This window comes from Mus caroli, unplaced genomic scaffold (genome assembly GCF_978045245.1).
Source record: "Mus caroli unplaced genomic scaffold, Mus_caroli_1 scaffold_31, whole genome shotgun sequence".
NCBI classification, from domain to species: domain Eukaryota; kingdom Metazoa; phylum Chordata; class Mammalia; order Rodentia; family Muridae; genus Mus; species Mus caroli.
In genome coordinates this window covers 1,660,914-1,733,002 of record NW_028227286.1, presented here as the reverse complement: position 1 = coordinate 1,733,002, position 72,089 = coordinate 1,660,914, and positions in this window count along the sequence as shown.

Genomic DNA, 72,089 nt, shown 5'->3' with positions numbered 1-72,089 from the left:
AATGGTCCATCCTTTTGTCTCAGCTCCATACTTTGTCTCTGTAACTCCTTCCATGGATGTTTTGTTCCCAATTCTAAGAAGGGCCAAAGTATCCACAATTTGGTCTTCGTTCTTCTTGAGTTTCATGTGTTCTGCAAATTGTATCTTATATCTATGGTATTCTAAGTTTCTGGGCTAATATCCACTTATCAGTGAGAAAATATCATTTGAGTTCTTTTGTGATTGGGTTACCTCACTCAGGATAATTTCCTCCAGGTCCAACCTTTTGTCTAGGAATTTCATAAATTCATTCATTTTAATAGCTGTGTAGTACTCCATTGTGTAAATGTATCACATTTTTGGTATCCATTCCTCTATTGAGCAGCATCTGGGTTCGTTCCAGGTTCTGGCTATTATAAATAAGGCTGCTATAAACATAGTGGAGCATATTTCTTTCTTACTAGTTGGAACACCTTCTGGATATATGCCCAGGAGAGGTATTGCAGTATCCTCTGGTAGTACCATGTCCAATTTTCTAAAAATCGCCAGACTGATTTCCAGAGTGATTATACAAGCTTGCAATTCCAAAACAATGGAGGAGTGTTCCTCTTTCTCTACATCCTTGCCAGCATCTGCTGTCACCTGAATTTTTGATCTCAGCCATTTTGACTGGTGTGAGATGGACTGTCGGGGTTGTTTGGATTTGCTTTTCCCTGATCATTAAGGATGCTGAACATTTTTTCAGGTGCTTCTCAGCCATTCGGTATTTCTCAGGTGAGAATTTTTGTTTAGCTCTGATCCCCATTTTTTAATGAGCTTATTTGACTTTAGTGTTGTGAAAAAATGGCCCAACTGCAGTTTCCTGCCAGGAATCAACTATTCACAAACTGATTGTATGCGGGTCTAATCTATGCATAAAGACAAACATAGCTAGATAACTCTGTCTAAGTTTTGTATGAAGTATTAGCACAATTATAGGATGATTACTCTTGTAATAATCTTAATTAACAATATATGGGTGAGTAGAAAATCTTAAATTTGCAATCAAACTGCAAGCTGCAGTCAATGGAACACTGGCAGTTTTAACATAATTTTCAAGTCTCTTTTGCAACGTTAGGATAATATCTACAAACTTGGGAAAACAAAACCCACATTTAAAACAATTTATCATCTTTAAAATCAATAATATTAGAAGCATTACTATCATATTACTAAGTTTGGCTGCCAATTAATACCTATGAATATATGTAAGCTTTACTGCTTTAATAAAGAGCCATTGCTTTAAACCTTATCTTAAATTTTAGTTTTTAGAATAGAAACCACATTCATTAATATTTAAACTAGAAATATCTTTAGAGACCCTGTCTCTTGGCCTTCCTTATGTCACATGTTAGAAGAACTCTGAAGTTGAGTTATGAAATTTAAGACTATCTTTAGCAATGTAACAATTATTAATCTTAACCAACAACTTTTGAGCTGATTGTGAAAACACACAGAACACATTTCCAATAAAAAAGCACCAAATGAAGCAGTTATATTTAGACCAATCAGAGAATATTGATTTTTGTAGCTACAATCATAGAATAAAGAGCACTTTATAATTTGTCAAATTCATTAATCACGAACCATTTATCAGCTTTTTTACCCTGAAACTAAGAGATTGTAGACTCGCCCTTTTTTCCTAAAACGAACAGTTTTCCAGCAGGGACCCTCCTGCCATATGACTAATTCCTGGTTGAGGCACGTGGCAGCTCTTGGCTTTGCAGATAAAATTTTTTATACCATTATTATTATCCAACATAAAATATAGAACATTCATTCATACAGACTGGACACAAACATACATGAATTGAACCTGAGAACAGATTGGTGCACCAGACATTAGACAACACACAAAAGGGGCCAGAGTACTTTTGTTATAAGGCCCAGAGAGAACAAATCATGGCACTCCTGAAATTAACTGTGCTTTTTAGGACATTTTCCTCCCTCCTCATGATGCAGTTTTTTTATTTTTTATTTATTTATTTATTTTTTTGACTGTGGCTTATTCACCTGAACATTAATTCCCTTTTTAATAAATCCTTTCTTTTCTAATGCCTAAAAATTTAGCTTCTGGGAGCTATGTCTAATTGCCTAACAGTTCCTAGTCCCTGATAAACTTCACTGCTGAAACTAAGTAAATTAGCATTTGGGTTAATGCTGTTTCAACTTAGCCCATACCGACCTTCTCCGGTATAAATTTCCTTTAATTATTTTCTTCTTTTATGGATATCCAAACCAGCAGTGCTTCTTCCAAATGTCCTCTGCCGTTTCTCAGTCCTGTGTTGGTTTGCCAAATGTTGTCTCCACCCACATGACCATATGTGTGGGTTCTAGGCTGGAAATGCACCTTAAAAACCTGGAAGAGAAGAAGGGCTAGAGAGTATGAGATAAAAATGGACCTAAGACAGTCATCCTGATGAAAGCTCAATTTTACTATTCTGCACGCAGTTATGGAGCAGGGGAAGTGGGCCCAATTCCTGCCAAATAATAATCTTGGGGTCCAGTAGCAGGGTGACCACGTGACGGCTTTGGAAGAGCAAATCAGCAAAGCTCCAGCAGTGGGCTAGGCAGAACAATTGAGCAGCACACTCCACCACTGAGCATGCAGGTTTCAGGCTTGGGGACGGGAGACTACAGTTGTTGTTTTGTACTTGATTTTTTTCTAAAAAAACATTAAAGGTTTTATATTTGTGATTTGATCATTTGGGTTTGCCAGGCAAAGTTGGTCCATGACTTTAATCCCAGCAATTCGGAGACAAAGGTAGGTGCTTTTTTTTTTTTTTTTTTTTTTTTTTTTTTTTTTTTTTAAAGTAGAATTCAGGAAGGTCTCCACAGGGAGGTAGAAGACAGCCATTGATACACAGAGAAACGCAGTCTCCAAAACTCAAAGACAGAGAGACAGAGAGAGACAGAGAGAGACAGAGAGAGATAGAGAGAGAGAGGTGAGAGAGAGGAAAGGAGGGAGGGAGGGACAAAGAGAGTGAGAGAGAGAGAGAGAGAGAGAGAGAGAGAGAGAGAGAGAGAGAGAGAGAGAGAAATAAACAAAAAACCAAAAAAAGAAAGAAGAAAGAAAGTAAGGAGGGAGGAAGGGAGGGAGGAAATGAGGTAGGGATGTAGGGAGGGAGAGAGGGAAGGAAGAAAGAAAGAAAGAAAGAAAGAAAGAAAGAAAGAAAGAAAGAAAGAAAGAAAGAAAAGAAAAGAAAAAAAGGAAGGAAGGGAAAAAGAGAGTCAGATAAAAACATAGTTAAAAAGACACAATTCATAAAATATACAAAATTAATTAAAAATTAATGAACAAACAAACAAACAAATGTTTTAGGGATTTTTTGTCTTCATGTGTATTCTTTTTAGATTTCTATGTTATTTTTAAAAAAATTGTTGGGTTCTTAGAAAAGCGATTTAGAGTTTCTTTTTTTTCAGGCTTCTATTGTATTTTTAATTTTTTTTTCTTTTTATTGAGTTTAGTGTATATAAATGTTTGAGTTTTAATTTAAGCTTTAATTGACTTCAGCCTTTTCCAGGGTGATCAGATGAAATGCATGGGATTATTTCAAAATATTTATATCTGTTGAGAAATTGAGAGAAAGTAATAAAAAAGGAACAAATAAACAAAAAAAAGAAAAAAAAAGACAGAGAGAGTGAGAGAGTGTGATAGGAAGGAAGGAAGGAAGGAAAAAATGAAGTGAGGAAGGAAGGGAGAGTGAGGAAAAGATAGAAAAATAGGAAAAAACAAATAAAGACAAGAAATAAAGAAAGAGGGAGACAGAGAGATAAAGTAAGGAAGGAAGAAGTAAAGGGAAACAAAGATAGAAAGAAAGAAAGAAAGAAAGAAAGAAAGAAAGAAAGAAAGAAAGAAAGAACAAAGAAAGGAAGGAAGATAGAAAAAAAAAAGAAAGATAGAAAGACAGAATGTATAAAATAAATAATTATAAATAAATAAATAAATGAATGAATAAATAAATAAATAAATAAATAAATAAATAAATATTTCGGGTTCTTGTGTTTTTTTTCTGATTTCTAGGGTATTTCAAAGTTTTGTAGAGTCTTTAGTGTTTTAGAGTTTCTTGGATTTCAAGCTTGTAGTGTACTTGTATTGTTTTTTATTATTATTTTTTAATGTTGTTAGTGCATTTTAGTGTTTCAGTTTAAATGAATACTTTAATTAACTTTTTTACCATTTTAGTATATTTATTATGGTTTTGTTGTTGTTCTAATTCTTGTTGTAATTATTGTTGTTTCTTTTTTTCCAAAAATATTAGGGTTTTATAATTGTGTTTTCATTGTTTTGGTTTTGCCAGTCAGTGTTGAACATGCCTTTAATTCCAGCTCTTGAGAGGCAGATGTAAGTGATTTTTTTTTTTTTTATTTAGAGTTCAGCATGATATCTACAGGAATCTGGAGGACAGTAAGAGATACACAGAAAATCCCAATCTAAAAAACTAAAAAATAAATAAATAAATAAATAATTAAACAGAGGAAGGGAGAGAAAGGAGAGAGACAGAGAGAGAGAGAGAGAAAGTAATACACACACACACACACACAGACACAGAGAAACAAAAAAACAAAACAAAACAAGGAATGAAAAAGAAAAAGGAAAGAGAGGGAGAGAGAAAGGAAGGCAGGATGGTAGGAAGGAAGCAAGGAAAGAATGAAAGAACGTAGGAAGGAACAAAGGAAGGAAGGATGGATGAGAGAGAGAAAGAAAGAAAGAAAGAAAAAAGAAAGAGAGAAAGAGAGAGAGAGAGGAAGGGATAAAGATAGTAAGATTCAGAAATAGAAACTTAGGGAGAAAGAGATAATTTAAAAAATATACAAAATTTATTTAAAATAAATAAATGAATGAATAAATAAACAAACAAACAAACAAATAAATAAACAAATAAATAAGTAAATAAATAAGCAAGCAATCATTTTAGGGATATTTCGGCTTCATGTGTATTCATTTTAGATTCTTATGGTATTTTTAAAGAATTTGTAGAATTTTTAGAAAAGTGATTTAGAGTTTCTTCATTTTCAAGCTTCTATTGCATTTTTAGTGTTTTCTATATTTTTTTAAAAAATGATTTTATTGTATTTAAGTGTTTGATGTTTAATTTAAGCTTTAATTGACTTCAGCCTTGTCCTGGTGATCAGATAGGATGCATGCGATCATTTAGTTATATTTATATCTGTTGAGAGATTTAGAGAAAGTAATACAGAAAGAAACAAAGAAATAAAGAAATGAATGAAAGAGGAAGAGAGTGAGAGGGAGTGAGAGGAAGGAAGGAAAGAAGGAAGGAAGGAAGGATTGGAGCAATGATGAAGGAAGAAAGAAAGAAGGAAGGAATGAGAGGAGAGTGAGAAAATGATAGAAAGAAAGAAAAAACAAAGACAAAATATAAAGAGAGACAGAGAGATAAATTTAGGATGGAAGGAGGAAAGGGAAACAAAGAAATAAAGAAAGAAAGATAGAGAGAAAAAGAAAGAAAGAAAGAAAGAAAGAAAGAAAGAAAGAAAGAAAGATAGAAAGAAAGAAAGAGGAAAGAAAGAACGGAAGAAAGATAGAAAGAAAAGAAGAAAGATAGAAAGACAGAATGTATAAAATAAATAAGCAATTATAAATAAATAAATAATTAAATAGATAAATAAATATATAAATAAATGAATAAATAAATAAATAAATATTTTAGGCATATTTCGGATTCTTGTGTACTCTTTTCTGATTTCTAGGGTATTTCAAAATCTTGTAGAGTCTTTAGTGATTTAGAGTTTCTTGGATTTCAAGCTTGCAGTGTACTTTTATTGTTTTTCATTATTATTTTTTAATTATGTTAGTGTATTTTAGTGTTTCAGTTTTAATGCATACTTTAATTAACTTTTTTTTTACCATTTTAGTATATTTATTATAGTTTTGTTGTTATAATTCTTGTTTTAATTTTTTTTGTTTCTTTTTTTCCAAAAATATTAGGGTTTTATATTTGCGTTTTTAATGTTTTGGTTTTGCCAGTCAGTGTTGACCATGCCTTTAATTCCAGCTATTGAGAGGCAGATGTAAGTGATTTTTTTTTTTTTTTATTTAGAGTTCAGCATGATCTCTACAGGAATCTGGAGGACACTAAGAGATACATAGAAAATCCCAATCTAAAAACTCAAAAAAAAAAAAAATAAATAAACAGAGGAAGTGAGAGAGAGGAGAGATTTTTTGAGTTGGCAGCTAGCTTGGTCTTCAGAATAAATTCCAGAACAGTGAGGGATACACAGAGAAACCCACTCTCCAAGAAATTACAAATAGATCAATGAAAGAAACAGAGGAAGAGAGAGAGAGAGAGAGAGAGAAAGAGAGAGACAGAGACAGACAGAGAGAGAGAGAGACAGACAGACAGAGAGACAGACAGAAAGACAGACAAACTTACAGACAGACAGATAGATACAGAGACAGACAGAGAGAGAGAGAGAGAGAGAGAGAGAGAGAGAGACAGAGAAAAATAAAGGGGGAGAGGAAGGAAGAATGAAAAAGAGAGAGCGAGAGTGAGGAAGAGAGAGAAGGAGGGATGAAGGGGTGAGGGATGAAGGAAGGATCAAAGGAAATAAGGAATGAAGGAAAGAATAAAGAAAAAAAGGAAGAAAAAAAGAATTGTGATACAGGGTCATTTTTGGTCTCATGTGCACTTTTTTTTTTATTTTTAGATGTTTTATTTAAGATTTTGAAGTGTTTTTAAAGGATGTTTCAGAGAGTTTTTTTGTTTTCAGAATTTTAGTGTATTTTTCATATATTTTTTTTAATTTTTAGTGTTTTGTAATTTTCAGGTTTCATTTAGACTTCAAGGATTTATTCATTTTAATATTTCATTGTTTTCTTTATGTTCTTTTTTGTGGGTGTATTCTTGAATATTTATTTAAAAATTGAGGGTTTTTATTTTAGTGGTGCATAATTTTAGAGTTGGCAGGCAATGGCTGCCCCTTTCATAAAAATGCTAGCCCTAAGGTGAACTGGTAGTGGATGTTTTATTTGGAGGCTATCCTGATCTTGAGATTGATCTCCCAGAGAGCCAGGGATAAACAGAGAAACACAGTTTATAAAAATTAAAAAAATATAGAAAATAAAAGGGAGAGAGAGAGACAGAGAGACAGAGAGACAAGAGAGAAATAGAGACAGAGATACAGAGACAGAGACAGAGACAGAGACAGAGACAGAGACAGAGTGAAAAGATAAATAGATAGATACATAGAGTGAGAAAGAGAGAGAGAAGGAAAAGGAAAAAAAAGGGAAGGACGGAAGGAAGGAAGGAAGGAAAAAAGGAAGGAAGGAAGGAAGAAAAAGAAAGAAAGAAAGAAAGAAAGAAAAAAGAAAGAAAGAAAGAAAGAAAGAAAGAAAGAAAGAAAGAAAGAAAGATAAAGAAAGGATAGTTCTTTAAGTTCTTTAACTTCATTTGATTTCCCGGATTTTTAGAAGAGTGCTTTTGAGGGTTTTTTGTTTTCAGATGTCCAGTGTCTTTTTTTGTTGTTGTTTTTTTTTTTTTTTTTTTTTTTTTAGTTTTTTAAACAATTTTACTGTGTTTTAAGATTTGGGGGTATTATTTTCCCTTCAGCAATTTATTTTTTATTTATTATTTTTTTTATTTTAATTCACATTGGGATTGTGTGTGTGTATGTGTGTTATTGAATATTTATTTAAAATTTGTGGGATTTAACTTTGGTTTTTCATGGTTTTAACGTTGCCAGGCAATGAGGGTCATTGTCTATAAAACCTAGCCCTAGGGATGAACAACTAAGGAATTTTTAAGATGGAGGCTAGTTTATTGCATGGAGTGACACCCAGGATGGCAAGGAAAGACAGAGAAAGTCATTTTCCAAAATTCAAAAAGAAAGAAAAAGAGAAAGAGGGGGGGGGCGGAAGGAAGGAAGGAAGGAAGAAGAAGGAAAGAAAGAAGGTAGGAAGAAAGGAAGAAATTAAGAAAGGAAGATAGCAAGAAAGCAAGAAAGGAAGAAAGGAAGAAAAGAAGAAAGAAAGAGAGAGATAGAAAGAAAGAAAAAACGAATAAATAAATAAATAAATACATAAATACATAAATAAACAAATAAACAAATAACTTTTTGGACATTTTGGACATTTTTGTCTAAGTGTGTTTTTTTGGTTTTGTTTAAAACCAAATTTCTATATGTTTGCTGAACATCGAAATAGAAGACATCCTTGATCATTTATGTTTGAAGACCCATGTGAAGTATCCTTAATGATTAGGTAAGTTTAGGTGTAATTTATCTGAAGGCCAAACCAAATGAAATGATGTTTTGATGCTTTTATGAGAATACAAAAATCCATGTCTCAAACAAAAATTTATAGATTTTGTCAGTTGCATTTAATGTGTTAATGTTATGAACTATAACATGGCAAAGGAATACCTTTGGTGGGCTTATGCAAGTGTTGCCCTTGAGAAATTACACCATGCAACAGACCTACTATGAAGGGATTTATTGGGAGACGGTAGAGGAGTGAGGAACTGGGAGAGATACAAAGGCATAAAGACAAAAGCAAAATCATTAGGTCAGAAAAAAGTGGAGCAGAGAATAGATAGATGGGAAGCTGGGAACAAAGAGAGAGCCAGAGAGCTACAGAAACAAGAAAAATGGGCATAGAGAGGCTGGGCCTGGAACAGAGAGAGGGGGCTAATCAGTTCTTTTATTCTGTCCCACAGTTAGTAGTTTAGTTTGTTTCAAGAAAGAAATATAATTTCTTTCAATGAATTTTGTAAGTAATCAGAAAATATTTTCATCTCTCAGAGCTGGTGGTGTTAATTTTATAGTTTTTATAAGTTTTTTTTGTTGTTGTTTTTGTTGTTGTTTTGTTTTGATTTTTTGTTGTGTTTTTTTTTTTGGTGGGACTAATTTCTTAAGAACAATATAAGCCAGGTATGTTGTCACATACCTGTAATAACACCTACATGCAATGGTGAGATCACCTTGGCCCTAAATATTCTAGACCTCCCTGGACAATACACAACATACCAAGTGCCTATCTCAAAAATGAAATAAATCAATCCAATTTATCTTCTATATTTGTATCTTGTACCTTTGGAAACTAATAAGATAATGAATCAAAAACAAATTTCAATTATCTGTATGATTAAAAACAATAAGAAATGTTAAGAAGTTTAAAAAAAAACACGGCAGTGATGGGGAGGGAGGAGCCTGGGTGGGAAAGTGGACAAGAAGGTGAAGAAAGGAACATGATCAGGTATTGGGGTGTTGAACAGGACTGAAGCACTGAGGACAAGCACAAAGAATGGAAACAGGCAACTTTGTCAGATAGGAGGTGAAAAAACCCTCTAGAATATATCAGAGACCTGGGAGGTGAGAGACCCTAAGGACATGGAGGAGGGATCTAAGAGGAAATGCCCTACAAGGGGGAGAGGGAACTTGTAGAGTCCTCCTCCAGTGGAGGTACAGGACATCAAGTTGAGAGATGGGATTATCATCCCAAAGTTAAAAGTTCTAACACAGAATTGTTTCTGTCTGAAAGAACTGTAGGGAAAAAAAAATGGAGAAAAGCCTAAAGAAAAGGAGATCCAGTGAATGGACCAAATTGAAATCCAGCTCAAGGAGAGGCATCAAGGCCTGACACTATTACTTATGCTATCATATGCTCACAAAAAATGAGCTTATCATGACTGCCCTCTGAAAGACCAAACCAACAGGCGAAAGAGTCAGATGCTGAAATTTATATGCAACCAATGGACAGAAGCTGGGAACACCTGTGGATGAATTGGGGAAAAAAGCTGGAAGAATCTGAGGAAGAGGGCTACCCAGTAGTAGGACCAACAGTCTCAGATTTCCCAGGATCACTCAGACACTGAGCCAGCACCTAGGCATCATACACCAGCTGATATGAAGCCCACAATAAATATACAGCATAAGACTGCCGGGTCTGGACTCAGTCAGATAAGGTACATCCAATCCTCAAGGGAAAGGAGGCCCCAGGGAGAAGGGAGGTCTGGTGAGGTAGAGGCTGGATGGTGGGGACATACTCTTGGTGATGGGGTGTGGGGGCTTGGGGGCATGGGGGTATGGGGGCATATGGAAAGGGGGTATGGGATTTGTAACAGTCAGAGGGTGGACTAGGGGGGCGATAAAGTCTGGACTTAGAAGAAAGATTAAAGAATAAATTATAAATAACTCACTACAATAGTGTGGGGAAGTTTGGTCCAACGGGCTATTTTCCATTCACATATTCTTTTAGATTTTATTTGGAAGTTAATATAAATATGCTCTTATAATTAAACAAGAAAATGATTAGAGATGTTAAAAAATAAAGGAGTTGTATTTTGACTCTAAAGGTATACCTCCTAGTTAACTTTGTAATCACATCATTGAGATTTAACTTCCTTCAGAGAAGCATCAGAATAACAAGGATGAAAGAACCTTTCAAACTCTGTTTTATAGGAGACAAAAAAGTTAGCAATTTTTTTTAATTTGGTTACAAATGTACAAGCAAGTGAAAAATGTGCATGCTTCATTAGTTTGAAGATTGGAAATTAGAAAAGTACTTCAGAGTATTCTCCATGATGTCTCTTTTAAACACAGACATTTTTTCTCCGTTCACCATCTGTATCAAAAAGCATATCTTAGTTGTTGGTCCCCAAGTTCATCAAACCCTAAAACAGAAAAGAACTTCATTAAATAAACTCCCAAGAATACAAATATGAAAGATTCTGTGAAAATGATTTATAGGGTAAGGGTTAGGTAGGGTTGGGATTAGGGTTAGTGTTAGGGTTAGGATTAGGATTAGGGTTACTTTCAATGCTTGTTTTTCTTTTTGATAATTGTTCTACAAAGGTAAAAGGAAAACATTACTATAACAATTCTGTTTATTTTTGGTGTTACTGCCATGCAGCATGAATGCTAAGCTAACAATCAAGCAGTTATGTATCTCCAATAATAAAATATATACATGAGCAAAAATAATTCCATATGAAACATAAAAGGAATAATCTTCCAACTGACTTAAATTTTTGACAACGATTATGTCTAAATATACTTATATTTTTAAAATAACATGAAATAAAATTATGCTACCAATTGTGGGGTAAGAAAACTTTTTTTTTAATGAAAAAGAATTTTCCATAATGCACAGAATGACCTTAGCCTCCCAAATACTTATATTTATAGGCATGCACCATGCAAACATGAACTTGGAAATATCCTAGTCTGGGAAGCTTAACTCTAGCTAGCGTTAATGCTTTTACCATATAATGTCATCATTTTGCTAAATAGCATAAGCAATCCAAGGAGGTAGTTCACTACATCATCTCCGTATCTACCTCCCCCCCCCCACACACACACACATGTGTATGTGCCATGTCTTCTACCTTCTCTTCCATTCTTAAGGATGACATATACTTGTTTTTTTACTAAGTTCAAGGTTTTCCTTTGTCTCAACTATTGTCAAAAGTTACAGCAATTGTAATTTTGATTTTACATTTATGACTCTAGCTGGCCGTCAATGTAATACCTATAGAACTAAGTTTTATAAAGTTTGATTTAGAATGATCACAAGGTCATGAATACTCATGATCAATAAAGATACACTGCCTCAAAATAAAGTATAAAAATATGTCTGAGGACAAATTTTAGTTGCTGATTGGTTTTCTCTAGGTTCCAATCTCAAGTAACACAGGGAAGTAGTAACATAAAGTTCTCTTTGTATTCTTTATGTTGGCACACAACCATGGTAATTTTCATTTAAAAAAAAATATTAAGACAATCTTTTACACCTTTTCTCCTTGGGCTACTACATACCTATTTTGTCCTTTATTCACTGTGATCAGTTTTGTACCTCACATTTCCACTCAAATCATCTTTATTAAGTAAATTGACCTCCAATTTGTTAAGTTTACCTTTAAAAAAAATACACCTGCATACATATGGAGACAAAGGGTTAATATTGGGTGTCTTCTTCGGTTGCACGCTACTCTTTCGGAGACAGAATCTCACTGAACCTAGAATTCATCCATTATGCTACACCTGGTTGCTACGAAGATCTGGGAATCTTCTTATCTCTGAATTAAATCTGAGTTTGGTCTTTGTAAAATGCTCACCAATACACCAACTTTTTTTTGTTGTTGTTGTTGTGTTGGTGGTGGCTTTTTTTAGTTTTGCTAGTTTGTTGTTTTTGGTGATGGTGGTGGTGGTGGTGGTGGTGGTGGTGGTGGTGTGTGTGCCTGCATGCTGATCAGCGAATATAAGCTCGGGTCTCCATGCCTACACAGGAGAAAAATTACCAACTAAACCATCTTCCAGCCCTGAAAATCAATCTTATTTTGCCCATTTGCAGAATATGACACAGTTAGTGATCTTTTCTTCTTCAAAATTTTCCTTCACTCATGGTAGTTTTCATTCTACCAATTGTTCTCTTCCATTAATGGCTCCCACTCACCAGCTGCCTCATGCAGATTTACAAATATTGAAGTACTCTGAGGGGCTGTCTTTAGACTCCTCATTTACATGGATGATCACTCATCCTTGAAATTTCATCCCGAGGTCAATGTTTAAAAATTGCCTTCAATTGGAGTATTTATTTATTTATTTATTTGTTTGTTTGTTTGTTTATTTATTTACTTATTTACTTATTTACTTATTTACTTATTTACTTATTTACTTATTTACTTATTTACTTATTTACTTATTTACTTATTTACTTATTTACTTATTTACTTATTTATTTATTTATTTATTTATTTATTTAGTCTTTAGTTCCTATCTCTTTCCTGGACTGACCCATAATGGTACCTTCATCAATGCCTTCGGAGGCAAGAATTGTTTTACTGTTCATTTCCAATTGAATACTTTCCAAACTATTAACCAATCAAGTAAAAAATAAAATTAGTTAATAAGATCATCGTTGTCTCAGATCTTACTTGGAAACCATGTGATGACTGCAGTGATTGGCACAGTAATGGAGAGATGATATAAAATGTTTTGGTGATATTCTTCCTAAGGAATATTCTGCCAGGACTGTTGAGAAAGGTTTTTTCCATCCACTGTTGTTACTAAATTTGTACTAATTTTAAGATTGAAAGAAAGTATTTGCCAATTTGAGTTGGTTTTCTAATATTAACAACAAAGTCCAGATGACAACAGTAAATAAGCTTTCTCTCTCCTTTCAGCTCTGGTGTATTGTGCTTCATTTTGTAGACACTGGTAATCCTCTCTTCATCTTTCTGCAAATGTCTGCCTCTTGAAAATTTATGATCTGGTCTACCATAAAACGCCTAGTGTTTTTCATTGATATAGTATGTGATCAGTGGTTTATATCTCAGTAGGACTACAACAGAGCCAAGGATAGATAGATAGATAGTGAAACTTAATTTAGTTTCATGTGCCCAAATCAAGGCTTGTTTCTCCATTCCTACTTGATACTTAGTTATACTAGTTTAAATATAAAGTTAGTTATGGTACCAACCGCTGATTTTTTTTTTCTGAATTTCTATACATCCATATCAGACTTCTGAAATGTAGTTATATACTAATCACATAATTTTTTATTGATGTTCTTCCTGTAAAGCACAGTAATGAAAGCAGTTACATTTCATACCAATATGAAAAAGAACACTCAAAACAAATTAAATTAATAATTTCATATTATAAAGAGAAAAATAGCAGTATAAAATTATCTAATGGAAAATCATTATAGATTTTTTCCCATAACATATTATGAGAGAAGTATCCTTTTATATTTTAGCTTTTCAAAATTAAATTAGTTTGTGTGTTTATATATAAATATAAATATAAATAAAAATAAATACAAATGTAAAAATATGAATATGAATACGAATATAACTATGAATATAATGATAAATAAAAATGGATATAAATATAAATAATATATATATATGAGAAATAATTATATTTCACAGTGTTTTTTCATTATTTCCTACCAAATATAAGGTCTAATTTATTTTTCATATATTGCCTCAGTTAAGACTTAGTGTAAAACATAAGTCAATTAAAATATAGAAAATGCCCACATATGTAACTGTAGTTGTTGTTTTTCCATATTTTTAAGCATAATAATCCATAAATTACATTTCTAAGACTATGTGCAGGACTTCTGTATTTCCACAATGAATGTAAATTAAATTTAAAATCTCATTAACAGTTACTTAAAGAAGAAAATAAAATTTTCACAGATTTCTAAGAATTTGATTTAGTTTCCTTGAAGGCATTATGTTATAGGGTTAACTGTTTAGACAAAATCAAAGCCACATATTTTTACTAAAGGTTCAGACGTGATATATTTTTTTAAACTTCAGCCATATATAATTTTTCAAATGATACACATGTGGTCCTACAATTCTAACAACTCTACCTCTTTCGATTTTTCTATTTGCAAAGCCTTTCTAATTTCTGGTTGCTGCCATTGAAAGAATCTTTCATATACATTTCCATCCATTTTTTCTTTATGTGAAGCTTCTTATAAATGTCACCTGTATTAAAAATTAAGGGTCATTTTGAAGAAACTTTAGGTGATTCCATGTATTCATAAAAATAGATATAGATAATAGATAAAATCCATTCAATAATGCCAAGAAAACTTAAAATTAAATGAAAGATATCACCAACATGCTTCATACTTTAGAATACTTTAGGGTTTTGTATGTTCAGATGAAGGATGTTCAACCAGTAAAGTCTACAGAAATGTTCCACAACACAGAAAACAAAACAAAACAAAACAAACAAACAAAAAAAACCCCAAAACACTCCATGTATTTTAGACAAGAAATATCTAATCTTATCTGAATTTTAATCAAAAGATCAAAGGTGGGCTTTAATTCTTCATAGGGAAAAACTTTTAATACAGGCTAATTCTTTTCTAAATCTACAAAAGATAATGCAACTGAAAGAACAAACTTGACTGTGGAATTGTTAGACACATTATTTAAAATATTCAATTTCAAATAAGATGGCAGCCAGGCATATTGGTTCCATTTTAATCCTAGTACTCTGGAGGCAATAGCAGGCAGATCTTTGTGAGTTCCAGGTTAACCTGGTCGACATAGTGAGTTCCAGGACAGCCTGAGCTACAAAATGAGACCCTGTCACTATCAAACCTGAGTTTGAATCCTAGCACCTACATGATGTGCACAAATATCTCCAACTCCAGTTCCAGAGGATGTGATGCCTTGTTCTAAATTCTGCATGCACCATAAAAACCAATGAGAGTATTGGAAAGATAATTCAGCAGTTAAGAACACTGGATCCCTTCCAGAGATCTGAGATTGGATTCCCTGCACCCACAAGGTGGCTCACAGCATATAACTTCAGATGCAGGGGATTCAATGGTTTCATCAAGACTCCACAGGTACCAGACACACATGTTGTACACATACACACGTGAAAGCAAAACAACCATACCTATAAAATAAAATGTAAAAAAAAGTAATAAGGGTTACTTTAAAGAATTCAGTTTTCCACTGTGCCATATAAAGAAAGAAGCACAGAGGCATCCTAGAAAAGGAACTGACTAAATATAAAATTAAAACTGGGTCAATGAAAATATGTTTCATGTACAGAATTTTGTATACATATCACTTAGGTTTAAGTACATGGAACTCTAAAAGTGTTTACATCAATTTTTTCCTCTTAAAATCCCTTCAAAGAAGTTATGATGATGCCTCAATACTTGAGAGCCTACTGTGAAAAGTGGAAGTTCACAAATTAGAATCTAGTACCCATCTACAAAACCAACCATGGATGGTTGTTTCTACAAGAACAGCACTGTGGTTGACAGAGTGAGAATTGCTAGGTCTTGCTGGATGCTTGTCTACCTGCATGTTTGGTGAAAGACCTGTCTTAAGGAAATAAGATGAAAAGTAATAGAGCATCACCCAACATCCTCCTCTGCCCTCCACATGTGTATATATGTACCACAGACAAAAACATACAAAAAATAAAAATTAAGTTTCATTAATGTCATACCAAAGCACCATTTTCATTTTCTGTATCACAGAAAAAAATATTCCACGATGCTAAATCAAAAATATTTGCAAGAGTCTGTGTCATGAGTAGACCTTGGGATCTGACTCTGCACCTAATCCCACAAGAGCCAGAGGAAACTCAACTTCCAGGTGCTCTACCACTCGCAGGATCATAGGAAAGGCCCCCACATCAGGAATAACTGAGTCCCAAAAGATCTAGGGACAGAGGAAATCCTGCCTGTCCAGTGGCCTGGATTTCTTCCTGACTGAACCTGTACATAGGGCAGACCTGAGGTCCTGGCTCAGAAACCACTCTTAAGACATCCAGAGGGAGTCCCACTCCAAGGTACTCCTAAGTGCCCAAGATCACATGATCACAAAGGAAGCTTGACTCTCAAGAGATGTGAAAACACACCCAGGAACACTGGAGTTCTGACAGAAGATCACAGCTTTTAAATGTTATTGTTAGATATAGGGTTGTTTTAAGTTTATCTCAAATTTGTAATCAGGCCCAAGGACTATGATTTCCTTGCACTTTGCAAAGAATCCATAATTCATGATTGCCATTGGCTTCAATACAAGGTATTCAATCCTGTCAAATTCCAGCTTTCTTTGAATAAAAAATTGTCTTCCTCTAACTGTGGGATTTGATAAAATGAATAGTGTGCTATCCAGTGTGTTGCCTCAAGAGTCTGGCAACATTTCTGATTCCAAGAACAGCTTAAAGATAACCAAGGGAAAGATTGGTACAGAGAAAATAACCACCAAGAATGCTGGTGTGTCAGACACTGAAGACTTTCACAGAAGGAAAATAAAAACAACCCCCCCAAAACACCCGAATAAACAAACAAACAAACAAATACACAATAAAAATGATACAAGAGTGAATCTACTTGGGCAGAATGTGAATCAGGTAATCAGGCCATTTTTGTAGGGATTTATTTTGGATTTCTAGGAGGCCATATGAAAATGTAAATTCTAGATGCTCAATGTTTCTGAGTGTAACTCCAGAAGGAACCAGCCTGATAGGGGTTCTATGATGTAAGCTGAGATAGGGTGAGGTCACAGAGCACTGGTCAGAGTGTGCACATCTATTCCACTTGGAGACACTAGAATTCCTTGAAGCTGGGTTCAGTATCTTCACAGTGGTGTGTGAAAGCCAGGTCAGCTCCTGACCCATAAAATTGTTACAGAGCCTTTTGGTGCCTGGCCTGGTTCACAAGACAGAATCTTGAAAACTAGGAAATTTGTTTCGGGTATGTGCATTTATTAAGTATCTTGGACTCCCATGGCTCCTTAAGGCTATATGTTTTCCCTTCTACAGTGAGTAACTGTACATTCTAATTTCTCCCACGTTTGGGATCTAGGAGGGTGGACGTTATAGGATATTTGATCTCCTGAGTTTATTAACCTTGCTAACAATATCTCCTTCACGATTCCACTAATATGCCAAAACTCCCCTTTGTCCATGTGCATTTTAGAAGATATTACTTCTAAATGACTGATATGGCATGGATTTGTTGAGATCTTGTTGAAGTCGGAGATGCAATGGCTTCAATAATATGCCTCAGACTGGGTCTGGAGACACAATACAGAAGGCCAGTTGTGTGCTCTGTTCCTAGGTAGATATTTGTGAATGTAGCCACCTAGCTCAGGGCATGCAAATACAAGAGAGGTATCGTGACCACTCTGGCTCATTTTTTAATTCTATTCTGCTTTATCCTTGGGGGCAATAGACATACCAACTTCCACACTGACCTACCCATTTAAGGAAAGTTTCCTCAGCAGAGGAAAATTAGCTCAGGGCTGAAGAAATGTTTATCTGAGTATGTTAATCTAAGCTCTAGAGAATTACTTGTTAATTTCCCTATGTTCATTTCCTTGAATCCCTTGTTTGTTGGTTTATTTGTTTGTTTAAATTTATTTTGAGTTTCTCTGTGTGTAGCTATGGCTGTCAGACCAGGCTAGCCTTGATGTCACAAAGGTCAGCCTCCCACTACCCCTTGAAATCTGGGATTAAAGACTTAGGTCATGACCATCTCCTATTAAATTCTTTTTTTATTCGTTTGTTTTCTATGTTCGTTTTTTGTTATTTTGTTCTTTGTTTTGTTTGTTTGTTTGTATTGTTGTTTTTGTTCTTTTTGAAACAGGAATACTCTGTATATCACTGGCTGCCCTGGATCTAACTTTGTAGACCAGGTTGGCCTCTAACTCAGAAAAATGCCAGACCCTACTTCCTGAGTGCTGGGAATAAATTCATGCACCATAATGGCTGGCTTATGAACTTCATATTTTGATAAAATTGACTTTAGAAGCACACACCTGATTAGCATAGCCTTCTTCACCTACCCAGAAGTTCTCTTAAAGAAGAGCATTGGTCCAGCATTCTCTCGCACCCCAAACCCATTGCCCTTTAGGATCTCATATTTATGACAGAGGCAACAACATTGTTTCTGGTTTTAACAGGCAAGATCTTCAAACCCAGACAATGGCCAAGTATGATGATTGAACAAAGAATGATAGTCACAAGACAGTGGACCAGGGTTGCTGTGGCCTACTACACCAGTTCTACAGCCATGTAGAAGACAATACCTCTGAAGAGGCTGAGCATGACATCCCTCAAAAAGAAGAGGAGGAGGATGCCTTCATCCCAGGCCCTGAGAATTATTGTCGGCTGCAGAATTTCTCACAGTTGGAAGGAAGGTAATGAACCTGTCTGCCATTGGAAGGCCATAGTTCTAGATCAACTGCCAACAAACCCTTCTCTTCATTTGCTGAAGTATGACGGTATTGACAGCGTCTATGGACAGGAGCTCCACAGTGATGAGAGGATTTTAAATCTTAAGGTCTTGACTCACTATATAGTATTTCCTCAGATAAGGGATGCCCACTTCACCAGAAGCCTGGTTGGCAGAGCGGTGCAACACAAATTTGAGGGGAAGCATGGCTCTGAGGAAAACTGGAATGGGATGGTGCTAGCCCAGGTGCCAGTCATGAAGGACTGGTTTTACATTAGCTACAAGAAGGATCAGGTCCTCTACATTTATCAGCTCCTGGATGACTACGATGAAGGTAACCTTGACATCATTCCAGAGACTCCTCATGCTGAGGTGACATCACATGATAACAGTGACTTCTTAATAGGAAACTGGGTGCAATACACCAGAGAGGATGGTTCTAAAAATCTTGGAAAGGTTGTTTACCAAATTCTTGCCAATCCTTCTGTGTACTTTATCAAGTTTCATGGTGATTTCCAGATCTATGTCTATAATCTGGTGTCAAAGACTCCTTAAGGTGAAAAAATCACAAAAATACAGGCCCATAAACTTGTAGAATAAGAAAAAAAATGTTTGTTTTCCTGTGTTGTCTACCTAAGTGTCTTTGACAAACCCAGTATGATTGCCAATAAAATTTGTTTTGCTCTAAAATTTAAAACGTGTGACATGACATGCTGTGAGTGAAGACTTTGGTGGAAGAGATGGGCTATGGGGAAGAACAGTACATACATCTGATATCACACATGGTAAAATTAATAGGACTTAGCATCTCTGCTCTGTATGGAGGACTGGGATTGGAGATGGGATGTGGAGGAGCAGGGATCGCAGCAAAAGAAGGATGTTTATTAAGTAGGAAAGAAGGATATAACATCAGTAGAATCTCTGGTATGATTGCTGAGGAAGAAACAAAGTTGGTGAAAGAGTGACAAATAAAAGGAATTTGGCCTTGGAACATAAGGAGTAACCCATTAAAATGATCCAAACAGATTCAGCAATTAGAGAGTATCAGGTTTCATTTGAATAATGAAGTCTAGTGAAACTTGTCTCTCTTTTTAATATTTTTATCTTTTCTTATATGTGTGAGGTTAGGACATGTGCTTGTGAGTGCAGTTGACCACAGAGATATGAGTTGTTGGGTCCCCTGGAGCTGCCATTAATGGTGATTGTGAGCCTTGAATATGAATTCAAGAAACCAAATCCAGTCTTCTCGACTTAGAGTCATCTCTCTAATCCCATAAAGATATCTACGTTAAGAAATACATTTTTTACATGCAGAAAAGAAACCACTATGAAGGTAAGAAAGATCAAATTGATAGTGAAATTTAAAAAGAACAATGGACACACAAAGGAGTAGAGGACACTGAGGGATAAATAAATTCAAAGAAGGAATTCTCACAAAATGAAGCAGGAGACTCAGGAAGAATAGAAAGTTCATGGACATAGTCAAAATTGTGCCATATCCACATTGGCTTCTTTTGTTTTTAACAAATAATCAGCCAGTCATTATAGAAGGATGTGGTGTGTGTGTGTGTTTCTTAGAGTACATTTTACCAGAATAACTAGTGAATCCAAATCTAAGAGTATATATATGAGTCTCTCTAAAACATAATAAACACCATGATTTTTTTTATGTTCAGTTCAAATAAGTAATTCAGAAAATAAAATGAATATGCTGTTAGGTAATTTCAGGTGTTGAATAGATCCTGAGTTCCTTCCCTGAGCACTCTTTGCCACTGATGAATCCTGTGATCTTTTGGATATCTGTGATGAATGTCCCAGATGACCATCAAAATCTCCCACACTGGTCTGTTCCACCTGGCTCTCCACCAAACATATGACTATCTACATATCTGTGTGCTACTTCAACCTGTCTATTCCCTTGAAATTCCAGTCTTTTACTTGTCTGTGACCTCCTTCTCAGAAAACATAGAAGGTGTATCGAATGCATTTGTGCTGACATCTTTCCTATGCTGTTTGTCATGGGTTTCAAATGCTTTGATGTTGCCCACTTGGTAGGTCACTTCTCCTGAGGAGCCCCTGAGCTTCATGGGTGTCTGCCTTGGCCACATCTGCACTCTAAGAGTGTCTCTTTGAGGGAGGCTTATCATGTACTCATTCATTGCTGTTTTTTCTCTCTTGAATAAGTTTGTATGCTGCATGACTAGAAAATACTCTCTATTGTTGATTAATTTTGATATCTGGGAGAGTTTCTGTACTAGCTGGTTGTCTTATTTAGGGTTTCATTCATTTGAAAAGCCACCATGACCAAGGACTCTCATAAGGGACAACATTTCATGAGGGCTTTTCAACATTTCATTACATGTTCAGATGTTCAATACACCATCATCAAGGCAGGAAACAGGGCAGTGTCTTGTCAGGCATGGTGGTGGAGTGTAATCTGAGAGTTATGCATCTTGATCCAATTGCAGCCAGGAGAAAAGATTTGTTTTGCATGCAGCGAGGAGGAGAGTCTCTTCCACACTGGACAGAGCTTTAAAGACCCAGAATGATATGCTTCCTCCATCAAGGACACACCTACTCCATCAAGTCCACACCTCCTCATAGGCCAACTACATTCAGACTGCCAAACTGGTTTCATAGCAACTTGACAAGATCTAAATTCTTTAAAGAGGAGGAGCCTCAGTTGAGAAAATGCCTCCATATGATCTAACTCCCAAGTATTTACTTAATTGGTGGGAGACTGCCCAGTCCATTGTGCATGGTGAAATCCTTATACTGGTAGTCCTGTGCTCTTTATGAAAGCAAGATTTGAGGAGCAAGTCAATAAGCATCACCACTCCATAGCCTATGCATGAGCTCCTGGCTCCATGATCCTGTGTTCTTTCAGGTTCTGTCCCAACTTCTTTGGTGATAAACAGCAATGTGGAAGTATAAACTGAATAAAACCTTTTCTATGTAGTTTCCTCTATGGACCTGGTGTATCCTTACAACAATAGAAACAGTAAGTGGGACAGATTCTTTCAGAAGCTAAATGTCAAATAGTATCACTGTCACTTATCCTATAACCACACACAATAATGTATAGACGTTTCATTTTAATTTAAAGGTAAGATGTACTCATTACCTATATGACAGGTAATTGTTCTAGTTTGCTTCTTTCTCACCATAAAGAATACTACAATCAAAAATAACTTGGAAATAAAAGGGTTAGTTGCTTACAGGTTACAGACTATCTCCCAGGAATCCAAAAATAGGAACTTGAAGTGATAACAGGAAACACTGTTTATTGGCTTGACCCTGTCTTAGTCACTGTTCTATTGCTCTGAAGTGACACCATGGTTAAGGCTATTATTAGAAAATAAAGCATTTATTTGTATGATGGGATACAGCGTCATTACTTTGGTCAATCATCATGGCAGGGAGCACAGAACTGAAGCAATAGAGAACTATTGATTCTTAGGCAGCCTGAGAGAGAGAGAGAGACAGAGACAGAGACAGAGACAGAGACAGAGACAGAGACAGAGACAGAGACAGAGACAGAGACAGAGACAGAGACAGAGACAGAGACAGGGACAGGGACAGGGACAGGGACAGGGACAGGGACAGGGACAGGGACAGGGACAGGGACAGAGACAGAGACAGAGACAGAGAGAGGCAGAGAGTGACAGAGAGAGACAGAGAGACAGAGAGATTGAGAGAGAGAGATTGAGAGACAGAGAGAAAGACAGAGAGACAGAGAGACAGAGAGACAGAGAGAGACAGAGAGAGACAGAGAGACAGAGAGACAGAGACAGAGACTTAGACAGAGAGACAGAGACAGATACAGAGACAGGGACAGAGAGATTTTGCCATTACATGGGTTCTTTAAATACAAAAGACCTCTGATTTTCCAAAAGAGCCATTTTCACAATCTTAATCTGCTAATCTAAGAAGAAACAAACTGAAGCAAAAAAAATTCCACCAGTGAGAAACTAAACCTGATAAACAGCTTTTATCATAAATGGGTGTTGGATTTTGTCAAATGCTTTCTCAGCATCTAACGAGATGATCATGTGGTTTAGGTATGTTTTTTAAAAAGCCTTAAACAACCTAAAATAATAATAAATAATCTCTAGAACCCTAAAAAGACACCAAAAAACCTTAAGTCTAAAAAACCAGAAATGTTGATATGAATAATTCCAGTACTTTGGGAGGTAGAGGTACAACCCCTAAAAATTGCCCTAAAATTCAACAAAACCTCAAGAACCCTAAAAAGACCCCAAAAATTATAAAACCATTTTGTGAAACAATGTGCTATAGTATTTGAAGACTCATAAAGTGATGATCGAGGTCATAAAATGTACCCCTTTGACCCAATGGGCTCTCATAAAAATAAATTAAAAATAAAAAAATAAAAATCACTTTTGTTCAGGAACTCATGGGATATTTTTTATTTAAATATGACAAGCAGGTGCAGGGGGAGTCCCAGGGCCCTGAAGTCACTGACGAAGCCTCTGATGGAGGCCAGAGAGGCGAGGTCCAGGGGCAAGAAGTGAGCTGCAGGGGGCGGGGCCAGGGGGTCAAGGCTTTTCAGTCACTCAGGCCCAGGGCAGGAAGTGCATGGCATGGGAGGGGCCTGTGACGTCGGCCTCCATCTGTCTTTCTCCAATTCAACCAATGATGCTGTCCACTAGTTCTTATATCCTGACTATTCTATTATTTTGTTGAATTTATACATCTGATCTAAGAGCTTTCTAGAAGGTCTCTAGGGTTTTTTCGTGTCAGATTATGCAATTTATTACTAAAATTATGTGACTTCAAATTTATCTATTTGAATCACTTTTATTATTTTTTTTGCCTTGCTCTCTAGGCAAGATTCATAATAAATTCCTTTTTAAAAAAAAACTACAATTCTATTCAACATAGGTGTTTCTCAGCCATTTGGTGTTCCTCAGGTGAGAATTCTTTGTTTAGCTCTGAGCCCCATTTTTTAATGGGGTCCTTTGATTTTCTGGAATCTACCCTCTTGAGTTCTTTATATATATTGGATATAAGTCCCCTATCTGATTTAAGATAGGTAAAGATCCTTTCCCAATCTGTTGGTGGCCTTTATGTCTTATTGACGGTGTCTTTTGCCTTGCAGAAGCTTTTCAGTTTCATGAGGTCCCATTTGTCAATCCTAGGTCTTACAGCACATGCAATTGCTGTTCTATTCACTGTATTAAATACGATTGGAAAGAGTACATGACCTTGTTTCTTGATTTTAGTTGTTTGAGTTTTTAGAGACTGGGTTTCTCTGGCTGATCAAGATCTCCCTCTGTAGACCAAGCTGGTCTTGAACTCAAAAATCCTTCTGTTTCTCCCAGTTGCTGGGATTTAAGTCATGGGCTACCACTGCTACAAACACACACACACACACACAAACACACACACACACACACACACACACACTATATATATATATATGAATTAAATAATCTGTTCATAGATGTACTGTGCAAACAGGTAAAACTGTGTTCTAGGAATTTCAGACTTGTCAGGAATAGTCTAATTCTAAAAGGAATAATACATGACATGTATAGTATAATCTTACTGTTCTTAACTGCAGTTCTGGAAGATGAGTAGCATTACTTGTATGTGAGTCCAAACATCCTAATAATCATATTACATTTAACAACACTTTGACAAAGGAGACTCCAGAACTTCTGCTAAAATGGGACTTGCATAAAGTGCCCTGTTCAGATATGGTAGATCCTATGCCCATCTGCACAGATGGGGAAGGTCTTAATGTGTCTTGTGTACCTGTGCAAGACTTGACTGTGGCTTCAGAATGAGGGGAAGGGCCTAGAGATACCTGTGTATATGTGGCCTCTCCTAGAGCATCATGGACATATGTGAGAGATATGTGAGACATATGTGAGACATATGTGAGGGACTCTTGGGCAGGTAGGGAGATTTCTAGCCCTACTTGTGTACTCATTGAAGTTCCAAGAAAACTTTCTTCAGCGGGAGAAGGGGATAACAACTTCTGTCTAGAAGTATCAGGTGTCTTAGCCAACTTGATGGTCAAAACAGGTTCCACGGGGCCTTTTGAAGATGAAGTAGAACCCAGAGCTTTCTGGGCATTTGGAAGATATTCTGGAGACATGTGTTGGCATGGAGAAGGACCAACGGCCCTTTGTCCATATGGATAAGAGTCTATAGCATCTTTTTTTTTTAATTTTTAATATTTTTATTACATATTTTCCTCAATTACATTTCCAATGCTATCCCAAAAGTCCCCCATAGCGCCCCCCACTTCCCTACCCACCCATTCCCATTCTTTTGGCCCTGGCATTCCCCTATATTGGGGCATATAAAGTTTGCAAGTCCAATGGGCCTCTCTTTCCATTGATGGCCGACTAGGCCATCTTTCGATATATATGCAGCTAGAGACAAGAGCTCCGGGGTTCTGGTTAGTACATCATGTTGTTCCAACAATAGGGTTGCAGATCCCTTTAGCTCCTTGGGTACTTTCTCTAGCATCTCCATTGGGAGCCCTGTGATACATCCAATAGCTGACTGTGAACATCCACTCCTGTGTTTGCTAGGTCCCGGCATACTCTCACAAGAGACAGCTATATTTGGGTCCTTTCAGCAAAATCTTGCTAGTGTATGCAATGGTGTCAGCGTTTAGAAGCTGATTGTGGGATGGATCCCTGGATACAGCAGTCTCTAAATGGTCCATCCTTTCATCACAGCTACGAACTTTGTCTCTGTAACTCCTTCCCTGGGTGTTTTGTTCCCAATTCTAAGAAGGTGCACAGTGTCCACACTTTGGTCTTCATTCTTCTTGTGTTTCATGCGTTTAGCAAATTGTATCTGATATCTTGGGTATCCTAAGTTTTGGACTAATATCCACTTATCAGTGAATACATATTGTGTGAGATCCTTTGTGATTGTGTTACTTCACTCAAGATGATGCCCTCCAGGTCCATCCATTTGGCTAGGAATTTCATAAATTCATTCTTTATAATAGCTGAGTAGTACTCCATTGTGTAAATGTACCATAATTTCTGTATCCATTCCTCTGTTGAGGGACATCTGGGTTCTTTCCAGCTTCTGGCTATTATAAATAGGGCTGCTATGAACATAGTGGAGCATGTGTCCTTTTTACCGGTTGGGACATCTTCTGGATATATGCCCAGGAGAGGTATTGCTGGATCCTCCTGTAGTACTATGTCCAATTTTCTGAGGAACCGCCAGACTGATTTCCAGAGTGGTTGTACAAGCTTGCAATCCCACCAACAATGGAGGAGTGTTCCTCTTTCTCCACATCCTCGCCAGCATCTGCTGTCACCTGAATTTTTGATCTTAGCCATTCTGACTGGTGTGAGGTGGAATCTCAGGGTTGTTTTGATTTGCATTTCCCTGATGATTAAGGATGTTGAACATTTTTTTCAGGTGCTTCTCTGCCATTCGGTATTCCTCAGGTGAGAATTCTTTGTTCAGTTCTTAGCCCCATTTTTTAATGGGGTTATTTGACTTTCTGGAGTCCACCTTCTTGAGTTCTTTATATATATTGGATATTAGTCCCTTATCTGATTTAGGATAGGTGAAGATCCTTTCCCAATCTGTTGGTGTTTTTTTTTTTTGTTTTGTTTTGTTTTGTTTTGTTTTGTTTTGTTTTTTTGTCTTATTGATGGTGTCTTTAGCCTTGCAGAAGCTTTGTAGTTTGATGAGGTCCCACTTGTCAATTCTCGATCTTACAGCACAAGCCATTACTGTTCTATTCAGGAATTTTTCCCCTGGGCCCATATCTTCAAGGCTTTTCCCCACTTTCTCCTCTATAAGTTTCAGTGTCTCTGGTTTTATGTGAAGTTCCTTGACCCACTTAGACTTTACCTTAGTACAAGGAGATAGGAATGGATCGATTCACATTCTTCTACATGTTAACAACCAGTTGTGCCAGCACCATTTGTTGAAAATGCTGTCTTTCTTCCACTGGATGTTTTTAGCTCCCTTGTCGAAGATCAAGTGACCGTAGGTGTGTGGGTTCATTTCTGGGTCTTCAATTCTATTTCATTGGTCTATTTGTCTGTCACTATACCAGTAGCATGCACTTTTTATCACAATTGCTCTGTAGTAGAGCTTTAGGTCCGGCATGGTGATTCCACCAGAGGTTCTTTTATCCTTGAGAAGAGTTTTTGCTATCCTAGTTTTTTTGTTATTCCAGATGAATTTGCAGATTGCACTTTCTAATTCGTTGAAGAATTGAGTTGGAATTTTGATGGGGATTGCATTGAATCTGTAGATTGCTTTTGGCAAGATAGCCATTTTTACAATGTTGATCCTGCCAATCCATGAGCATGGGAGATCTTTCCATCTTCTGAATTCTTCTATAATTTCTTTCTTCAGAGACTTGAAGTTTTTATTATACAGATCTTTCACTTCCTTAGTTAGAGTCACGCCAAGATATTTTATATTATTTGTGACTATTGAGAAGGGTGTTGTTTCCCTAATTTCTTTCTCAGCCTGTTTATTCTTTGTGTAGAGAAAGGCCATTGATTTGTTTGAGTTAATTTTATATCCAGCTACTTCACCGAAGCTGTTTATCAGGCTTAGGAGTTCTCTGGTGGAATTTTTAGGCTCACTTATATATACTATCATATCATCTGCAAAAAGTGATATTTTGACTTCATCTTTTCTAATTTGTATCCCTTTGATCTCCTTTTGTTGTTGAATTGCTCTGGCTAGGACTTCAAGTACAATGTTGAGTAGGTATGGAGAAAGTGGACAGCCTTGTCTAGTCCATGATTTTAGAGGGATTGCTTCAAGCTTCTCACCATTTATTTTAATGTTGGCTACTGGTTTGCTGTAGATTGCTTTTATCATGTTTAGGTATGGGCCTTGAATTCCTGATCTTTCCAAGACTTTTATCATGAATGGGTGTTGGAACTTGTCAAATGCTTTTTCCGCATCTAACGAGATGACCATGTGGTTTTTGTCTTTGAGTTTGTTTATATACTGGATTACGTTGATGGATTTCCGTATATTGAACCATCCCTGCATCCCTGGGATGAAACCTACTTGGTCAGGATGGATGATTGTTTTGATGTGTTCTTGGATTCGGTTAGCAAGAACTTTATTGAGGATTTTTGCATCAATATTCATAAGTGATATTGGTCTGAAGTTTTCTATCTTTGTTGGGTCTTTTTGTGGTTTAGGTATCAGAGTAATTGTGGCTTCATAGAATGAGTTGGGTAGAGTACCTTCTGTTTCTATTTTGTGGAATAGTTTGTGAAGAACTGGGTTTAGATCTTCTTTGAAGGTCTGATAGAACTCTGCACTAAACCCATCTGGTCCTGGGCTTTTTTTAGTTGGGAGACTATTAATGACTGCTTCTATTTCTTTGGGGGATATAGGGCTGTTTAGATCATTAACCTGATCTTGATTCAACTTTGGTACCTGGTATCTGTCTAGGAACTTCTCCATTTCATCCAGGTTCTCCAGTTTTGTTGAGTATAGCCTTTGGTAGAAGGATCTGATGGTGTTTTGGATGTCTTCAGGATCTGTTGTTATGTCTCCTTTTTCATTTCTGATTTTGTTAATTAGGATGCTTTCCCTGTGCCCTCTAGTGAGTCTGGCTAAGGGTTTATTTATCTTGTTGATTTTCTCAAAGAACCAGCTCCTTGATTGGTTGATTCTTTGAATAGTTTTTCTTGTTTCCACTTGGTTGATTTCGCCCCTGAGTTTGATTATTTCCTGCGGTCTACTCCTCCTGGGTGAATTTGCTTCCTTTTGTTCCAGCGCTTTTAGGTATGTTGTCAAGCTGCTAATGTGTGCTCTCTCTAGTTTCCTTTTGGAGGCACTCAGAGCTATGAGTTTTCCTCTTAGAAATGCTTTCATTGCGTCCCATAAGTTTGGGTATGTTGTGGCTTCATTTTCATTGAACTCTAAAAAGTCCTTAATTTCTTTCTTTATTCCTTCCTTGACCAAGGTATCATTGAGAAGAGTGTTGTTCAGTTTCCACGTGAAGGTTGGCTTTCTATTATTTATTTTGTTATTGAAGATCAGCCTTAGTCCATGGTGATCTGATAGGATGCATGGGACAATTTCAATATTTTTGTATCTGTTGAGGCCTGTTTTGTGACCAATTATGTGGTCAATTTTGGAGAAGGTACCATGAGGTGCTGAGAAGAAGGTATATCCTTTTGTTTTAGGATAGAATGTTCTGTAGATATCTGCCAGATCCATTTGATTCATAATTTCTCTTAGTTTCTCTGTGTCCCTGTTTAGTTTCTGTTTCCATGATCTCTCCATTGGTGAAAGTGGTGTGTTGAAGTCTCCCACAATTATTGTATGAGGTGCAATGTGTGCTTTGAGATTTACTAAAGTTTCTTTAATGAATGTGGCTGCCTTTGTATTTGGAGCATAGATATTCAGGATTGATAGTTCCTCTTGGAGGATTTTACCGTTGATGAGTATGAAGTGTCCCTCCCTGTCTTTTTTAATGACTTTGGGTTGGAAGTCAATCTTATCAGATATTAGAATGGCTACTCCAGCTTGTTTCTTCATACCATTTGCTTGGAAAATTGTTTTCCAGCCTTTCATTCTGAGGTAGTGTCTATCTTTTTCTCTGAGATGAGTTTCCTGTAAGCAGCAAAAGGTTGGGTCTTGTTTATGTAGCCAGTTTGTTAGTCTATGTCTTTTTATCCCGGAGTTGAGTCCATTGATATTAAGAGATATTAAGGAAAAGTAATTGTTGTTTCCTGTTATTTTTGTTGTTAAAGTTGGCATTCTGTTCTTGTGGCTGTCTTCTTTTAGGTTTGTTGAGGGATTTCCTTCTTGTTGTTTCTAGGGCGTGGTTCCTGTCCTTGTATTGTTTTTTTTCTGTTATTATCCTTTGAAGGGCTGGATTCGTGGAGAGATAATGTGTGAATTTGGTTTTGTCGTGGAATACTTTGGTTTCTCCATCTATGTTAATTGAGAGTTTGGCTGGGTATAGTAGCCTGGGCTGGAATTTGTGTTCTTTTAGTGTCGGTATAACATATGTCCAGGATCTTCTGGCTTTCATAGTCTCTGGTGAAAAATCTGGTGTAATTCTGATAGGCTTGCCTTTATATTTTACTTGGCCTTTTTCTCTTACTGCTTTTAGTATTCTATCTTTATTTAGAGCATTTGTTGTTCTGATTATTATGTGTCGGGAGGTATTTCTTTTCTGGTCCAGTCTATTTGGAATTCTGTAGGCTTCTTGTATGTTCATGGGCATCTCTTTCTTTAGATTTGGGAAGTTTTCTTCTATAATTTTGTTGAAGATGTTTGCTGGTCCTTTGAGTTGAAAATCTTCATTCTCATCCACTCCTATTATCCGTAGGTTTGGTCTTCTCATTGTGTACTGTATTTCTTGGATGTTTTGAGTTAGGATCTTTTTGCATTTTACATTTTCCTTGATTGTTGTGCCGATGTTCTCTATGGAATCTTCTGCACCTGAGATTCTCTCTTCCATCTCTTGTATTCTGTTGCTGATGCTCGTATCTATGGTTCCAGATTTCTTTCCTAGGGTTTCTATCTCCAGTGTTGCCTCATTTTGGGTTTTCTTTATTGTGTCTACTTCCCTTTTTAGGTCTAGTATGTTTTTTTTATTTCCATCATCTGTTTGGATGTGTTTTCCTGTTTTTCATTAAGGACTTCTACCTGTTTGATTATGTTATCCTGTTTTTCTTTAAGGATTTGTAACTCTTTAGCAGTGTTCTCCTGCAATTCTTTAAGGGATTTTTGTGCTTCCTCTTACTGTCTTCTACCTGTTTACCAGTGTTCCTTTGTATTTCTTTAAGTGTGTTATTAAAGTCCTTCTTGAAGTCCTCTACCATCATCAGGAGATATGCTTTTAGATCCGTGTCTAGCTTTTCTGGTGTATTGGGGTGCCCTGGACTGGGTGAAGTGGGAGTGCTGGGTTCTGATGATGGTGAGTGGTCTTGGTTTCTGTTAGTAAGATTATTACGTTTACCTTTCGCCATCTGGTAATCTCTGGGGTTAGTTTTTGTCATTGTCACTGTTTAAAGATTGGAGCAGAAGCTGTGTTCCACTCACCAGCAGTCTCAAAATCCTGTGGCGGGGGTCGTGGGTAGCTGGCGGTACCCCGGTGCTGGTCCAGCCGGAAGAGGCCTGTGGTCCTACTCAGGCCGGTTTTCTGCTTCCCTAACTAATGCAGTCTCTGGTCCCGCGCACAATTGGATTGGAGCAGAAGCTGTGTTCCACTCTCCAGAAGTCTTAAGATCCTGTGGCGGGTGTTGTGGGTAGCTGGCGAGTGTCAGCCGACCCTGCGCCCAAGCTACCCCGGTGCTTTTCTGACCGGAAGAGGCTTATGGCCCTATGTAGGCCAGATTTCTCTCTCCCCAACAGGAGCAGTCTCAGGTCCCGTGTGATTGGACTGGAGCAGAAGCTGTGTTCCACTCACCAGCAGTCTCAAAATCCTGTGGCAGGGGTCGTGGGTAGCTGGCGGGTGTCAGCCGACACTGCGCTCTAGCTACCCCGGTGCTGATCCGGCCGGATGAGGCCTGTGGCCCTACCGAGTCTATAGCATCTTGTGTATTTGGGGAAGATGGCTGATCCTCATGAGGAGATAGGGTAGTTCTCATAGTCTCCTGTGAAATGTGGGGAGGTCCCATGGATTCTTGTGCACAGGTAGAATCCAAGGAATTCCCTTCTTTAGCTGTACAGGATGCTACAGACTCTTGTGTGTGCAAATCACGTCCCATAGCACCTTGTTCACATTGGATTGGATCCAGAACCTTCTATACAGATGGAATCTGTCCTAGAACATCTTTTGTAGATGTGTCACAACCACGAGTCCTTTCTAAAGATGGGTCTGTGGCTATAATTCCTTTTGTAGAGGTATCCTGTCCTACAATCCCTTTATGTGATAGGGTAATACTCAGAGAATCCTGTACAGGTTTTGGAAATCCTAGCATCTTTGGTGTATATGGGGAATTCTTTACAGCCTCTCCTACAGATACATAATGTACCAGCGCCCCCAAGGGCTGCATGGAGGGTTGTATGGTCTCAGCACACTGTATAAAGATGGAGCTTGTTTGGCTCCCTGGAAGCATTTTGGCAGAATCTTGGCTGTTTGGGACCTGATGACAAGTCAGGAGGGCCCTTTTGGCTGGTGGGGGATATTTGAATAATTCTTGATCAGATAGGGACTTTCTGAGGACCCATTGTTTGGAGAGAACATCTTTCAGTCCTCTGCTAGAATGAGAATGTTCAGGGTCACTTTTCATAGCAGGAGAATGATTTAATCTTCCTTTCTGTGGGAGATCAGATTTAAGAACATGTCTTTGATGCTCTTCCATAGAGGGGGATAATCCTAGTGTCCCCCTTACAGATAGAGAAGATTTCAGAACCCCTGGCGAAGATGTTGATGGTTCTAGTTCACTTTGTGTTTGTGCAGAAGGCACACGAGTCCCTTTGGAAGACTCGGGAGATTCTATCACATCTAGCCTATGTGTGAAACTCTCAAGAGCCCCTTCTAAGGATGGCAAAGGTCCTTGAGCTCCTGGTATAAGTGTGGAAATTTTTGTCTCTGATTGGGTAGATATGAGCGGTTTGAGGCTCACTTGGGGAATCATGTTTGCATTTCTTTCCCTTTGGACTGTAAGAGATGATCTGAGCCCGTTTTTTAATGGTAGAGGACTTTGAAAGCCCTCTTGGTTTAAAGGAGAAGTTCTGAAATCCCCTTGGTCAGCAGAGTCAGGTCTCACACTAACTTTACTAGAAGCAGATTGCATAGAGCACTTTGGGAAAGAAGGGGAACATCTTTGGCTGTCTTTGTGACAGGACTTATCTCCATGCTCTGCTTTGGCAGCTGTCAAACATGTTGAACTCTCTTGGGGAAAGGAGATGGAACTCGGTGCATTTGGGACAAAGGAGAAATCTCTGACGTTACCTTTGGGAGAAGGAGGTTTGGATCCCTCCTTGTCTGATGGGGCCTGTGGTAGGTCCCCTTGAACAGAGGAGTCTTGTTCAACATGCTTTGGAGGAGAATTGGAAAGATGAGAGTTAGGTAGGGTAGGGGACATCCTTTTAGAACTCTTTCTGGAAGAGGAGGCATGTATGATTTTCCTTTCAGCACAAGTGGGAAGTCTTTGGGATGCTTGGGAAGAAGTGGAATGTCCCATAGACTCTTGGAAATATCTGGTTAGTTCCAGAACATCTTGGGTTAATAGGGATAGTCCCTGAGCATGTTGGGTGGATATCGACAGTCCCTGAGCATCTTGGGGAGAAGTGGAAGATCCCAGATCTTCCTGGCTAAATCGGGAAGGGTGTGGGGAACCTTGAATGTGCGGGGAAATTACCTGTCCATGTTGTCCAGCAGAAGATGGCCCATGCACTGTGTGATCTTCTTTGAACTTTTGTCTGGCATCTCCTGCCCCATGTTGAAAAGATGTTGCAGGCACTCTGGCACCCAACAGGTCAAAATCCATAGGTTCTTCAAACACAGTGGATATAGACTGGCTTCTTGTCACCTTCCCAGGGATGGGAACAGAAGAGGAGGCTACTCTTTTTCTGGTGGCAGGCTGTAAAACAGATGGTCTGGTATCCCTGGTCAGTGGGTGACTGGTGCTCTCAGGAACCCTCAGAGGAAGTGTAAGTGTCCATTTTTTTGTTCTTTTTTAGATCCTTCAGAGGGTCCGAGGTCCTTTTCTTGGCCGAAGCCTTGACAGGAGCTTTGAGTTTCAGTAGCTTTTCTGTCACATGTGCATCAGGTTTTTTGAATCTCTGGTCTTCATAGGGATTTGGGCACCTGAATTTTACCCAGTTGGTCTAAGGGACCCGGGAGTAGCAAAGTCCCTCGGGTCTCTGCTGGTCAAGTGCTGACCCTGTTGGTGTAAGGTGTTACCATCTGGTTGGGGGACAGTGAAGGGGGTCCCAGGCTGTGGAGGCTGGGAAACCGACGGTCTGTGGTCAGAGGGTAAAGTCCAGGCTGAGGCTTGCTGCCCCCTCTCCACAGTCTGGCCATTTAATCGTGAAGGACATTGTTCAAGAAACATGAAATGGGCCACTGCCCATGAAAGGGGCAGCGAATGTACTTGCAAATGGTTACTCGAGGCTAAATAAATAAATAAATAAATAAATAAATAATACGCTTAAGCAGCTTCCTCTGAGAGAGGCTCTCTCTCCCTAGAACTGTGAATGTGTCCTGAAGGCCAAGCACACAGAATTAGAGTGGCCGTTGGCCTCAGGAATCAAGCAAACTTCGAGAACCGCTGTCCTCATGCCTGCACGGGCCAGTCCTGAGCCTGGAGAGAAGATGTCCTCATGCCTGAATGGGCCAGTCCTGAGCCTTGAAAGTGAGTGTCCTTGAGGTTCACGGGTCAGTCCTCAGCTGGAAAGTGGCTGTTCTCAAGCCTGCACGGGCCAGTCCGAAGCCTGTGGAGAAGCTGTCCTTGTGCCTGCACTGGCCAGTTCTGATCTTCCTCACTTTGCAGTTCTGCTTGAGGTAGCAATCCAATCATCCAAGCTTTCTGAATAAGGAGGGACGCTGAGGAGCCCCTTCTTTTGGGTTAAGAGTGCTTCCTGGTCTGGTGTTTTAGGGATTTTCAGTTCTTATTAGGCTTTAGGTTATTTTTAGCATTTTACTGTTTCTATTTTTTGTTTTCTTGAGTTTTTTTTTTCTTTTTTTTAATTTAAGAATTATAATTTTGTGGTTTAAGTGTTTTAGTGTTAGCAGGCAGTGGAGACCTTGCCTTTAATCCTACACTTGGGAGGCAGAGGTAGATAGATTTAAGAGTTCAAGTTTATCATGGTCTACAGAGGACGCTCCAGGACAGCCAGGGGTACACAGAGAAACCCGGTCTCCAAAACTCAAAAAAAAAAAAAAAAAAAAAAAAAGAAGAAGAAGAAAGAAAGAAAGGAGAGAGAGAGAGAGAGAGAGAGAGAGAGAGAGAGAGAGAGAGAGAGAGAGAGAGAGAGAGAGAGAGAGAGAGAAAGAAAGAAAGGAAGGAAGAAAGAAAGAAAGAAAGGAAGGAAGAAAGGAAGGAAGAAAAAAATTAATTTAGCGATATTTTAGCTTCTTGTGTGTTTTTTTAAGATTTTTAGGATTTTTTTTTATTGTTTGTAGGGTTTATAGAAGAGTGTTTTAGAGTGTTTATTTGTCTTTTTTTTTTCAGGCTTCTAGTGTATTTTTAGTATTTTTTTTCTGTTTCTTTAAATGATTTTAGTGTGTTTTAGGGTTTTGAGGTTTTATTTATCCTTCATGACTTTTTTTTTAATTTTTTGTTTATTGTTTTTTTTTTTTTTACATTTTAGTGGTTTTCTTAGGTTATTTTGCTGTTCTTGTTCTTGAATACTTATTTAAAATTTGAGTGTTTTTAATTTTGGTGTTTCATAGTTTTAGTGTTGCCAAGCAATAGCAGCCCATGCCTTAAAACCCAGGAATGGGGAGGAAAAGGTAGGGGATTTTTGAGTTCAAGGCCATTCTGGTCTAAAGAGGGAGCTCCAGGACAGCCAGGGATACACAGAGAAAAACAGTCTCAAAAAAAACTCAAAAAAAAAAAAAAAAGAAAGAAAGAAAGAAAAGAAAAGAAAAGAAAAGAAAAGAAAAGAAAAGAAAAGAAAAGAAAAGAAATATGAAGAAATTAAGAAATAAATTAAGCCTTCAGGTACACTCCAGCACTGGGGTGCCTTGACCGGGGAGTCTGCTGACACCTGCAAAGACGCACACAGGATCACCCATGGGATCCTAAGATCTCTGGTGCGTGGAACACAGCGTCTGCACCAATCCATTCGCACAGGACCTGAGATTGCATTAACTAGGGAGGCAGATAACCCAGCCTAAACAGGGGCAAAAGTCCCTTCCGGTCCACCCTAGCACTGGGGTTCCTTTCACGTGGAGTTTCCGGACACCCCCAAGTTTCTCACAGGACCCTCCACGGGATCTTAAGACTTCTCCTGAGTGGAACACAACCTCTGCCAGGAGGCAGGTTCGAACAACTGATATCTGGCCACCTTCTGTGAAAGAAGAGAGCTTGCCTGCAGAAAGTACTCTGACCACTGAAGCTAAGGATAGAGCTAGTCTGCTGATAGAGGCTAACAGAGTCACCTGAGGAACAAGCTCCTATCACAGACAACTATAACAACTAGCTTCAGAGATTACCAGATGGCAAAAGGCAAACATAAAATCCTACTAACAGAAATCAATTCCACTAACCATCATCAGAAAGTAGCACTCCCAATCACCTAGTCCTGGGCACCCCAAAACATCCAAAAAGCAAGACCCGGACTTAAAAGCATAACTCATGGTGATGGTAGAGGACATCAATAAGGACTTTAATAACTCATTAAAGAAATACAGGAGTACACAGCTAAACAGGTAGAAATCTTAAAGAGGAAACAGAAAAATTCCTAAAAGAATTGCTGGAAAACATGACCAAACAGGTGATGGAATTGCATAAAGCCATGCAAGACATAAAAAGGGAAGTAGACACAATAAAGAAAACCCAAAGTGAGGCAACGCTGGAGATAGAAACCCTAGGAAAGAAATCTGGAACCATAGATGCAACAATGCAAGAGATTGAAGAGAGAATTTCAGGTGAAGAAGATTCCATAGAGAACATTGGCACAACAATCAAAGAAAATACAGGTCGATAACAATGTCTTCCGCGAGAGATAGTTTCGACCCGGAGCTCCTCTATTATGGCTCCACCATGTGGTCGACACCTCTGTCTCCTGTGGGAGATATGTGTCTGCTCGGAGCTCTGTCATTAAATTACCACATGCTTTTACATTAAGATGGTCGTCTGTTCGTGATTCTTGGATGCACACTGAACAGGAATTGAGTGGGGGTTTCCCCACTAGGTTCTTTCATTTGGATGTTCCACGGAGATCTGCATGACCCAGGAACCCCGAAAGACCCCTTGGAGCTGCCTGCAGCTACAGGGCTGGACTGAGAACTTCAGCAGCAGCGGCATGCACAGGCCGAGACAAGGCGCTATGTGGGAAACTGTGTCCCAGGAACAAAGATATGGAGGTTTCCCCAGGATGCCTGCCCCACCACCACCACACATTTCACCACCTGCAAGACGGGCAAGAAAAGAAAGAGGGGCGAGGCCTGCGGGGGTCTCCCAGCGCCGGCCTCTCCTAGCTTCCTAGGGCCAACTGGAGTCACCTCTTCTGCCGCCTTCCCTTGCATCCCCGAGTTGGCCTGGTGCAGCCATCTGTGAGAGCTGCCTTCCCTTCCCTGCCTCACATGTTTTCTCTTCTAGGGTGGTCCCACCCTAAGCTGCTAACCAGCGAGGGAGACATCTGCCCACTTAAAACTTCTGTCCCAGGTAAAGAGCACCTACAAGTCTAATCACCAGGCTCTGACAAATGCGTATAGAGGTCTAGAAAAAGGTGAGCTTAGACTGTAAGAAAAAGCAAAGCTTCGGCAGACTGAGGAGAAATAGATAATAGTAAAAATAGAGATAAAAGAGATTAGAGAGGTTCGAGATGAGAGAGATACCCGAAATGAAAAATATTTAGAGTAAAACCAGTAAGTAAGAGGCAGAAAAGGCATATTACAAAAGGAGAGAGAGAGAGAGAGAGAGAGAGAGAGACAGAAAGAGACACAGACAGAGAGACAGAGAGACAAATAGAAAGAGAGACAGAGAGACAGAGACAGAGAGACAGAGACAGAGAGAGAAAGAGAGGAGAGAGAGAGGAGAGAAAGAAGGAAGGAAGACTCAAGAACTCCGGGGTACTGGTTAGTTCATAATTTTGTTGCACCTACAGGGTTGCAGATCTCTTTAGCTCCTTGGGTACTTTCTCTAGCTTCTCTATTGGGGGCCCCGTGCTCCATCCAATAGCTAATTGTGAACATCCATTTCTGTGTTTGCTAGGCCCCGGCATAATCTCACAAGTGACAGCTATATCAGGGTCTTTCAGCAAAATCTTGCTAGTGTATGCAATGGTGTCATTGTCTGGAGGCTAATAAAGAGATGGATCCCTGGATATGGGAGTCTCTAGATGGTCCATCCTTTTGTCTCAGATCCAAATTTTATCTCTGTAACTCCTTCCATGGGGGTTTTGCTCCCAATTCTAAGAAGGGGCAAAGCGTCTACACTTTGATCTTCATTCTTCAGTTTCATGTGTTTTACAAATTGTCTCTTGTATCTTGGGTATGCTAAGTTTCTGGGCTAATATCCACTTATCAGTGAGTCCATATCATTTGAGTTCATTTGTGATTAAGTTACCTCACTCAGGATGATGCCCACCAGGTTCACCCATTTTCCTAGGAATTTCATAAATTCATTCTTTTTAATAGCTGAGTAGTACTCCCTTGTGTAAATATATCCCATTTTCTGTATCGATTCCTGTTTTGATGGGCATCTGTTTTCTTTCCAGCTTCTGGCTATTTTAAATAAGGCTGCTATGAATATAATGGAGCATCCGTCCTTCTTACTGGTTTGCACATCTTCTGGATGTATGCCCAGGAGAGGTATTGCGGGATCCTCCAGTAGTACTATGGTCAATTTTCTGAGAAACCGCCAGACTGATTTCCAGAGTGGTTGTAAAGCTTGCAATCCCACCAACAATGAAGGAGTGTTCCTCTTTCTCCACATCCTCACCAGCATCTGCTGTCACCTGAATTTTTGATCTTAGTCAGTCTGACTCGTTTGAGATGGAATCTAAGTGTTGTTTTGATTTGCGTTTCTCTGATGATTAAGGATGTTGAACATTTTTTCAGGTGTGTACTGGCTAGTTTTGTGTCAGCTTCACACAGCTGGAGTTATCACAGAGAAAGGAGCTTCAGTTAGGAAATGCCTCCATGAGATACAACTGTAAGGCATTTTCTCAATTAGTGATCAAGGGGGGAGGCCCCTTGTGGGTGGTGTCATCTCTGTGCTGGTAGTCTTGGTTCTATAAGAGAGCAGGCTGAGCAAGCGAGGGAAAGCAAGCCAGTAAAAGAACATCCCTCCATGGCCTCTGCTCAGCTCCTGCTTCCTGACCTGCTTGAGATCCAGTCCTGAATTCCTTTGGTGATGAACAGCACCATGGAAGTGTAAGCCGAATAAACCCTTTCCTCCCCCAACTGGCTTCTTGGTCATGATGCTTGTGCAGGAATAGAAACCCTGACTAAGACAAGGTGCTTCTCTGACATTCAGTATTCCTCAGGTGAGAATTATTTGTTTAGATCTGAGCCCCATTTTTTAATGGGGTTATTTGATTTTCTGGAGTCCACCTTCTTGAGTTCTTTATATATATTGGATATTAGTCCCCTATCTGATTTACAATAGGTAAAGATTCTTTCCCAATCTGTTGGTGGCCTTTTTGTCTTATTGACAGTGTCTTTTGCATTGCAGAAGCTTTGCAGTTTCATGAGGTCCCTTTTGTCAATTCTCAATTTTACAGCACAAGCCATTGCTGTTCTATTCAGGAATTTTTCCCCTGTGCCCATATCTTCGAGGTTTTTCCCCACTTTCTCCTCTATAAGTTTCACTGTCTCTGGTTTTATGTGGAGTTCCTTGATCCACTTAGATTTGACCTTAGTACAAGGAGATAAGAATGGATATATTCACATTCTTCTACATGATAACCACCAGTTGTGCCAGCACCATTTGTTGTAAATGCTGTCTTTCTTTCACTGGATGGTTTTAGCTCCCTTGTCGAAGATCAAATGACCATAAGTGTGTGGGTTCATTTCTGGGTCTTCAATTCTGTTCCATTAGTCTACTTGTATGTCACTATACCAGTACCATGCAGTTATTATCACAATTGCTCTGTAGTACAGCATTAGGTCAGGAATGGTGATCCAACCAGAGGTTCTTTTATCCTTGAGAAGAGTTTTTGCTATCCTAGGTTTTTTGTTATTCCAGATGAATTTGCAGATTGCTCTTTGTAATTCGTTGAAGAATTGAGATGGCATTTTGATGGGGATTGCATTGAATCTGTAGATTGCTTTTGGCAAGATAGCCATCTTTACAATGTTGATCCTGCCAATCCATGAGCATGGGAGATTTTTCCATCTTCTGAGATCTTCTTTAATTTCTTTCTTCAAAGACTTGAAGTTCTTATCATAGAGATCTTTCACTTCCTTAGTTAGAGTTAAGCCAAGGTATTTTATATTATTTGTGACTATTGAGAAGGGTGTTTTTTCCCTAATTTCTCTCTCAGCCTGTTTATCCTTTGTGTAGAGAAAGGCCATTGACTTGTTTGAGTTAATTTTATATCCAGCTACTTCACCGAAGCTGTTTATCAGGTTTAGGAGTTCTCTGGTGGAATTTTTAGGGTCACTTATATATACTATCATATCATCCGCAAAAACTGATATTTTGACTTCATCTTTTCCAATTTGTATCCCCTTGATCTCCTTTTGTTGTCTAATTACTCTGGCTAGGACTTCAAGTACAATGTTGAATAGGTAGGGAGAGAGTAGACAGCCTTGTTAAGTCCCTGATTTTAGTGGGATTGCTTCAAGCTTCTCACCATTTACTTTGATGTTGGCTACGGCTTTGCTGTAGATTGCTTTTATCATGTTTAGGTATGGGCCTTGAATTCCTGATCTTTCCAAGTCTTTTATCAAAAATGGGTGTTAGATTTTGTCAAATGCTTTCTCCGCATCTAACGAGATGATCATGTGGTTTTTGTCTTTGAGTTTGTTTATATACTGGATTACATTGATGGATTTCCGTATATTAAACTATCCCTGCATCCATGGAATAAAACCTACTTGGTCAGTATGGATGATTGCTTTAATGTGTTCTTGGATTCGTTTAGCGAGAATTTTATTGAGTATTTTTTGCATTGATATTCATACGGGAAATTAGTCTATAGTTCTCTATCTTTGTTCAGTCTTTTTGTGGTTTAGGAATCAGAGTAATTGTGGCTTCATAGAATGAGTTGGGTAGCGTACCTTCTACTTCTATTTTGTGGAACAGTTTGTGCAGAATTGAAATTAGATCTTTGAAGGTGTGATAGAACTCTGCACTATACCCATCTGCTCCTGGGCATTTTTTGGCTGGGTGACTATTAAAGACTGATACTATTTCTTTAGGGGATATGGGAATGTTTAGATCCTTAACTTGATCTGGTATCTGTCTAGAAATTTGTCCATTTCGTTAAGGTTTTCCAGTTTTTTTTTTTTTTTTTTTTTTTTTAGTGTAGCCTTTTGTAGAAGGATCCGATGGTGTTTGGATTTCTTCAGGATCTGTTGATTATCTTCCTTTGCATTTCTTGATTTTGTTAATTAGAATGCTGTCCCTGTGCCCTATAGTGAGTTTGGCTAAGGGTTTATCTATCTTGTTGATTTTCTCAAAGAACCAACTCTTCGATTGTTTAATTCTTTTAATAGTTCTTCTTGTTTCCAGTTGGTTGATTTGGGCCCTGAGTTTGATTATTTTCAGCCGTCTAATCCTCTTGGGTGAATTTGCTTCCTTTTGTTCTAGAGCCTTTAGATGTTTTGTCAAGGTGCTAGTGTGTGCTCTCTCTAGTTTTTTTTTTTTTTTTGAGGCACTCAGAGTTATGAGTTTCCCTCTTAGAAATGCTTTCTTTGTGTCCCATAGATTTGGGTATTTTGTGGCTTCATTTTCATTAAAATCTAAAAAGTCTTTAATTTCATTCTTTATTCCTTCCTTGACCAAGGTATCATTGAGAAGAGTGTTGTTCAGTTTCCTCGTGAATGTTGGCTTTCTATTATTTATGTTGTTATTGAAGATCAGCCTTAGTCCATGGTGATCTGATAAGATGCATGGGGCAATTTCAATATATTTTGTATCTGTTGAGGCCTGTTTTGTGACCAAATATATGGTCAGTTTTGGAGAAGGTCCCATGAGGTGCTGAGAAGAAGGTATATCCTTTTGTTTTAGGATAAAATGTTCTGTAGATATCTGTTAAGTCCATTTGTTTCATAACTTCTGTTAGTTTCACTGTGTCCCTGTTTAGTTTCTGTTTTCACGATCTGTGCATTGATGAAAGAGGTGTGTTGAAATCTCCCACTATTATTGTGTGAGGAGCAATGTGTGCTTTGAGCTTTACTAAAGTTAATGAATGTGGCTGCCGTTGCATTTGGAGCATAGATATTCAGAATTGAGAGTTCCTCTTGGAGGAGTTTACCTTTGATGAGTATGAAGTTTCCGTCCTTGTCTTTTTTGATAACTTTAGGTTGGAAGTCGATTTTATTCGATATTAGAATGGCTACTCCAGCTTTTTCGTCAGACCATTTGCTTGGAAAATTGTTTTCCAGCCTTTCATTCTGAGGTAGTGTCTGCCTTTTTCCGTGAATTGTGTTTCCTATAAGCAGCAATATGTTGGATTCTGTTGGGGCAGCCAGTATATTAGTCTATGTGTTTTTATTGGGGAATTGAGTACATTGATATTAAGAGAAATTACATAAAATTAATTGTTGCTTCCTGTTATTTTTGTTGTTTAAAGTTAGGATTCTGTTCCTGCAGCTGTCTTCTTTTACGTTCGTTGAAGGATTACTTTGTTGCTTTTGTTGGTATTAGTTTCCGTTCTTATATTGGTGTTTTCCCTTTATTATACTTTGAAGGGCTGGATTCATTGAGAGATATTTTGTGAAATAGGTTTTATCATAGAATACTTTGGTTTTTCTTTCTACAGTAATTGAGAGTTTTGCTGGGTATAGTATCCTGGGCTGGCATTTGTTTCCTCTTAGGGTCTGCATGACATCTGTCCAGGATCTTCTGGCTTTCATAGTCTCTGATGAGAAGAATGTTGTAATTCTAATAGGCCTGCCTTTATATGTTACTTGACCTTTTTCCCTTACTGCTTTTAATATTCTATCTTTATTTTGTGCATTTGTTATTCTGATTATTGTGTCGGGAGTAATTTCTTTTCCGGTCCAGTCTATTTGGAGTTCTGTTGGCTTCTTGTATGTTCATGGGCATGTCATTTTTTAGGTTTGGGAAGTTTTCTTTTATAATTTTGTTGAAAATATTTGCTGGCCCTTTAGGTTGAAAATCTTCATTTTCATCAACTCCTATTATCTGTAGGTTTGGTCTTCTCATTGTGTCCTGGATTTCCTGGATGTTTTGAGTTAGGATCCTTTTGCGTTTTGTATTTTCTTTTTTTTTTTTTTCTTTTTCTTTTAGAATTTTTATTTATTTATTTATTTATTTTACCTGTCCTGAGCTTTGGAGCCTCTATGCACAATGTAACTTTTAACTAATCTCTAATATCTTGGCCAGTCCTTGATTTACCTGGGCAAGGAAGGCAGGTCCATTACCTCGGGAAGATTTCTTTTAGGTTCTTTTTGGCTATCACATTGGCCATCTCAGTCTTTTAAGGCTACTGCCATTCGTGTACCAGCTTGAACTCTCAGACCAAGAATGATCTGATCCTACAGATCATTTTGAGTACCAGTTTTTTCTATCAGAATGTCAGCACAGGGATGAGTATGTGAAGTCTTGGGCAGTAGGGTAGAGATTGAGGACAGCAGGTAGAGCGAAGTTCACTAGTTCAGTTAACAAAAAGCTCTGATAATGTGTCACAGGAGCGTTGGTAGTCATCTATCAGGCAGGAGGGTTTTGGATAATGCTTTTAAGTGTGTGGGGTGCAACTACAGTTATTTGCTGTCCCAAAGTGAGCTTATCAGCATCTTTGATAAGTAGAGCTATTACAGCAGTAGCTTGTAGGCAAGAAAACCACCTGCTGGCAACAGGGTCTAACTTCATGGATAGGTAAGACACTGGCCTTTTTCAAAGTCCTAAAGTCTGAGTAAGGATTCTTTTGGTGACCCGTGATCTCTCTTTTACATAAAGAGTGAAAGGCTTGGTTAGGTCAGGCAAAGGCTGGCCATCATTAGAGCCTTTTTTATTTCACTAAAGGCTTTCTGGTGATCTGCGGTCTACGCAGACACTTCCCCTACCTTGGTTAGGGGGTACAAGGGGCAGCTAAGGTAGCCAACCCAGGTATCCCGAGCCTGCAGAAACCAGCGGTGCCCAAGAATTTTCTTACTTGCCTTGGTGTAGTTATAGACTTTTTTTTTTTTTTTTTTTGGTTTTATTTAGCCACTGCTTCCCATCTCGAAAGGTGTATTTTAAATAAGTAACTTTAATCTGACACAGCTGAGCCTTTTTAGCTGAGGCTCGGTCTTCTGTTGCCCAGATTTCTTGTCTAGATCTTGTCTTTTTCTTTTTCTATTATCACTGTGGCCAAGATTCTAGTCAAATTTCTCTCTTGTTTACGATCCCTCTTGTCTTCTCTTTTTTGCCCCTCGCCCCCCTCTCTCTCTCTCTCTCTCTCTCTCTCTCTCTCTCTCTCTCTCTCTCTCTCTCTCTCTCTCTCTCCATTTGTAATATGCCTTTTCTGCCTCTTACTTACTGGTTTTACTCTAAATACTTTTCATTTGGGGTATCTCTCTCATCTCGGACCTCTTTAATCTCTTTTATCTCTATTTTTACTATTATCCATTTCTCCTCAGTCTGCCGAAGCTTTGCTTTTTCTTACAGTCTAAGCTCACCTTTTTCTAGACCTCTATATGCATTTGTCAGAGCCTGGTGATTAGACTTGTAGGTGCTCTTTACCTGGGACAGAAGTTTTAAGTGGGCAGATGTCTCCCTCGCGGTTAGCAGCTTAGGGTGAGACCACCCTAGAAGAGAAAACATGTGAGGCAGGGAAGGGAAGGCAGCTCTCACAGATGGCTGCACCAGGCCAACTCGGGGATGCAGGGGAAGGCGGCAGAAGAGGTGACTCTAGTTGGCCCTAGGAAGCCAGGAGAGGTCAGCGCTGTGGGAACCCCTGCAGGCCTCTCCCCTCTTTCTTTTCTTGCCTGTCCTGCAGGTGGTGAAATGTGTGGTGGTGGTGGGGCAAGCATCCCGGGGAAACCTCCATATCGGTGTTCATGGGCCACAGATTCCCACGTAGCGCCTTGTCTCCGCCAGTGCATGCCACTGTTGCTGAAGTTCTCAGTCCGGCCCTGTAGCTGCATGCAGCTCCAAGGGGTCTTTCGGGGTTCCTGGGTCATGCAGATCTCCGTGGAACATCCAAATGAAAGAACCTAGTGGGGAAACCCCCACTCAATTCCTGTTCGCTGTGCATCCAAGAATGATGAACAGATGACCATCTTAATGTAAAAGCATGAGGTATTTTAATGACGGAGCTCCGGCCGACACATATCTCCCACAGAAGACAGAGGTGTCGACCACATGGTGGAGCCATAATAGAGGAGCTCCGGGTCAAAATTATCTCTCGCAGAAGACAGTGGTATCGACCTGTATTTTCTTTGATTGTTGTGCCGATGTTCTCTATGGAATCTTCTTCACCTGAAATTCTCTCTTCAATCTCTTGCATTCTTTTGCTGATGCTTGCATCTATGGTTCCAGATTTCTTTCCTAGGGTTTCTATCTCCAGCGTTGCCTCACTTTGGGTTTTCTTTATTGTGTCTACTTCCCTTTTTATGTCTTGCATGGCTTTATTCAATTCCATCACCTGTTTGGTCATGTTTTCCTGCAATTCTTTTAGGAATTTTTCTGTTTCCTCTTTAAGGTCTTCTACCTGTTTAGCTGTGTTCTCCTGTATTTCTTTAATGAGTTATTAAAGTCCTTCTTGATGTCCTCTACCATCACCATGAGTTATGCTTTTAAGTCTAGGTCTTGCTTTTTGGATGTTTTGGGGTGCCCAGGACTAGGTGATTGGGAGTGCTACTTTCTGATGATGGTTAGTGGAATTGATTTCTGTTAGTAGGATTCTTATGTTTGCCTTTTCCCATCTTGTAATCTCTGAAGCTAGTTGTTATAGTTGTCTGTGATAGGAGCTTGTTCCTCAGGTGACTCTGTTAGCCTCTATCAGCAGACTAGCTCTATCCTTAGCTTCAGTGGTCAGATTACTTTCTGCAGGCAAGCTCTCTTCTTTCACAGAAGGTGGCCAGATATCAGTTGTTCGAACCTGCCTCCTGGCAGAGGTTGTGTTCCATTCACCATTCTTAAGATCCCGAGGAGGGTCCTGTGAGGAACTCGGGGGTGTCCGGAAACTCTACGTGAAAGGAACCCCAGTGCTAGGGTGGACCAGAAGGGACTTTTGCCCCTGTTTAGGCTGGGTTATCTGCCTCCCTAGTTAATGCAATCTCAGGTCCTGCGCGAATGGATTGGTGCAGACGCTGTGTTCCATGCACCAGAGATCTTAGGATCCCATGGGGGATCCTGTGTGCGTCCTTGCAGATGTCAGCAGACTCCCTGGGCAAGGCACCCCAATGCTGGAGTGGACCCGAAGGCTTCTGTGTAATAAATTTACTTGTCTATTGATCTAGCCAGACACTACTTCACTATAAAAAAGATGATGACTCTTTGGACATATCAGGATTTCTATGTATTGTTTTTTCTTTTTATTAATTTTTATTTTTTAGAATTTAACATTTTTTTAAAGGTATTTAGGCCTTTTTGATAATTGTTTTAGAGTTTTTTTTGGATTTCAGGGTTTTAGTGTATGTTTATGGTTTTAGTTTTGGAGTGTTTTAGAGTTTTATTTTTGGTTTTCAGTACTTTAGTGTATTTTTAGTGGTTTTTTTGTTTTTTTGTTTTTTTTTTTTTTTTAGAATTGTATGGTGTTTTAGGATTTTGGGGATTTTTATCAAAAAATTTTTAAGGTTTATCTTTTATTTGGATTTATTTATTTATTTATTTATTTTTCGTGTATTTCACTATTATTATTTTTTTTAATGTTTAGGTTTTATATTTATAGTTAGAGTTATAAGATTGCCAGGCATTGGTTTCCCATGCATTAAATCCCAGCACTTGGGAGGCAGAGTTAGGTGGATTTTTGATTTCGAGGCCAGCATGGTCTACAGATGGCAGTCCAGGACAACCAGAGACACACAGAGAAACCCAATCTCCAAAAAACAAAACAAAACAAAACAAAACAAAACAAAACAAAACAAACAAACAAAAAACAAACAAAAAAAAACAAAATAAAACAAAAAGTCTTGTAAGTTCATACTGTGTCCTTGTTTTATTATTATTATTATTATTATTATTATTATTATTATTATTATTATTTATAATTTTAGTGTTTTGTTAAGGCTTTTGTAGGGTTTTTATAAGACGGTTTTGTTTTGTTTTGTTTTGTTTTTTTTGTTTTGGTTTTCAGTATTTTAGTGCACTTTTAGTGTTTGATCTTTTTTTTAATGATATTAGGGTATTTTTGGATTTGGGGTGTTTTATTAAGTGTTTTTTAAGGTTTTATCTTTGTTTTTCAGGGTTTTTTACTGTGAGTTTTTGAGTTTTCTTATCTTTTCCTTTTAAATTTTTAAGTTTTATTTGGTGAGTTTAAGAGTTTCAGGGTTGCAGGGTGTGGTGGCACATGCCCAGATGAAATGCAGGAGGAGAGGCCCTCTGTCAGTGAGAGGACCATTTACCTCGAGTTGATCCTTAGAACTGCTACCGCCTCAAGAGTCTCATCGAATCCTTCTTACTAATTTCCGGCAAGATACAGGAAAACTGTGTTCTCTGGGCCTAGCCAAGCCCATTTTGTGGAAGTCTGCTCTTTTTCTCCTCTTAGATGAAATCTTGCACAAGCCTTATGATTTTCCACTCACTTTCAGACAATAAAAAGGCCTCCAGGTTCAATAACAGCTCCATTCATTCCTGTATAACGAAATAAACTCCAGCTTTCATTTAAAGGTAAATCTCCAGGTTAGAATCAATATTCTGTATCCACAGTCTTTTATTTTGAGAAAATACAGAAAAGATGAAGGTAGGAAGAGAGTACTAGGGGAGGATTCTAAAGATCATCTGAAGGACAGAGTTCTTGCCCCAAGATCTGTCTCAAGCAGAAAGCTCTGAGAGGATAATTCACTATCCTTTCTTCTTAAAAACTTTCTTCTGCAAATTGTATCTTGGGTATTCTAGGTTTCTGGGCTAATATCCATTTATCAGTGATTGGATATCAAGTGACTTGTTTTGTGATTGGGTTACCTCACTCAGGATGATATCCTCGAGATATATCTGTTTGCTTAAGAATCAAGAGATTCATGTAATTCATGCTTTGCAGCCCTGCCCTTGGGCTGGGTGAGATTAGTAACTGGGCTTTGTTCTTCCTTATAGGATAGCAAGGGCAGGAAACCTCTCCCAGCAATTTTAGCTAAGGAAGGCTCAGCTGACTGGCCACTTGCATTCCAATCCTCTTCTACAATAGACAGTTTCTCTGTCTGTCTGTCTGTCTGTCTGTCTGTCTGTCTGTCTGTCTGTCTATCCGTCTCTCTCTCTCTCTCTCTCTCTCTCTCTCTCTCTCTCTCTCTCTCTCTCCCTTTCTTTCTCTCTTTCTTTCTTTCTTTCTTTCTTTCTTTCTTTCTTTCTTTCTTTCTTTCTTCCTTTTTCTTCTTTTTTTTTTCTTTTTTTTTGTGGGAGGGGGTTTGAGGAATGGATTTCTCAGTATATCCCTGGCTTTTGTTGAGATCAATCTGTAAACCAGGCTGACCTTGAAATAAAAAATCTACCTGCCTTTGCATCCCAAGTTCTGGGTTTCAAGGCAAGGACCACCACAGTCTGGCAACCCTAAAACAATTAAACCTCAAACATAAAATTCTATTTTTTTTAAATCAAGATCAACAACAAGAACAACAACAAAAATATTAAGAAATACACTAAAAAGCTAACAAGGAAAATAAAGCCTAAATTAAACCACTGAACCATAAAATACACTAAGAACCTTATAAAAACAACAACAACAACAACAACAACAACAGACAAACAAACAAAAAACAAAAACAAGAAAAAAAAACACTAAAAATACACAGGAAACCTATAAACCAAACCAAACCAAACCAAACCAAACCAAACCAAACCAAACCAAACCAAAACAAAACAAAACAAAACAAAACAAAACAAAACAAAACAAAACAAAACCTCTAAAACACTCTTCAAAAAACTCTACAAAACCTTATGAAAACCTATAGTCAACTAAAAAAAAATACACAAGGCAAAATGTTCCTAATACCTTTCTTTCTTTCTTTCTTTCTTTCTTTCTTTCTTTCTTTCTTTCTTTCTTTCTTTCTTTCTTTCTTTCTTCTTTCTTTCTTTCTTTCTTTCTTTTTTCTTTCTTTCTTTTTTTCTTTCTTTCTTCTTTTCTTCCTTTCTTTCTTTCTTGCTTTCTTCCTTTCTTAATTTCTTCCTTTCTTCCTACCTTTCTTCCTACATTTCTTCCTTCCTTCCTTTCTTTCCTTCTTCCTTCCTTATTTCCTCTCTCTCTCTCTCTTTTCTTTCTTTCTTTCTTTCTTTCTTTCTTTCTTTCTTTCTTTCTTCCTTTCTTTCTTTCTTTCTTTTTGATTTTTTGGAGATTGTTTTCTCTGTGTATCCCTGTCTGTCCTAGATCTCCTTCTATAGACTAGGCTGGCCTCGAACTCAAAAAGTGACTACCTCCACCTCACAATTACTGAGATTTAAGGCAAGGGCCACCACTTCCTGGCAACCGTAAAACTCATAAACTCCAATTATAAAACCTTAATATTTATTTAAAAAAAAATCAAACACACATCACGCACAAACACACACACACATACATATGAAGACACATAAATGCCGGGTTTGGTGGCACACGCCTTTGATCCCATCACTTGGGAGGCAGAGGCAGGCAGGTTTCTGAGTTCGAGGCCAGCCTGGTCTACAGAGTGTATTCCAGGACAGCCAGGTATATATAGGGATACTCTGTCTCAAAACACACACAAATACACACACAAACACACACACACAAACACACACAAACACACAAAACGTAAAAAAATAACCTAAAAAAACAAAAATCCTAACACACAATGAAAAAAAAAAATTAAAGCCTAAAAAAAAAAAAAAAGAAATCTAAAACCTTAAAAAAACCCGAATATCCTTAAAAAAAAAACGAAGAAACAAACAAAAAAAAACAACAACAGCAACAACAAAACCCAAAAAGGAAAAACAGAAAAGAACACTTCAATACACAAAAATACTGAAAACGAAACCACTAAAACACTCTTCTTAAAACCCTTAAGAAAAACACTAAAATTCTAAAAACCTCAAAAATATACAAGAACTCAAAACTGACTCAAAAATTGATTTTTTTTTCTTTTTTTTTTTTTTTTTTGGTTTGTTTGTTTGGTTAGTTGGTTTTTGTTGGTTTTTGGTTTTTTGACTTTTTGGAGATTGGGTTTCTCTGTGTTTCTCTCTCTGTACTGAAACCCAATCTATAGAAAATACTGGCCTGGAACTCAGAAACCTAATACCTCTGACTCCCAATTACTGAGATTAAAGGCAAGGGCCACCCCTTCCTGCCATTCCTAAAATACTGAAACTTTGAAAATAAAATCTTAAATTTAAAGAAAAAAGCCTCTAAAATACACACACACAGACATCGAGACACACACACAAACACAAACAAATAAACCTAAAAAAAGTGAAATATAAAACTCTAAAAAAAAATTTAAAAAACCCCAAAACATTAAAACACCCTAGAATCTTAAAAAAAAAAAAATTCCAAAAAAAAATCCTAAAATATTGAAAACCAAAAAAAAAAAAAAACCCTCTAAAAGCTACTTCAACAAACCCTACAAAACTTTTATAAAAAAAAAATAACATTGTAAAAAAAAAACATAACAAAACAAAACAAACAAACAAACAAACAAAAAAACCAGTTAGTCCAAAATGTCCATAAAGTAATTTCTTTCTTTCTTTCTTTCTTTCTTTCTTTCTTTCTTTCTTTCTTTCTTTCTTTCTTTCTTTCTTTCTTTCTTTCTTTTTCTTCCTTCCTTCCTTCCTTCCTTCCTTCCTTCCTTATTTCCTTTCTTCCTTCCATCTTTTTTCCTTTTCCTTCTCTCTCTCTCACTCTCTCTCTCTATGTATGTATCTATCTATTTCTCTCTCTCTCTCTCTCTCTCTCTCTCTCTCTCTCTCTCTCTCTCTCTCTCTCTCCTTTTCCTTTTCTATACTTTTTAGTTTTAAAACTGGGTTTCTCTGTTTATTCCTGGCTCTCTGGGAGATCAATCTCAAGACCAGGCTTGCCTCCAACTAAAAAATCCCCTACCAGTTCACCTTAGGGCTATCATTTATATGAAAGGGGCAGCCATTGCCTGCCAACTCTAAAATTATGCACCACCAAAATAAAAACCCTCAATTTTTAAATAAATATTCAAGAATACACCCACAAAAAAAGAACATAAATAAAGCAATGAAATATTAAAATAAATAAATCCTTGAAGTCTAAATGAAACCTGAAAAGTCCAAAACACACTAAAAATTGAAAAACAGAAAAAATATGAAAAATACAGAAAAACACTAAAAATACATTCAATACCGAAAACCAAAAAATCCTCTAGAACACTCTTCTTAAAACCCTACAAAACCCTTAAGAAAAACACTATAATTCTAAAAACAAATCCTACAAAACCCTTATGAAAAAATAATATTGTAAAAACTAACAAACAAGCAAAACTAAAACAAAAACCAAAAAACAAAGTTAGACCAAAATGTCCAAAAAGTTATTTGTTTGTTTGTTTATTTATTTAATTATTTATTCGTTTTTTCTTTCTCTCTCTCTCTCTCTCTCTCTCTCTCTCTTTCTTTCTTCTTTTCTTCCTTTCTTGCTTTAGTGCTTTCTTGCTTTCTTCCTTTCTTAATTTCTTCCTTTCTTCCTACCTTTCTTTCCTTCTTCTTCCTTCCTTCCTTCCTTCCCCCCATCCCTCTCTCTCTCTCTCTGTCTTTTTCTTTCTTTTTGAATTTTGGAGAATGACTTTCTCTGTCTTTTCTGGCCATCCTGGGTGTCACTCCATGCAATAAACTAGCCTCCATCTTAAAAATCCCTTAGTTGTTCATCCCTAGGGCTAGGTTTTATAGGCAATGGCCCTCATTAGCTGGCAACGTTAAAACCATGAAAAACCAAAGTTAAATCCCACAAATTTTAAATAAATATTCAAGAACACACACACACACACACACACACACACACAATCCCAATGTGAATTAAAATAAAAAAAAAATAATAAATAAAAAATAAATTACTGAAGGGAAAATACTACGCCCAAATCTTAAAACACAGTAAAATTGTTTAAAAAACTAGAAAAAAAATACACTGGACATCTGAAAACAAAAAACCCTCAAAAGCACTCTTCTAAAAATCCGGGAAATCAAATGAAGTTAAAGAACTTAAAGAACTATCCTTTCTTTATCTATCTTTCTTTCTTTCTTTCTTTCTTTCTTTCTTTCTTTCTTTCTTTCTTTCTTTCATTCTTTCTTTTTCTTCCTTCCTTCCTTCCTTCCTTCCTTCCTTCCTTCCTTCCTTCCTTCCTTCCTTCCGTCCTTCCGTCCTTCCCTCTTTTTTCCTTTTCCTTCTCTCTTTCTCACTCTCTCTCTATGTATCTATCTATATATTTTTTCTCTCTGTCTCTGTCTCTCTGTCTCTGTCTCTGTCTCTCTCTCTCTCTCCCTTTCATTTTCTATATTTTTTAATTTTTATAAACTGGGTTTCTCTGTTTATTCCTGGCTCTCTGGGAGATCAATCTCAAGACCAGGATAGCCTCCAAATAAAAGATCCCCTACCAGTTCACTTTAGGGCTAACATTTTTATGAAAGGGGCAGCCGTTGCCTGCCAACTCTAAAATTATGCACCACCAAAATAAAAACCCTCAATTTTTAAATAAATATTCAAGAATACACCCACAAAAAAAGAACATAAATAAAGCAATGAAATATTAAAATAAATAAATCCTTGAAGTCTAAATGAAACCTGAAAAGTCCAAAACACACTAAAAATTGAAAAAAAGAAAAAATATGAAAAATACAGAAAAACACTAAAAATACATTCAATACCGAAAACCAAAAAATCCTCTAGAACACTCTTCTTAAAACCCTACAAAACCCTTAAGAAAAACACTATAATTCTAAAAACTTAAAAATATACAAGATCCCAAAACTGACCCAAAAACTGTTTGCTTGTTTTTGTTTGTTTGTTTGTCTGTTTGCTTGTTTTTGGTTTTTTGAGTTTTTGGAGATTGGGTTTCCGGTTTCTCTGTCTGTCATGGAGCACACTCTGTAGAAAATGCTAGCCTCGGGCTGGTGAGATGGCTCAGTGGGTAAGAGCACCCGACTGCTCTTCCAGAGGTCCAGAGTTCAAATCCCAGCAACCACATGGTGGCTCACAACCATCCTTAACGAGATCTGGCGCCCTCTTCTGGAGTGTCTGAGGACAGCTACAGTGTACTTACATATAATAAATAAATAAATCTTTAAAAAAAAAAAAAAAAAAGAAAATGCTAGCCTCGAACTCAGAAATCACTACCTCTGACTCCCATTTAGTGTGATTAAAGGCAGGGCCACTACTTCCTTGTATTCATAAAGTACTTCAACTTCAAAAACTAAACCTAAAAATTTAAAAAGGAAAAGAAAAAGAAATATATATATATATATATATATATATACTCTAAAACACACAAACAGACATACAGATACACACACACACACACACACACACAACACACAAATAAACCTAAAAAAAAAAGGAAAGATAAAACTGTAAAAAAAAAATCATTAAAAACCCCCAAACACTAAAACTCCCTAGAATTTTAAATAAACAAACAAACAAACAAACAAACTAAAATACACTAAAATCTCGAAAACAAAAACAAAAACCAAAAAACAATAAACAAACAAACAAACAAACAAACAAAAATTCTAAAAGCCACTTCAACAAATCCTACAAAACCCTTATGAAAAAATAATATTGTAAAAACTAACAAACAAGCAAAACCAAAACAAAAACCAAAAAACAAAGTTAGACCAAAATGTCCAAAAAGTTATTTGTTTGTTTATTTGTTTGTTTGTTTATTTATTTAATTATTTATTCGTTTTTTCTTTCTCTCTCTCTCTCTCTCTCTCTCTCTTTCTTTCTTCTTTTCTTCCTTTCTTGCTTTAGTGCTTTCTTGCTTTCTTCCTTTCTTAATTTCTTCCTTTCTTCCTACCTTTCTTTCCTTCTTCTTCCTTCCTTCCTTCCTTCCCCCCATCCCTCTCTCTCTCTCTCTGTCTTTTTCTTTCTTTTTGAATTTTGGAGAATGACTTTCTCTGTCTTTTCTGGCCATCCTGGGTGTCACTCCATGCAATAAACTAGCCTCCATCTTAAAAATCCCTTAGTTGTTCATCCCTAGGGCTAGGTTTTATAGGCAATGGCCCTCATTAGCTGGCAACGTTAAAACCATGAAAAACCAAAGTTAAATCCCACAAATTTTAAATAAATATTCAAGAACACACACACACACACACACACACACAATCCCAATGTGAATTAAAATAAAAAAAAAATAATAAATAAAAAATAAATTACTGAAGGGAAAATACTACGCCCAAATCTTAAAACACAGTAAAATTGTTTAAAAAACTAGAAAAAAAATACACTGGACATCTGAAAACAAAAAACCCTCAAAAGCACTCTTCTAAAAATCCGGGAAATCAAATGAAGTTAAAGAACTTAAAGAACTATCCTTTCTTTATCTATCTTTCTTTCTTTCTTTCTTTCTTTCTTTCTTTCTTTCTTTCTTTCTTTCTTTCTTTCTTTCTTTCTTTCTTTCTTTCTTTTTCTTCCTTCCTTCCTTCCTTCCTTCCTTCCTTCCTTCCTTCCTTCCTTCCTTCCTTCCTTCCGTCCTTCCGTCCTTCCCTCTTTTTTCCTTTTCCTTCTCTCTTTCTCACTCTCTCTCTATGTATCTATCTATATATTTTTTCTCTCTGTCTCTGTCTCTCTGTCTCTGTCTCTGTCTCTCTCTCTCTCTCCCTTTCATTTTCTATATTTTTTAATTTTTATAAACTGGGTTTCTCTGTTTATTCCTGGCTCTCTGGGAGATCAATCTCAAGACCAGGATAGCCTCCAAATAAAAGATCCCCTACCAGTTCACTTTAGGGCTAACATTTTTATGAAAGGGGCAGCCGTTGCCTGCCAACTCTAAAATTATGCACCACCAAAATAAAAACCCTCAATTTTTAAATAAATATTCAAGAATACACCCACAAAAAAAGAACATAAATAAAGCAATGAAATATTAAAATAAATAAATCCTTGAAGTCTAAATGAAACCTGAAAAGTCCAAAACACACTAAAAATTGAAAAAAAGAAAAAATATGAAAAATACAGAAAAACACTAAAAATACATTCAATACCGAAAACCAAAAAATCCTCTAGAACACTCTTCTTAAAACCCTACAAAACCCTTAAGAAAAACACTATAATTCTAAAAACTTAAAAATATACAAGATCCCAAAACTGACCCAAAAACTGTTTGCTTGTTTTTGTTTGTTTGTTTGTCTGTTTGCTTGTTTTTGGTTTTTTGAGTTTTTGGAGATTGGGTTTCCGGTTTCTCTGTCTGTCATGGAGCACACTCTGTAGAAAATGCTAGCCTCGAACTCAGAAATCACTACCTCTGACTCCCATTTAGTGTGATTAAAGGCAGGGCCACTACTTCCTTGTATTCATAAAGTACTTCAACTTCAAAAACTAAACCTAAAAATTTAAAAAGGAAAAGAAAAAGAAATATATATATATATATATATATATACTCTAAAACACACACACAGACATACAGATACACACACACACACACACACAACACACAAATAAACCTAAAAAAAAAAGGAAAGATAAAACTGTAAAAAAAAAATCATTAAAAACCCCCAAACACTAAAACTCCCTAGAATTTTAAATAAACAAACAAACAAACAAACTAAAATACACTAAAATCTCGAAAACAAAAACAAAAACCAAAAAACAATAAACAAACAAACAAACAAACAAACAAAAATTCTAAAAGCCACTTCAACAAATCCTACAAAACCCTTATGAAAAAATAATATTGTAAAAACTAACAAACAAGCAAAACCAAAACAAAAACAAAAAAACACAGTTAGACCAAAATGTCCAAAATGTCCAAAAAGTTATTTGTTTGTTTATTTGTTTGTTTGTTTATTTATTTATTTATTTATTCGTTTTTTCTTTCTCTCTCTCTCTCTCTCTCTCTTTCTTTCTTCTTTTCTTCCTTTCTTGCTTTAGTGCTTTCTTGCTTTCTTCCTTTCTTAATTTCTTCCTTTCTTCCTACCTTTCTTTCCTTCTTCTTCCTTCCTTCCTTCCTTCCCCCCATCCCTCTCTCTCTCTCTCTGTCTTTTTCTTTCTTTTTGAATTTTGGAGAATGACTTTCTCTGTCTTTTCTGGCCATCCTGGGTGTCACTCCATGCAATAAACTAGCCTCCATCTTAAAAATCCCTTAGTTGTTCATCCCTAGGGCTAGGTTTTATAGGCAATGGCCCTCATTAGCTGGCAACGTTAAAACCATGAAAAACCAAAGTTAAATCCCACAAATTTTAAATAAATATTCAAGAACACACACACACACACACACACACACACACACAATCCCAATGTGAATTAAAATAAAAAAAAATAATAAATAAAAAATAAATTACTGAAGGGAAAATACTACGCCCAAATCTTAAAACACAGTAAAATTGTTTTAAAAACTAGAAAAAAAATACACTGGACATCTGAAAACAAAAAACCCTCAAAAGCACTCTTCTAAAAATCCGGGAAATCAAATGAAGTTAAAGAACTTAAAGAACTATCCTTTCTTTATCTATCTATCTTTCTTTCTTTCTTTCTTTCTTTCTTTCTTTCTTTCTTTCTTTCTTTCTTTCTTTCTTTCTTATTCTTCCTTCCTTCCTTCCTTCCTTCCTTCCTTCCTTCCTTCCTTCCGTCCTTCCGTCCTTCCCTCTTTTTTCCTTTTCCTTCTCTCTTTCTCACTCTCTCTCTATGTATCTATCTATATATTTTTTCTCTCTGTCTCTGTCTCTCTGTCTCTGTCTCTGTCTCTCTCTCTCTCTCCCTTTCATTTTCTATATTTTTTAATTTTTATAAACTGGGTTTCTCTGTTTATTCCTGGCTCTCTGGGAGATCAATCTCAAGACCAGGATAGCCTCCAAATAAAAGATCCCCTACCAGTTCACTTTAGGGCTAACATTTTTATGAAAGGGGCAGCCATTGCCTGCCAACTCTAAAATTATGCACCACCAAAATAAAAACCCTCAATTTTTAAATAAATATTCAAGAATACACCCACAAAAAAAGAACATAAAGAAAACAATGAAATAATAAAATGAATAAATCCTTGAAGTCTAAATGAAACCTGAAAATTACAAAACACTAAAAATTAAAAAAAAACAACAAAAAAATATGAAAAATACACTAGAATTCTGAAAACAAAAAAACTCTCTGAAACATCCTTTAAAAACACTTCAAAATCTTAAATGAAACCTCTAAAAATAAAAAAAAAAGTGCACATGAGACCAAAAATGACCCTGTATCACAATTCTTTTTTTCTTCCTTTTTTCTTTTTTCTTTCCTTCATTCCTTAGTTCCTTTAATCCTTCCTTCATCCCTCACCCCTTCATCCCTCCTTCTCTCTCTTCCTTGCTCTCTCTCTCTCTCTTTTTCTTTCTTATTCCTCTCCCCCTTTATCTCTCTCTCTCTCTGTCTCTCTGTCTCTGTGTCTGTCTGTTTGTCTGTCTGTCAGTCTGTCTGTCTTTCTGTCTGTCTCTCTGTCTGTCTGTCTGTCTGTCTGTCTGTCTGTCTGTCTCTCTCTCTCTCTCTCTCTCTCTCTCTCTCTCTCCCTCTGTTTCTTTCATTGATCTATTTGTAATTTCTTGGAGAGTGGGTTTCTCTGTGTATCCTTCACTGTTCTGGAATTTATTCTGAAGACCAAGCTAGCTGCCAACTAAAAAATCTCTCTTCTCTCTCACTTCCTCTGTTTATTTATTTATTTATTTTTGAGATTTTAGATTGGGATTTTCTGTGTATCTCTTAATGTCCTCCAGATTCCTGTAGATATCATGCTGAACTCTAAATAAAAAAAAAAAAAAAATCACTTACATCTGCCTCTCAAGAGCTGGAATTAAAGGCATGGTCAACACTGACTGGCAAAACCAAAACAATGAAAACACAAATATAAAACCCTAATATTTTGGAAAAAAAGAAACAAAAAAAAAAAAAATAAAACAAAAATTAGAACAACAAAACCATAATAAATATACTAAAATGGTAAAAAAAAGTTAATTAAGGTATTCATTAAAACTGAAACACTAAAATACACTAACATCATTAAAAAATAATAATGAAAAACAATAAAAGTACACAACAAGCTTGAAATCCAAGAAACTCTAAATCACTAAAGACTGTACAAGATTTTGAAATACCCTAGAAATCAGAAAAGAGTACACAAGAATCCAAAATATGCCTAAAATATTTATTTATTTATTTATTTATTTATTTATTTATTTATTTATTTATTTATTTATTTATTTATTTCTCTCTCTATTTATTTATAATTACTTATTTATTTTATACATTCTGTCTTTCTTTCTTCTTTTCTTTCTATCTTCCTTCCTTTTTTTCCTCTTTCTTTCTTTCTTTCTTTCTTTCTTTCTTTCTTTCTTTCTTTTTTTCTTTCTCTCTATCTTTCTTTTTTATTTCTTTGTTTACCTTTCCTCCTTCCTTCCTAAATTTATCTCTCTGTCTCTATTTTTTGTCTTTGTTTTTTCTTTTTTTCTATCATTTTCTCACTCTCCTCTCATTCCTTCCTTCTTTCTTTCTTCCTTCATCATTGCTTCAATCCTTCCTTCCTTCCTTCCTTCTTTCCTTCCTTCCTCTCCCTCTCCCTCACTCTCTTCCTCTTTCATTCATTTCTTTATTTCTTTGTTTCTTTCTGTATTACTTTCTCTAAATCTCTCAACAGATATAAATATTTCTAAATGATCTGATCACCAGGACAAGGCTGAAGTCAATTAAAACTTAAATTAAATATCAAACACTTAAATACAATAAAATCTTTTTTAAAAAAAATATAGAAAAAACTAAAAATGCAATAGAAGCTTGAAAAAGAAGAAACTCTAAATCACTTTTCTAAAAATTCTACAAATTCTTTTAAAATACCATAGGAATTTAAAATGAATACACATGAAGCCGAAATATCCCTAAAATGATTGCTTGCTTATTTATTTACTTATTTGTTTATTTATTTGTTTGTTTGTTTTTTTATTCATTCATTCATTCATTTATTTATTTTAAATAAATTTTGTATATATTTAAAATTATCTCTTTCTCCCTAAGTTTCTATTTCTGAATCTTACTATCTTTATCCCTTTCTATCTCTCTCTCTCTTTTTCTATCTTTCTTTTTTTCTTTCTTTTTTCTTTCTTTCTTTCTATCTCTCTTCCATCCTTTCTTCCTTCCTTTGTTCCTTCCTTCGTTCCTTCCTTCTTTCCTTCCTTCCTTCCTACCATCCTGCCTTCCTTTCAAAGTCCCTCTCTTTCTTTTTTCTTTTTCATTCCTTGTTTTTTTTTTGTTTCTCTGTGTGTGTGTGTGTGTGTGAGAAAGTGTGTGTGTGTGTGTGTGTGTATTACTTTCTCTCTCTCTCTCTCAGTCTCTCTCCTTTCTCTCACTTCCTCTGTTTATATATATATATATATATATATATATATATATATATATATATATATATATATATATATATATATATATATATTTTGGCTTTTTAGATTGGGATTTTCTGTGTATCTCTTACTGTCCTCCAGATTCCTGTAGATATCATGCTGAACTCTAAATAAAAAAAAAAAATCACTTACATCTGCCTCTCAAGAGCTGGAATTAAAGGCATGTTCAACACTGACTGGCAAAACCAAAGCAATGAAAACACAATTATAAAACCCTAATATTTTTGGAAAAAAAGAAACACCAAAAATTACAACAAGAATTAGAACAACAACAAAACCATAATAAATATACAAAAATGGTAAAAAAGTTAATTAAAGTATTCATTTAAACTGAAACACTAAAATACACTAACAACATTAAAAAATAATAATAAAAGACAATAAAAGTACACTACAAGCTTGAAATCCAAGAAACTCTAAATCACTAAAGACTCTACAAAACTTTGAAATACCCTAGAAATCAGAAATGAATACACAAAAACCCGAAATATTTATTTATTTATTTATTTATTTATTTATAATTACTTATTTATTTTATACAGTCTGTCTTTCTATCTTTCTTCCTTTTTACTATCTTCCTTCCTTTCTTTGTTTTTTCTTTCTTTCTTTATCTCTCTCTCTCTTTCTTTCTTTCTTTCTTTCTTTCTTTCTTCCTTTCTTTCTTTCTTTCTCTCTTTCTTTCTTTGTTTCCCTTTACTTCTTCCTTACTTACTTTATCTCTCTGTCTCGCTCTTTATTTTTTGTCTTTATTTGTTTTTTCCTATTTTTCTATCTTTTCCTCACTCTCCCTTCCTTCCTCCCTTCCTTCTTTCCTTCCTTCATTCTTCCTTCCTTCCTTCCTTCCTTCCTTCCTTCCTTCTTTCCTTCCTTCCTTCCTATCACACTCTCTCACTCTCCGTCTTTTTTTTTTCTTTTTCTTTGTTTGTTTGTTCCTTTTTTATTACTTTCTCTCAATTTCTCAACAGATATAAATATTTTGAAATAATCCCATGCATTTCATCTGATCTCCCTGGAAAAGGCTGAAGTCAATTAAAGCTTAAATTAAAACCCAAACATTTAAATACATTAAACTCAATAAAAAGAAAAAAAAATTAATAATACAATAGAAGCCTGAAAAAAAAAAAGAAACTCTAAATCGCTTTTCTAAGAACCCAACAATTTTTTTTTAAATACCATAGAAATCTAAAAAGAATACACATGAAGACAAAATATCCCTAAAACATTTGTTTGTTTGTTTGTTCATTGATTTTTAATTAATTTTGTATATTTTATGAATTCTGTCTTTTTAACTATGTTTTTATCTGTCTCTTTCTCTTTTTCCCTTCCTTTCTTTCTTTCTTTCTTTCTTTCTTTCTTTCTTTCTTTCTCTCTCTTCCATCCCAACTTTCTCCTTCTTTCCATCCTTCCTTCCTTCCATCCTTCCTTCCTTCTTTCCTTCCTGTCTTCCTTCCTTCCTTCCTCTCTATCTCCCTCTCTTTTTTCTTTTTCTTTCATTGTTTGTTTTTTTTTCTTTCTTTCTCTCTCTTTCTCTCTCTCTCTCTCTCTCGATCTGTATGTGTGTCTCTCTCTTTGTGTCTCTCACACTGTCTCCCTCGTTTTTTTTTTTTTTTTTTTTTTTTTTTTTTTAGTTTTTTAAACTGGGGTTTTCTGATTATTTCTTACTGTCCTCAAACTTACTGTAGAGTCCATGCTGAACTCTAAGGAAAAAAAAATCACTTACATCTGCCTCTCAATATTTGGAATTAAAGTCATGGTCAACACTGCCTGGCAAAACCAAAACAATGAAACCCCAAATATAAAACCCTAATTTTTTATTTTTTTTGGAAAAAAGAGAATACGAAAATTACAACAACAAAACCATAAGAAATACCGTAAAATCCTTCAAAAAATGAAGTCAGTTAAAGCATAAATTAAAACTGAAACCCTAAAATATACTAATATCATTTTTAAAAAAAACAAACAAAACAAAATAGAACAACAACAAAGAAATATATTAGAAGCCCAAAAACCAAGAAAATCTAAATCACTATATTAACTCTCTACAAAACTTTTGAAATACCCTAGAAATCTGAAAAGAATACACAAGAAGCCGAAATATGCCCAAGATATTTATTTATTTATTTATTTATCTATCTATTTATTTATGAATAATTACATATTTATTTTATAAATTCTATCTTTCTTTTTTTTTCTTTCTTTCTTTGCTTTCCTCCTTTCTTTCTTTATCTTTTTGTCTCCCTCTTTCTTTATTTCTTGTCTTTATTTGTTTTTTTATTTTTCTATCTTTTCCTCACTCTCCCTTCCTTCCTCTCTTCCTTCTTTCCTTCCTTCCTTCTTCCTTCCTTCTTTCCTTCCTTTCTTCCTTCCTTCATTCCTTTCTTCCTTCCTTTCTTTCTTCCTTCCTTCCTTCGAAATAATCCCATGCATTTTATCTGATCACCCAGGAAAAGGCTAAAGTCAATTAAAGCTTAAATTAAAACCCAAACATTTAAATGCACTAAAATCATAAAAAAAAAAAAACACTAAAAATAAAATAGAAGCCTGAAAAAAAAAAAAAAGAAACTCTAAATCACTTTTCTAAAAACTCTACAAAACCTTCAAAACCTTTTAAAATACCATAGAAATCTAAAAAGAATACACATGAAGCCGAAATATCCCTAAAACGTTCGTTTGTTTTTTGTTCGTTTTTAATTAATTTTGTATATTTTATAAATTCTGTCCTTTTAGCTATGTTTTTAATCTGTCTCTTTCTCTCTTTCTTTCTTCCTCTCTTTCTGTCTTCCTCTCTTTCTTTTTTTATTTCCTTTTCTTTCTTTCTTTCCTTCTTTCTTTGTTTGTTTCTTTCTTTGTTTGTTTGTTTGTTTGTTTGTTTCTTTCTTTCTTTCTTTCTTTCTTCCTTTCTTTCTTTCATTGTCTCCCTTTCGGTCCTAACTTTATTCTTCTGCCCTCCCTCCCTCCCTCCCTCCCTCCCTTCCTTCCTTCCTTCCTTCCTTCCTTCCTTCCTTCCTTCCTTCCTTCCTTCCTTCCTTCCTTTCTTTCTTCCTTCTTTCCTTCCTATCACTCTCTCTCATTCTCTCCATCTTTTTTTCTTTTTTTTTAATTTCTTTGTATCTTTTTGTATTACTTTCTTTCAATTTCTCAACAGATATAAATATTTCGAAATACTCCCATGCATTTTATTTGATCACCCAGGAAAAGGCTGAAGTCAATTAAAGCTTAAATTCAAAACCAAATATTTAAATGCACTAAAATAATTAAAAAAAAACACTAAAAATACATTAGAAGCCTGAAAAACAAGAAACTCTAAATCACTATTCTAAAAACTCTACAAATTGATTTAAAATACCATAGAAATCTAAAAAGAATTCACATGAAGCAGAAATATCCCTAAAACATTTGTTTATTTTTTTGTTCATATATTTTAATTAATTTTGTATATTTTATAAATGCTGTCTTTTTCCCGATGTTTTTATCTCTCTCTCTTTCTCTCTTTCTCTCTCTCTCCCTTCCTCTCTTTCTTTCTTTCTTTCTTTCTTTCTTTCTTTCTTTCTTTCTTTCTTTCTTTCTTTCTTTCAGTCTTTCTTTCTTTCTTTCTTCCTCTCTTTCAGTCTTTTTTTCTTTCTTTCTCTCTTTCTTGCTTGGATTTTGGAGATTGGGATTCCCTGTGTATACCCTGGAGGTCCTAGAAATCACTCTTTACATGAGGCTGGCCTTCAATTAGGAAATCCACCTTCCTCTGCCTACCAAATGTGGGAATGAAGGCATGGATCATCACTGCTTGGCAACACTAAATCTCTTAACCCCCCCTAATAATAACCCTAAAAATTTTTAAGCAAATATTTAAAATCACACACACAACACACACACAATCAAATAAACCAGTAAAACATTAAAAAAATTAACTAAACCCTAATAAGAACCGAAATTCAAGAAAAAATGTTAAAATTCATAATAAACAAAGAAAAAAAACTATAAAAATATACTAAAACACTTAAAACCAAAAATCTCTAAAACACTATTCTAAAAATCTTACAAAACCCATAAAAAACTCTAAAATTCCTAAAAGTATAAATATATATATACATATTTAAGAATCCAAAATATTCCTTATTTTTTTCTTATATTTTTTTCTTTTATTTTTTGTAGACAGGGTTTCTCTATGTATCCCTGGCTGTCCTGGAACTAACACGAGACTAGCCTGACAATGAACTCAGAAATCCAAGACCTCTGCCTCTAAAGTTCTTGAATAAAAGGCATGGGATACCTCAAACTGGAAACCCTAAAATTTTTAATCTAGAAAATAAAACCTTATAATTTTTAAAAATACTTATGAACACACACACACATACACAAACACGTACTAAAACACTAAAATATAACAGTAAATCAAAAAAAAAAACCCTCCAGATCTTAAAAAACACTATTCATACAAAAAAAAAAAAAACTATAAAAGACCCTTCTAAAAACCCTTAAAACGCTTTCAAAATTCCAAAATTTTCCATAGAGTAACTTTCTTATATACAGTATTTCTTTCATTTTTTTTCTTTTTCTTTTTCTTTTTCTTTCTCTTTGTTTCTTTGTTTCTTTCTTTGTTTCTTTCTTTCTTTCTTTCTTTCTTTTTTTCTTTCTTTCTTTCTCTCTATGTTTCTTTCTTTCTCCCTTTCTTGGTCTTTCTCTCTTTTTCTTTCTCTCTTTCTTTCTTTCTTACTTTCTTCATTTTTATATTTCACTCTGTCTGTCTTCCTTCTTTCCTTCCTTCCATCTTTTTTCCTTCTTTCTTTCTTTCTTTCTTTCTTTCTTTCTTTCTTTCTTTCTTTCTTTCTGTCTGTCTTTGTTTTTTTTGTTTCTTCCTAAATTTCTCTCTCACTGTCTCTGTGTCTGTCTCTCTGTCTCTCTCTCTCTGTCTCTCTCTGTCTCTGTCTCTCTGTCTCTCTGTTTCTCTGTCTCTCTCTCTCACTCTGTCTCTCTGATTCTCTCTCTGTCTCTCTCTCTCTCTCTCTCTCTTGAGTTTCTTTGTGTATCTCTGGTTGACTTCCAGCTCCATGTGGAGGCCTCAAAGAACTCTAATTAAAAAAACAAAACAAAACAAAACAACAACAACAACAACAACAAAAAACCTAACTCTGTCTCCCAATAACTGAGATTAAAGAAATGGGTCAACATTGCCTGGCAAACCCAAAACTAGGAAATCAAACCTCCATGCAGACGGGAGGTTTTATACCTACTTTCCCACAAGTAAGACTTGCCTTGAAGCACTTGCTTGTGATTCCTAAGAGTTCGTTTTTCTCGCCACATCTGCAGAAGCCTCTGTATATTCTGAGTGCCCTAGATGCTGGAGAATCAGGAAAATGCACATGCAACATAGACTTCCCACAACTGCTGAAGGCAGGACCTCCTTTCTTTCTTTTACTGAAGAAGTCTTTTCCATTTTCTGAACAACAGACAGTAGTAGTTTCCTTGCTAATGAACATGGCTCTGGTTTAGTTAAATAGATTTATTAGTTTCAAATCAGATAATACCATACAAGTTCATTTCCAGAAGGGTTAAGTGGAATAGAATTTGTGTTGTTTATGGCTAACTTAGAAGCCAATTTATAACCACAGAGCACTTTGAGGTGAGTGGAAAATATTTTAAAATTATAAAATACATCGTATTCCATACCAAATTTTTTGTCAAATTGGCTTTTTATGTAAGATCAACCAAAAATAACACACAATTATCAAACAGTTAAAGCATACAATATGGAAACAAATTGAAATAAAATGCTTATTTACAAATGGTAAAAGATAAACAAGCTTTTATGCAATCTGCTTAATAGTATAAGTAAGAGAAACATCAGTTTTCTTGACACACTCAGAATTTAAGAGGGCAAAATGCATCCATGTGATAATGCACTTATATATAAACAAAATTGAGCAAGATCCTCATAATTAAATTATGGGTGAGTACACAATGCCTGACTCAAATTCTGTCATAGGAGCTAAAGTCCTGTCACTGCTGGCTTATCAGTCTCACTGTATTATTATTATTATTATTTTTGTTGTTGTTGTTGTTCTAGTTCTTCTTGTTTTTGTTCTTCTTGTTTTTCTTGCTCTTGCTCTTCTTCTTCTTCTTCTTCTTCTTCTTCTTCTTCTTCTTCTTCTTCTTCTTCTTCTTCTTCTTCTTCTTCTTCTCCTTCTCCTTCTCCTTCTCCTTCTCCTTCTCCTTCTGCTTCTCCTTCTTCTCCTTCTCCTTCTTCATCTTCATCTTTTTCTTTTTGTTATTAAATAATTTAAACTTAAATTTTATTAAATTTCAGTAGATGACATTCAAGAAATGTATAAAACTTTTCATATTCCACAGGGACAAATGTCTCTGCTCTAAAGCACCAGCTCTTTTTTTTCAATTTTTTTCATTATTTTATTTATTACCATCCACAGAAACTGTGACTAGGTACTGTGTTTTTACTTTATTCCTCACGATGAAGGAACAGCTGAAATCAAGAAACTGATTTTCTAAAAGGCTTACCAAGATACCTCTCTGGGCAATACTGTTATGAAAAAGTTTAATTTAACTAAAAGAGCACTGTTTCAACCAGGCTTGGAAGATGTAGACACTTTAATTAGATTAAAGAGAAAAATGTAAAGCTATACTTGAAATATAATTATGAGTGTATTTACCGAGGGTAAATTTTTGTTAAGATTTGTTCACCTAGCCTGCCTTCCACTGTGTTCTATTTCCATAGCAAATGGGATGCAATTCGGCCAGGCCTTGTCTATCAGCAATAGGAGAGGATGAGTAGTCTTACTGCAACTACAATTGCCAAGACTGGGTGTTACTATGGGAGATCTACTCTTTTCTGAAGAGAAAACGAGGAAGAGTGGATTGGGGTATCAGGAGGGGCGATAACAGGGAGATAACAGGGAGCAGAGAAGAGAAGGAAAACTAGGTTTGGGATGTTAATTGGTTAATTAATTTAAAAAATTCAGCTCCAGAACAGATTTTTTTTTCTGCTGTTAGAGAAAACTCATCTCACACAATTATTAATAAAGGAGCTTATTATTTTCTGAGTTCCTAGAGTGAATTCACACTAGTGTGTGTGTGTGTGTGTGTGTGTGTGTGTCTGTGTTTCTGTGTGTCTGTGTGTCTGTGTGTGTGTCTGTGTATGTGATTTTGTATGAGTCTGTGAGTCTGTGTGTGTGAACCTACCCTGTCACTTAAAGTATCTAGCACATAATCCATCTTTCATGAACTCACAAGCCTGGATTCACTTCCCTGACTCCATGGCAATCTTTTGAACAATCCTCCTGGCCAAGCAGTTACTATTTTATCATAAACCTGGGATTCGATCTACCCTATTTCTAATGGGGATCATAAGTATAAGCTACATGTGTTTCTCTACCAGACTACTAGTGGATGAGCCCTTCTAGTGTCAGATGCATAACATGTTGGAGAGGGTACATAAGCTCCCATGCATTGCCCTTATCAGTAAATTAAATGCTAAAACTTTTCTATAGACAAGCCTACTATTCTCCTATAGAATGATGAAATCACAAAGTGGATATCCCATTAGTAACAGGAGTGGTATGCACCTGTTTAAAAATTTTCATTGTGTGTATTAAAAGTCAAAATTTTCAAAGTAACTTTACTGCTTTCTTGTTTTTCCACACAGATGGATAACTAGTATTGACAGAACTGCAAGTGGACTTCAAATGCTTACAAGTTTCTTAGGTTTGTGTTGGCTTTCAGGTCTTCTTGTGTTCCTCAAGGTTCCTTGAAAATAATCAATGTCACAGGAAAAACTCTGGGTAACAACTACAGTGGTAACACTCAAGGAAGACACAGTCTTCTCATTTTGTTCATAAAGTTACCCGATTCTTTGTTTTGGTCTTCTATGGCAATCAAAATTATAGCCACTGAAACTATGCAATGAATACTAATTCTTTCTGAATTCAAGGGCCCTTCTGAGAAATTGTGTAGAATGATACCTGACACCAGAGGATAAGGTCTTAGAAAAGCATAGCTATGGACACAGATGTCAAACAAAAACATAACTATGGACACAGATGTCAAACAAATACCCATTTCTTTTATTCCTAACAGAAACAAAAATTGTGTAGATAACACTGAAAATGAAAGACAGTGGGAAGCAGCATAGATTTTCTATCATATCATTTTTATGATATGAAATATAACTCTTCCAAATTTTCTAGACTTTTAACTTTCTTTACATTCTGTCCCTGCAATATGCTAATCTTCCTTAGCCTGGGAATTCTGTCTGAGTTTTCTGACTATGTATGTTCATAGTGAGAAGGGTCCATCATCTGTTAAATGTATTCTCACACAGGTTACATGTATAGGGACTGTCAGCAATGTGGGTCAGCAGGTGTTTATTGAGGTGTCATTTCTGAAGGAATAGTCTCCCACATTCAATTCAAAAGGCTTCTTTCCTGTATGAAATCATTGGTGTTTTACTAAGTTTGTATTACGACTAAAGATTTTCTAGCAGTAGGAACACTGATGTATTTTTATTTATTGGTGAGTCAGGTAATGCATTTTAAAATCTGAATAGTGTTCTTCTGCATGTGTGTGTGTATGTGTGTGTGTTTGATATGTGTGCACGGCCCAAGGAGAACAGAAGATCTGGAGATACAAGTGGTTTTTATGTCTTTGTTTTTCATCTGTTTGTTTGGTTTCATTTGTTTTATTCTAGACGAGGCTTGTTTGTTTACCCCTGGCTGTCCTAACACTCACTCTGTAGACCAGGGTGGCCTCAAACTCAGAAATCTCCCTGCCTCTGCCCTCAACAATTCCTGGTATTGAAAGCATGTGTCACCACTGCCTAGCATCAGGAAGTTTTATTTTATTTTATTTTTTTAACTATATTTGGGGCTATAAAAAGAACAGGAAATTTAACATGTACTGTTGACCATTGAGCCATCTCTCCCATCACAATGCAAAAAATAACAAGCATGAATCAGATAGAAAAATTATGTATAATGGATATGAGGGCTTATCAATAATTGTATAAGAGTTCAATAATCACAACAAAAAGTAAAACATCTTAGTCTAGACATATATATACAAGATGCCAAGTAACTTTCAACAAAACACACAAGAAATTCAATGAAGGAAGGCTAGAAATTTCAATAAATGATGTGGCACCAATTGGAAACGGGGATGAGTGTTCTTGGTTTTGAACTTGACTACATCTAGAATTAACTAAAACCCAACTGACTGGGCAAGACTGTAAAAGAATTTCTTCTTTATAATTTGAAATGTTAAGATCCACTTTGAATCTGCATTTTTCAAATGGGAAAAGTCACCTTTAACCTGGCACACAGCTATATAAAAGTTCTGCAGCCTATATAAAAGACATGGAAAAAGAAAGTTATTTTGTTGTTGTTGTTGTTGTTGTTGTTTTTGTTTTGTTTTTTTTTCTGTTTTTTTTTTTATTTTTTATTTTTTTGCCTGTTTGCCCTCATTGGCAAGTCCATTCCTTCCCTGGTATTACAGGCCATTTTTCAGAATTACAGAAAACACTGAACATGACCTGAGACATCCAGCCTCATTGACTGAACAACTATTAGATTTTTTGAACATCAGTTGGTAGAAAGCAATTGTTGATTCACATCATGTAACTTTAAAGTATATTTAAAGTATATTTAAAGTATATTATATAACAAAATATTACAAATGGTGGAAATTTTACATACCTCTAAAATGCTCAGCATCCTTAATCATCTGAGAAATGCAAATCAAAACAAGCCTGAGATTCCATATCACACCAGTCAGAATGGCTAAGATTAAAAATTCAGGTGACAGCAGATGCTGGCAAGGATGTGGAAAATCTGGAAAGAACTCATATGCACCTCAACAGAGGAATGGATACAAACAATGTGCTACATTTACACAATGGAGTACTCAGCGATTAAAAAGAATGAATTTATGAAATTCCTAGGTAAATGGTTGGACCTGGAGGGCATCATCCTGAGTCAGGTAACCCAATCACAAAAGAACTCACACAATATGTACTCACTGATAAGTGGATATTAACCCAGAAACTTAGTATACCCCAGATATAAGAGACAATTTGTACAACACATGAAACTGAAGAAGAACGAACACCAAAGTGTGGACACTTTGTCCCTTCTTAGAATTGGGAACAATCACCCATGGAAGGAGTTACAGAGACAAGGTTTGGAGCTGAGACAAATGGATGGACCATCTAAAGAGTGCCATATCCAGAGATCCATCCCATAATTAGCCTCCAAACGATGACACCATTGCATACACAAGCAAGTGTTTGCTGAAAGGACCCTGATATAGCTGTCTCTTGTGACACTAGACCGAGGCCTAGCAAACACATAAGTGGATGCTAACAGTCAAAAATTGAATGGATCACAGGGCCCCCAGTGGAGGAGCTATAGAAAGTATCCAATTGCTAAGGAGATCTGCAACCATGTAGGTGCAACAACATTATCAACTAACCAGTACCCCTGAGTTCTTACTCTAGTAGCATATGTATGAAAAGATGACCTAGAAGGCCATCACTGGAAAGAGAGGCCCATTGGACAAACAAACTTTATATGTCCTAGTACAGGGGATGCCAGGGCCAAAGAATGGGAATGGGAGGGTAGGGGAGTGGCGCAGAGGGCATGGGGGACTTTTGGGATAGCATTGGAATTGGAATTGAGGAAAATATGTAATAATAAAAAAAAGAACACAAAACTGCCAGTTGAGTTTGAGCATCTATTTAATATCATCTCAAGAGAACTCTACAGAGGAAAATTAAAAATAAATAAATAAATAAATAAATAATATATAATATATACATCATAGTTTTATAAAACCATGCATATATATATATATATAATTTTTATTTTTTATAATCAAACTCAGGGGTGAAATCAACCAAATGGAAACAAGAAGAACAATTCAAAGAATCAACCAATCGAGGAGCTGGTTCTTTGAGAAAATCAACAAGATAGATAAACCCTTAGCCAGACTCACTAGAGGGCATAGGGAAATTATTCTAATTAACAAAATCAGAAATGAAAAGGGAGACATAACAACAGACCCTGAAGAAACCCAAAACACCATCAGATCCTTTTACAAAAGGCTATAGTCAACAAACCTGGAGAACCTGGATGAAATGGACAAGTTTCTAGACAGATACCAGGTACCAAAGTTAAGTCAAGATCAGGTTAATGATCTAAACAGTCCCATATCCCCTAAAGAAGTAGAAGCAGTCATTAATAGTCTCTCAACCAAAAAAAGCCCAGGACCAGATGGGTTTAGTGCAGAGTTTTATCAAACCTTCAAAGAAGATCTAATCCCAGTTCTTCACAAACTATTCCACAAAATATAATCAGAAGGTACTCTACCCAACTCATTCTCTGAAGCCACAAATACTCTGATACCTAAACCACATAAAGACCCAACAAAGATAGAGAACTTCAGACCAATTTCCCTTATGAATATTGATGCAAAAATCCTCATTAAAGTTCTCGCTAACCGAATTCAAGAACACATCAAAACAATCATCCATCCTGACCAAGTAGGTTTCATCACAGGGATGCAAGGATGGTTCAGTATACGAAAATCTATCAATGTAATCCATTATATAAACAAACTCAAAGACAAAAACCACATGATCATCTCGTTAGATGCTGAAAAAGCATTTAACAAAATCCAACATCCATTCATGATAAAAGTCTTGGAAAGATCAGGAATTCAAGGCCCATAAATAACCATGGTAAAAGCAATATACAGCAAACCAGTAGCCAACATCAAAGTAAATGGTGAGAAGCTGGAAGAAATCCCACTAAATCAGGGATTAGACAAGGCTGCCCACTCTCTCCCTACCTATTCAACATTGTACTTGAAGTCCTAGCCAGAGCAATTAGACAACAAAAGTAGATCAAGGGGATACCAATCGGAAAAGAAGAAGTCAAAATATCGCTTTTTGCAGATGATATGATAGTGTACATGAGTGACCCTAAAAATTCCACCAGAGAACTCCTAAGCCTGATACATAGCTTTGGTGAAGTAGCTGGATATAAAATTAACTCAAGCAAGTCAATGGCCTTTCTGTACACAAAGGATAAACAGGCAGAGAAGGAAATTAGTGAAACAACACCTTTCTCAATAGTCACAAACAATATAAAATACCTTGGCGTGACTCTACCAAAAGAAGTGAAAGATCTGTATGACAAGAACTTCAAGTCCCTGAAGAAAGAAATTAAAGAAGATCTCAGAAGATGGAAAGACCTCCCATGCTCATGGATTGGCAGGATCAACATTGTAAAAATGGCTATCTTACCAAAAGCAATCTACAGATCCAATGCAATCCCCATCAAAATTCCAACTCAATTCTTCAACGAACTAGAAAAGGTAATGTGCAAATTCATCTGGAACAACATAAAACCCAGGATAGCAAAAACTCTTCTCAAGGATAAAATAACCTCTGGTGGAATCACCTTGCCTGACCTAAAGCTGTACTACAGAGCAATTGTGATAAAAACTGCATGTTACTGGTATAAAGACAGACAAGTAGACCAATGGAACAGAATTGAAGACCCTGAGATCAACCCACATACCTATGGTCACTTGATCTTTGACAAGGGAGCAAAAACCATCCAGTGGAAAAAAGACAGCATTTTCAGCAAATGGTGCTGGCACAACTGGCGGTTATCATGTAGAAGAATGCGAATTGATACATTCCTATCTCCTTGTACCAAGGTCAAATCTAAGTGGATTAAGGAACTCCACATAAAACCAGAGACACTGAAACTTATAGAGGAGAAAGTAGGGAAAAGCCTCGAAGATATGGGTACAGGGGAAAAATTCCTGAATAGAACAGCAAAGGCTTGTGCTGTAAGATCGAGAATTGATAAATGGGACCTCATAAAGTTGCAAAGCTTCTGCAAGGCAAAAGACACCATCAATAAGACAAAAAGACC